General features: G+C 32.3%; 4 protein-coding genes across 14 annotated transcripts; 1 reads left to right on the top strand and 3 right to left on the bottom strand.

Moving 5' to 3' along the window:
- Positions 1–21,155: 21,155 nt before the first annotated feature.
- On the bottom strand, positions 21,156–27,008 carry LOC133029063 (uncharacterized). 2 transcript variants are annotated; one of them, XM_061108740.1, is made up of 6 exons: positions 26,867–27,008; positions 24,718–25,889; positions 23,142–24,272; positions 22,452–23,025; positions 22,102–22,318; positions 21,156–22,007 (listed from the first exon to the last, which is right to left on the bottom strand). In XM_061108740.1, exons 3-6 carry the CDS (start codon positions 23,167–23,169, stop codon positions 21,582–21,584), a joined length of 1,245 nt encoding a protein of 414 aa, XP_060964723.1. In that variant the 5' UTR covers positions 23,170–24,272; positions 24,718–25,889; positions 26,867–27,008; the 3' UTR covers positions 21,156–21,581. The 2 variants fall into 2 exon arrangements, with proteins under 2 accessions (XP_060964723.1, XP_060964724.1); XM_061108741.1 differs by lacking the exon at positions 24,718–25,889 and having other exon boundaries at positions 26,867–27,006.
- On the bottom strand, positions 26,009–27,396 carry LOC133033701 (disease resistance protein RUN1-like). Its single transcript, XM_061108742.1, has one exon. It carries the CDS (start codon positions 27,394–27,396, stop codon positions 26,857–26,859), a length of 540 nt encoding a protein of 179 aa, XP_060964725.1. The 3' UTR covers positions 26,009–26,856.
- Positions 27,397–28,995: 1,599 nt separating this feature from the next.
- On the top strand, positions 28,996–34,429 carry LOC133033699 (uncharacterized). 6 transcript variants are annotated; one of them, XM_061108738.1, is made up of 4 exons: positions 28,996–29,401; positions 31,036–31,117; positions 31,238–31,571; positions 32,441–34,429. In XM_061108738.1, the coding sequence occupies exon 4, from the start codon at positions 33,218–33,220 to the stop codon at positions 34,190–34,192; it is 975 nt and encodes a 324-aa protein (XP_060964721.1). In that variant the 5' UTR covers positions 28,996–29,401; positions 31,036–31,117; positions 31,238–31,571; positions 32,441–33,217; the 3' UTR covers positions 34,193–34,429. The 6 variants fall into 6 exon arrangements, with proteins under 6 accessions (XP_060964721.1, XP_060964722.1, XP_060964720.1 ...); XM_061108739.1 differs by having other exon boundaries at positions 31,018–31,117; XM_061108737.1 differs by lacking the exon at positions 31,036–31,117 and adding an exon at positions 29,650–29,905.
- Positions 34,430–36,120: 1,691 nt separating this feature from the next.
- Positions 36,121–39,035, bottom strand: LOC133033698 (uncharacterized). 5 transcript variants are annotated; one of them, XM_061108730.1, is made up of 6 exons: positions 38,757–39,035; positions 38,617–38,673; positions 37,635–37,732; positions 36,956–37,060; positions 36,702–36,774; positions 36,121–36,521 (listed from the first exon to the last, which is right to left on the bottom strand). In XM_061108730.1, exons 1-4 carry the CDS (start codon positions 38,952–38,954, stop codon positions 37,027–37,029), a joined length of 387 nt encoding a protein of 128 aa, XP_060964713.1. In that variant the 5' UTR covers positions 38,955–39,035; the 3' UTR covers positions 36,121–36,521; positions 36,702–36,774; positions 36,956–37,026. The 5 variants fall into 5 exon arrangements, with proteins under 5 accessions (XP_060964713.1, XP_060964712.1, XP_060964714.1 ...); XM_061108729.1 differs by having other exon boundaries at positions 36,702–37,060; XM_061108731.1 differs by lacking the exon at positions 36,702–36,774.
- Between the last annotated feature and the right edge of the window lie 33,054 nt (positions 39,036–72,089).

Below are 72,089 nucleotides of genomic sequence, written 5' to 3'. Positions count from 1 at the left end.
TCACAAATAGACATAGTCTAACTTGTGAATTATAATTGATTAATCAAAACCAATTACATGAGTCTTACAAACAATATTATCTCAACTAGTGGGGGGACCATGGGTCTATATAACCGAGCTTCTAATAAGTAGATCAAGAATTTAGCACTAAAATTCACTAACTTATTAATTCTTCGTTGAATCCACGCATAGAACTTAGAATTGCACTCTCAGTATATAGAATGCTCTATATGTTCCACCATATAGACACATCATTAGTTATCCATTGTTATAATCCTAATTTGATCAATGATCCTCTATATGAATGATCTACACAGTAAAGGGATTAGATTACCGTAACACCCTACTATATATTTTATCCTTGAAACACTTGACCCCGTATAAACGATATTTCAGCTTATGTGAAATGAGATCTCCACCATTTATTTTCGTTTGGTCAAGCTCGAAGGAGATCATCCTTTGCTTACTATTCGCCAGGTAGAAGCTATAGATTCCATGTTTATGCTAGCGTTCCCACTCAATTGCACTACCGTGTTCCCAAAATGTACGTATCACCCTGACCTAAAAGTAGGCTTAACTAACAAATCAAAGAACATGAATAGCCTTTCAAGATTGAGCCTAATCATAACAGGATTAAGATCATTTGATCTAGGATCAACTTGGCGATATTGACTTGAATAGATTCTACGGTAAGTTTAATTAAATCTAAGTCAAAGTTCAATATCGGTCCCTTCCGATACATACTCCATGCATCCAACCTGAGGTTTACTTTAACCAATGTTGTGGAAAGAACATAGTATTTCTCCAAATACAAGTAAACTCTTGTTGTAGATTATCATATCAGTAAAACCCTGTGTCTAATAAATCTAGGAAACTTTATTCACATAGTCATGTTTACTTTCCAATGTGATGACAGCACAATAAACATGATCAAGTATGTGAAAAGGGTTTAAGATGAATTTATAAATCAAATAGACAAGCAATTGATAAAGTGAACCAAAACATACACAAATGAATGAAAAATACTTCTGTTTTTTTATTGATGTTGAATAAAATAGATTACATTGAAATGGAGTCTTATTTAGGGCATAAAACCTAACAAAATTGTAGGTTTAATTTTAATTTTTTATATTTTTTTTTAATAAAATCGAATTTTATTTTATTATTTAATTATTTTCGAAAATTATTATTTAAAATTAAATAATTCCTACATCCAACTACCCAATTCATCTTGTTGCAAAAGTATGTGTTTTAGCTTGTGTGTAAGTTTTATAAAACCTATTATTGCTTGATCTAAATTGTCATGGTTAACTTGTTGACAGATCTAATGATCTGATTTTAACCCATGGTTCAATTGTCAATAGGTCAAGTAAATAATTTGTAACAGGTAAATTTTGCAATCTTCTTTCATCTGTGTATGACCTAGCAACATGATAGGATCCATCCAAATGAATGTGCCTGTGTGAGCCTATATGTTTAATTTTGTTATAGATGCATATAGGTTGTTGTTGCTAAATAAAATATCAGAGTTTTTGATAGATTTTATTTAGACCCATTTAGTTTTTGGGCCTATTCAATTAATAACAGTTGTTCATTTTAAGGTTAAATTCCTCTCTTTTGGGCCTTGTGTGAGAGTTGGGGGCCATAGACGTGGGTACGACATACTGAACCCAGCTCCCCCTCACATGAACTACCCCAATTGTGAAGGCCCATTTGCCTTATTTGGATAACTGTACTAGGTTAATTAAATGAGTTTAACCTAATAAAATTGATTAGCAACATAATTAATTTCATTTATTTGGAAATTAATTTAAGAAAAACATAGTTTAATGAATTATATATTTCTTGTATTTAATTAAATATAGAATTATAACCAACTATATTCTTTCTGAAGCTTAATTTAAATTTTTCATTAAATATTCCTATTTAAGTTGAAAATTAGTTATCTCTAACTAATCAACTTAAATCTAAATATCTTTTGACTTTCAAATTTCAAAATTAAGTTGAGGAATTTTAGGAATTGGTTATTAAGATTCTTTAGATATTTTTTTAAGTTGATATTTTTTCAAATATTAACTTAAAATATATTTTCAAATTAAGTGGTTACAACTTAATTTTATATTTAATTAAATATAATTTGAAAGATATTTAAGTTGATTTTTTAGATTCTTCTAAACAACTTAAACAAGATATTTTCAAATTTTTTCCATTATTTTCGAATTTATTTTTCGAATTTAAATAATAATTGAAATTTAATTAAAGTTGATTTTTTATTTAAACCAACTTTAATTTGTAATTTTTCATTATTATAATACGAAATAAATGATTAAATAAAATACATATTTTAAAATAATGAGCTTTAATCAAGAGACATTCGATCTCCATTGTTGGTTTTACATAGCTTTTGTTTTAGTGAGTAATCCTCCCTAATGGAGGAACGTTCATTAGCAAGTTAGCACCGTTTAATCTCGAAAGATAAGTAGCTTTGTAAGTGTTTTATATGGTATGGATCACTCTAATGGTGGCGACTGTATTTGACTTACAAAATATGAAACAATGGTGGAAGCTCATAAGATAGAATTGCCTTGACTCTCGCCTAAACGGGACGACGCTGAATTCCAATCTTGATCGAATAAAAGGTTGCTAGAATGATTATCATTTTAGATGAATTGACAACTCTATTCAATGGATGATGCTTTGACTCTCGCCTAAACGGGACACTGTATCAGTTTGTTGAAAACCTTGGAAAATAAACTATGTTAGATTTAGTATTTTTATAACATATGTGATTATTTGTTATTTTCTGAAATGTGTATGAATTTATTTGAACTAAAACCTTACTTCTGTTTTATTGATGTATTGTAGTGCCAATATGAATAACCCTCACCCCGATCCACTCCTAGTTAATATCTTAGCAAAAGAACTCTATAGTGTGAAAATGCATCCTGGTAGTTGCATAAACTCGCACCTGTTGATGATGAATCTGAAGTTCCAAAAGGCAAATCTACTAGGAATTGATTTATCAAAAGTACAATGGGTACAATTCATTCTTAATAGTCTTCCTCCGGAGTTTAATGGATTTGTTGTATCTTACATGATCAACAATTTTAACTCCTCCGACATGGACAAGCTCGAAGCAGAATTACAAGCCAATGAACAGAATTTGATTGCAATGGGACCTCCTGGGTTTGCAAATCTTAATCAGAGGAAAAGGATTAAGCATGAAGGCTCTAGCAAAGCTCCTTCTTCAAGTACAATTATCAGACATAATCTTCTATGTTCGAATTGTAATGAAAAGGGACATCAAGAAGAACGATGTCCCCGGCTTCTAAACAATTCAAACGAAGGTAATACTTTTGTCTTGGAATCATGTGTTTTAGAGAACGACAAATCCACTTGGATTGTTGATTCAGGGTCTACTAACCATGTATGTTCTTCATTGCAGCTGCTTGAAACTTGGAAAATCTGCTTCCAGAAGAGTTAAAGCTTAAAGTTGGGAATGGCGAGTTAGTGTCGGTCAAAGCTAGAGGAAAAGCCCGTATCAAGTTTCAACAAAGATTTTTAATTTTAGAAAATGTTTTATTTATTCCAAACTTTAGTAGAAACTTGATTAGTGTCTCATGTTTGCAAACACAATCTTATACATTGAATTTTTCGAGTTCTTATTGTTCAATTTCTCGTAATGGATTTCATATATGTGTTGCTCCCATGGAACAAGGGCTTTATGTTTTAAGACCAAATACACAAATCTCACTAAGTAGTGAACTTTTCAATGTAGCTAAACCTAGAAACCTTAAAAGAAAAGAGATTGATAATGATGATCAAACTTATATATGGCATTTACGTTTAGGTCATATAGGTTTTGATAGACTCAAAAGGCTAACCAAAGACGGTCCATTGAAAAATATCGTCTTAGGTGAACTGCCAGTATGCGAGTCATGCCTAGAAGGAAAAATGACCAAACGTTCTTTCTCTGCAAAGGGAGAGCGTGCCAAACAACCCCTAGGGTTAGTGCATTCAGATGTTTGCGGACCCCTGAATGTCAAAGCCCGAGGTGGTTATGAGTATTTTGTTACTTTCATTGATGATTACTCTAGATATAGTTTTCTTTACCTAAGGCAAAAGAAATCTGAAACGTTTAAAAAGTTTCAGGAGTTTCATGCTTTAACTCAAAACCAATTAGGTAAAACATTAAAGATCTTGCGAACTGATAGGGGTGGAGAATATATGGATATTCAGTTCAAATATCATTTAATTGAACTTTGAATTGAATCCCAATACACTGCCCCAGGCACTCCACAGCAAAATGGAGTTGCAGAAAGAAGAAATCACACTCTTTTGGAAATGGTTAGGTCTATGCTGAGTTATTCAACTCTGTCTACGTCCTTCTGGGGATATGCTATGCAGATGGCAAACGACATTTTAAATGTTGTTCCATCTAAAGCAGTCTTTAAGACACCCGTCGAACTATGGAATGGTCGTACACCTAGTTTACGCCACTATAGAATTTGGGGGTGCCCTGCTCATGTCTTGAGAAAGAAAGAAGGCAAACTTGAATCACGAACTGAAGTTTGCATGTTTGTCGAAAATTCTAAAGAGACTAGGGGTGGACTGTTTTATAGTCACAAGGATAACAAAGTGTTTGTTTCTACAAATGCTACTTTTCTTGAAGAAAACTATATTAAAGACAACAAACCGAAAAGTAAAGTTGTTTTAGAGGAAATGCTTTCAGATATAACTCCTTCCAATGTTCCGTCCTCTTCCACTCAATAAGAGGATAATCCCACTCCCTCAGTCGAACCTACTGAGAAAACTACTACCAAAGTTCCTGTTCAGAAAATCACCGCTCCTCGTCGTAGTGGGAGGGTTTTCACAAAACCAGCTCGTTATGGATTGGATGGTGAAATCAATATGGTCGTTGGTGACGATATTGATGACGACCCATTAACCTATAAATAGGCAACGGCTAGTCCGCAACGGAAACGATGGTCAGCCGGCATGGATTCAGAAATGGATTCCATGAACAAGAACAAAGTCTGGGAATATGTAGACGCACTTGATGACTATCATCCAATCAGATGTAAGTGGGTTTACAAGAAGAAAAGAGGCGCTAGAGGCGAAGTCGGAACTTTTAAAGCTAGACTTGTAGCCAAGGGTTATACCCAAAGAGAAGGTGTGGACTATGAGGAAACTTTTAGTCCTGTTGCCATGCTCAAATCCATCTGAATTCTTCTCTCCATAGCTGCTGCTTTCGATTATGAAATCTGGCAAATGGATGTCAAGACTGCCTTCCTTAATGGGGTACTTGAAGAAACCATCTATATGGAGCAACCAGAAGGCTATGTTCTTCCAGGGCAGGAAAATAAAGTTTGGAAATTAAATAAGTCTATCTATGGACTTAAGCAAGCTTCTCGCTCATGGAACAAAAGGTTTGATGAAATCATCAAGACCTACGGCTTTCTTCAGAATGAAGATGAACCTTGTGTTTACCAACTCAAGGAAGACCAAGTAGTAGTATTCCTGGTCCTTTATGTTGACGACATTTTGATTATTGGAAACAATATCAAGAAAATGACTAACATCAAGGAATGGCTTAACACTCAATTTGATATGAAAGATTTGGGTGAGGTAGCCTATGTTCTTGGTATTCAGATTATCAGAAACTGGAAGAACAGATCTCTTGCTCTCTCTCAAACAACCTATATTGACAAAGTTTTAGAGAGATTCTCCATGAACAACACCAATGGGGCGAACATGCCTTCTAGATGTGGTATTCGTCTATCTAAGGAACAGTCTCCTACTAATCCTCAAGAGATGGAGGACATGGTGAAAATTCCTTATGCTTCTGCAGTTGGAAGTCTAATGTATGCAATGTTATGCACTAGACCTGACATCTGCTATGCAGTTGGAATCGTGAGTAGGTATCAGTCAAATCCAGGACAAGAACATTGGAATGCAGTTAAGTATATTTTGAAATACTTAAAGAGTACAAGAAATCTTGTGTTAGTCTACAAGGGTGGTGCTTTAAATCCCATAGGCTATACTGATTCAGATTTCCAGGCATGTCTTGAAGACAGGAAATCTACATCTGGGATGGTGTTTACTCTTGGGGGTGGAGCAGTGGTTTGGAGAAGTGCTAAAAAAACCGCGATATTGGACTCGACGATGGAAGCAGAATATATAGCTGCAGCAGAAGCTGCTAAAGAGCTTGTCTGGCTAAGAAAGTTCTTCACCAGTATCGGTGTCGTTCCTGGAATGGAAAAGCCTCTGGTCCTACTTTGTGATAATAATGGAGCAATAGCCAATAGTAAGGAACCTCGAAGCCACAAGAGAAGCAAACACATAGAATGGAAGTATCACATCATCAGAGAATATGTGGCAAGAGGGGATGTACTGGTTGAGAAAGTGGACACAGAAGACAACTTAGCAGATCCATTCACCAAAGTCTTGGCAGTAACTACATTTCAAAAGCACCGTCAGAATTTAGGATTAATTGATATGTACTGATTAGTTTTATATTAGTGCAAGTGGGAGTTTGTTGGGTTTTATGCCCTAAATAAAACTCCATTTCAATGTAATCCATTTTATTTAACATCAATAAAGAAAAAAAAGTATTTTTCATTTATTTATGTATGTTATGGTTCATCTTATCAATTGCTTGTCTATTTAATTTATAAATTCATCTGAAACCCTTTTCACATACTTGATCCTGTTTATTGTGTTGTCAACACATTGGAAAATAAACATGACTATGTGAATAAAGATTCCTAGATTTATCAGACACAGGGTTTTACTGATATGATAATCTACAACAGAGTTTACTTGCATTTGGTATAATGCTATGTTCTTTCCAGAGCATTGGTTAAAGTAAAGCTTAGGTTGGGTGCATGGAGTATGCATCGGAAGGGACCGATATTGAACTTTGACATAGATTTATTAAACTTACCGTAATATCTATTCAAGTCAATATCGCCTAGTTGATCCTAGATCAAATGATCTTAATCCTGATATGATTAGGCTCAATCTCAAGAGTGTTATTCATGTTCTTTGATTTGTTAGTTAAGCCTACTTTTGGGTCAGGGTGATACGTACATTTTGGGAACACGGTAGTGCAATTGAGTGGGAGCGCTAACATAAATATGGAATTTATAGCTTCTATCTGGCGAATAGAAAGTAAAGGATGATTTCCTTCGAGCTTGACCAAACAAAAATAAATGGTGGAGTACTCATTTCACATAACTGAAAGATCATTTATACGGGGTTAAGTGTTTTAAGGATAAAATACATTGTAGGGTGTTACGGTAATCTAATCCCTTTACAGTGTAGATCATTCATATAGAGGATCATTGATCAAATTAGGATTATAACAATGGATAACTAATGACGTGTCTATATGGTGGAACATATAGAGCGTTCTATATACTGAGAGTGCAATTCTAAGTTCTATGCGTGGATTCAACGAAGAATTAATAAGTCAGTAAATTTAGGTTATAAATTCTTGATCTGCTTATTGGAAGCTCGGTTATATAGACCCATGGTCCCCCCACTAGTTGAGACAATATTACTTGTAAGACTCATTTAATTGGTTTTGATTAATCAATTATATTCTCAAATTAGACTATGTCTATTTGTGAATTTTTCACTAAGTAGGGGCGAAATTGTAAAGAAAGAGTTTTTAGGGCATATTTGTTAATTAAGATACTTTGTACGGTTCAATTAGTAAATATGATAAATGACAATATTATTTAATAATTATTTATAGTAATTAAATAGTTAGAATTGACATTTAAATGGTTGAATTTGAAAATTGACGTTTTTGAGAAAATGAGATGCAGAAATGATAAAACAATAAAATTGCAAAAAGTGAGGCCCAAATCCAATATGCCATGGCCGGCCACTTTAATAGGGTTTATCATCTGATATTTTCTTTATTTTAATTCCAAATAATTCAAACCTAACCCTATGTGGTATGCTATAAATAGATAGTGAAGGCTTAAGGAAACATAACACTTTCACATCTTGTTTCCTTCAGAGAAAAACCTGAGCCTTCTCTCTCTAAACCTAGCCGCCACCTTCACCCTCTTCTTCTACCTTGAATAATTTCGAACCTCTTAGTGATAGAGTAGTGCCCACACACAGCAAGTGATACCTTAATCATAGTGAGGAAGATCGTGAAGAAAGACATTCAACAAGAAGGAGATTCAACACTAAAGAAAGAAGAGAAAGAGATCCAGGTTCAGATCTTGATAATACTCTGCGACAGAAAGGATACAAGGATTAGAGATCTGAACGGAAGGAGACATATTATTCCGCTGCACCCAATGTAAGGTTTCTCATACTTTATATGTGTTTAATTTATAATCGTTTTAGAAGTTCATATTTAGGGTGTTAATCAACATACTTATGAGTAGGTCTAAGATCCTGGTAAAATAATTTCCAACAAAAAATTGCTAAGAAATTAGTGGGTGATGTTCTAGAGGCATCAGGCACTAAGAAAAGAGCCATTCCAGTTAAGGTCGACGCTCCTAAGCCTAAGAGAGCTAAAATTTTGAAGTCTGAACGCGATTTAAGTTTCTTTTTGTTGTTTTTCAATTTTTCTTTAGTTTTTTTTCTGGTTGTTCTACTTTTTTTGTATTACATTTGATGATTTAATGTTTTCCCCCTTTTTTTCTAGGTTTTCTAAGATTCTGATTTTGAGGATGAAGTGCATGCTGAGGGACAAAAGCCTAAACTTAAATCCAAGGTAATTTTAAATTGATTGGTATCATTTTATTGAGTTCATTTTTACAGCAGCTATTTGTTTTTTTTTTTTTTTTGTGTCAATGATTTATTTGTTTATCATCAATTTTTTATGTTTTGTGTTGTTCTTTATGTATTTCTGTCATGTATTGTTGTTTATGTTGTTTTCTTGTTTTTATTAAGTTGTTTTTTGGTTGTTTTTATATTACACAATTCAATGCGTATTTTGTGTTACAGGGATTTACTGCAATTTTACCATTGGTTGTTTATCTGTTTATTGTGAGTTTTATTTTGGTTGTTTATCATAATTTCAGTATTGACAACCATTTCAGAATTTTCATTTTTTACAAGTTGTTATAGTGTTGTTAATATATTTAGTTGTTTATCTGTTTATTGGGAGCTTTTTTTGGGTTGTTTATCATAATTTCAGTATTGATAACCATTTTCGAATTTTCATTTTTTTACAAGTTGTTACAGTGTTTTTACTATATTTTTTCAAAGTTGTTTATCTTTTAGGTTTATCATACTGGAACGGTTTCATAAATGTTGTTTTTAGGTTGTGTATTGGTTGTACTTTGGTTACTAATTTTTAGATTTGCCTTGTACTTGTTGCTTGAATTTTTTTTTTTAAGTTGTTTAGATTTGTTGCTTATGTTTTATTTTGTATTTCTATTTTTTCCAGGTCCATGTTAGGACCTCAGAGAAGGTTGAAGGCTTTGACTTACCCAAAAAAATCCTCCTTAGGTGTCTTTTTTTTTTTTTTTAAATTCTTTTTATTATTTCTTTTCTGTTTCTGTTTTAGTTTTTTTGTTTTTTTCCTCATGTTTTTTGTTTCAATTGATACAGGAATGGGATTACATTTATGATTGTTAAGTCCTTTTTTGGCAAGTTAGTTGACAAAATAATTTTTCCATTTATGGTAAGATTGTTGAGCATTCATATTCGGATTCTTACCTTATAAATTCGGTTTTTAGTTGCTCTTTTCCTTGTTTGGAAAGTTGCACTTTCAGCTGAACTTTCCTTTGTTGAAAACTTCTCAAAAGAGAAGGAATTCTCTTTTAGAAAGTTGTTTTTTTTAGGGAAACTTTGATTATTGCCTTTTCCTTATTAATTTCGATTGTATCTTGATACAATCAGAATATCTAATCTGTTTTTGACAGGAATCAAGCATTGATAGAGGATCGGCCCCGATTTTAGCAAGTTTCCCGTTTCTGGTCAGATCTGCTGCGTCAGCATCCGAATCTGATGGAGCTGATCGTGTTTTCTCAGGAAAGTTTTTGTACAGCTGCTAATTCGAACTTGTGGTTGCCTCTTTGGTTTCTATGTTCTATAAATAGAGCCTAGAGAGCAACTATTCGAATAACCTCTTCCATTATTCATTTTTTGCATTTATCTTTTTAGAGAGAAGAGAGTTTCTTTGTTTTGTGAGATCCTAGTTGTTCATCTAGGTTCTAGTTGTTCTATTTCTGTTCTTACTCTGTCCTAGAGGTTGTGAAGAACTACTTGACTGAACAAGAGATTGGTCTTCGGGAGAAGACTTGATAAAGCCTTACTTCGGGAGGAAGTAAGCACTTGGTCTTTGGGAGAAGACTTGTTGAAGCCTTACTTCGGGAGGAAGTAAGCACTCACACTTCAAAGACGAAGGGAGTTCGGGCTTGAAGGTGTTTCAAGAAGTCAGATTCATAAAGTGGATTACAAAGGATTGCGGCAATACTTTAGAGGGAGTCTAAACTTGTTTAAGTCAATTGTCTTTGTAATTTTGATACTTTATTAATTGATTTCATTCTCTGGGCGTGGCCCCGTGGACTAGGAGTGTTCGTGAGAACACTGATACCACGTATAAATCTCTTGAGTCAAGTTATTTATTTTTCTGCGAATATTTTATATTCTGCCTGTTCTGTTTTGCTGTAGCAGAATTACTTTCTGCTGCTGCAAACGCTTACAGTTTTTATATTTTCTTATATACAACAGACATTTGCAAAAACACGATTTTTCAATGATCAGAAGAATCTCTTCATTGCGAAAGCCTTTTCGACTGCTACATTCCAGGTTATAGAAAATATTAAGTCTCGCCTTTCACCTGAACAGCTTGAAATGTTTTCCAAAACCTGTTTTGGACATTTCTTGAAGCTTCCTGATTTTAAAGTTCAACCGCAAGTGTTTCATGGGTTGTTGTTGCGGGAGGTTTAACAACCTAATGATGCTGAATTGTGGGTTATAATACGCGGTGTTAGGATTAGGTTTAGCATTGAGGAGTTTGCTTTGATAACTGGTTTAGATTGTGAAGGTGATTGTAGTGTGTTAGATTTTAAGCAAGATGTTAATAGTCTTTGTGAGAAATATTGGCCAACTTCATCCTCTATCACTAAAGAATCTGTTAGGGAATGTTTCACCACCAAGAGGTGGGGTGATTCTGATGAGGATGCTGTTAAGTTGGGAGTTTTGTATTTTGTGGAGTGGTTTTTGCTTAGTGGCACTAAGCGTAAAAATGTACCTAGGTCTATTTTAGATGTTGTAGACAGTGGGAGGTACGATGAATTTGCTTGGGGACGGAGTTCTTTTGCACTGACTATTTCGTCATTGAAGGGTAAGCTTGACAATTGGGTTGAAGGTGTTAGAAAGGCAAGGAGTTCGGGGAAGAGGCCGAGTGTTTTTTACACTTTGATTGGTTGTCCTCATGTTTTTCAAATTTGGTTTTATGAGTGTTGTAAGTACATGAAAGGTAAGTATTGCCAAAAGGAAAATTCTCGTATTCCAAGGATTATTCAGTGGACATGCAACAGTCAGCCGACTTTCAAAGTTTTGAAGACTACTATTTTTGATGTTTCCAAAGATAAGGTATATCTGCTTGTTGTTTTTTGGTTTTTGAGTAGTTGTTTTTATGTTGTTTTTTCATTATTAATAATCTTTATAATTGAAATTTTTATTTTGTTGTTTTTTGATCAGCTGGAACTATCAAATATGAGACCCACTGCTGCTGAGTTCAAAGCTTTGAAATTGAGCAGTTTCAAGTTTGACACTGACTACAATTCTTACAAGAGTGTTCATGTTCCGGAAGAGCCTTTTGCTGCTCAGAGTGACATTTCTGTCAAGCTTGATGCTTTTTCTGAGAAATTTGATGGTTTGGAGGTGAAGATCGATTTGTTGCATACTTCCCAACAGAAGATTTCTTCCGATTTGGTTGAGTTGAAAGAGTTTGTTTCTGCACAGTTTGTTTCTTTTGGTGCTCAGATGGCTTCAATGCAGATACAATTTTCTACTGTTTTTGTCGATTCTTATGCTAAGGTATGTTAGTTTCTCAATGGTCGTTTTTCAGTTTTTTTAAGCTGTTTTCTACTGATTTAAATTATATTTTTCATATAGGACAAAGGGAGTGACTCTTCCAATGATGATGGTGGAAGTGATAATGAAGAAATAGATGACAATGAAGAAGAGAATGCTATAGGTGATGAAGAAGGTGAAGGTAGTGAAGGAGAAGAGAAGGATGGTCAAGCTGATGAAGATTCTGCGTCCAAAGAAAAAGATGATAAGGGTAGTGATGATGAATGCACTGATAGTGAGAAGAAGGTAGATAATTAGACAATGTAACTAGGTTTTAGTTATTTTGTGTGTTTTATTTTGTTGTAAGTCCATTTAGGTAGTGGTTTTGTAATTCTATGTTGTTGTTATTTCTTTTCTTATGTTTTAGTCTTTTTTTTTTTATTTTTTATTTCTTTTTATTTTTTAAATTTGCAACGAATTTTAAGTCTATTTATTTGTATTTATTAAGTTATTTCGATGGCTATGTTTATAGATTATGTAACGCCCTAATGCTAAGGCACGCTACAGTGCTTTTTCAATTATAGTGCAATCTTTGCTAATCAAAGAATTTTCTCGAAAAACATGTCAAATTAAAACTTTTGCATTAAATATTAAACTTTGTAATATAATAAAATATTTACAAGTGTTGGGATCCCATTTTCAAACTTCGTAAAATTAACATTTCAAAATATACACTTATTACAGGTCGCACAACGACTATCAAAATACAATCCCCAGATGTCCCAAGATCGAACACTCCAGGTCGCGCTGCTTTGACATGTACAATCCCATCCGAGCTCAGGTTCACTCTTGTTCAGCCTTCGCCTTTCCTTTACCTACACATGGAAGCAGAACTGTGAGTCGACAGACTCAGTAAGAAATGCATATAACATATCATATAATTTCCGACCTGTAAATAGACGCCCATACACCTATTTACAGAGCTTAACAAATGAGTATGAACGTTCATTACTAGGGTACAACCACTATACCACATACACGACGTACCTCACCGTACGAGTGTTGGTAGGATTTACTCCGTACCCTGAGTACCACTGAGTGATATACCACACACCTTAGCACTTTCCCGTACCCGTGTTGGTATCACTGTATCGTACTCACAACAACAATACTCAGTATACCAATGCACTCTGTATCATATCCATACAAGTGTTGGTAGTGAAAATCACAATTTAAGCATGCATATACAAACACATATACATACATTCAGATAATCACATCACATATTATATTTAGTTCTTACCTGCTTTCCGAATTCAAGTGTGTTGGCCGACCTGAACGGAATCTCGTGCTAGATGGATGCCCTAATCACATTTTGAAACCGGTTAAGTTACATGATTATAACCCTAATTCCGAGAAACCCAAAACCAAAACCCTAGGTTCTGCTATGCTCTTAATTGGTTATTCTAACTCTGGAAATGGGGAAACACCCATCCGAGGCATCGAAAAGGCAAAAATTGAGAAAATGAAAGGCCCGAGGAACCCTGCCAAAACCGGCTAGCCGATTTTTGTGGCACTGCAAACCGGTTTGCACCAGGTTTCCCCAAACTCTTCATTTGTTGCTCAATTCTCCACCAATTGCCATGAAACCTTCCAGAGCTCCTATTCAATGCATAAACAATAAAACCCAGCCAGTATTTCACAGAACAAATCAACAAATCTCAAATTGCCATTAAAGCTTAAAGCTTTGAACTCAAAGCTCAAAGTTACACAAAACTCAAACCAATCAACAAAACCAGCAGCTAGGAGCTAAAATCAACTCAAATAACCTCTAAAATTCGAACCCTAAGCATTTCAAAACCTAACAGCTCCCAAAACCAAGAATCACATATTCAACCTAAATATAAAGCTTAAAACATATAACCAATGGTCTAGGGGTTTACCTCACTTGTAATTGCCTTGAATCGTTGCTTAAACCCAAAGAAATGAAAGGAAAAATCTGGTCTTTGCCCTTGATTTGTCCCAGCCGAAAGAAAGAGAGAGAGAGTTCAAGAGGAATTGGTATTTTCTTCTAATTTCTTTTCTTTTCTTTGATTTTCTAAATTAGAAAAAGGATTTGATTAACCCTTTGCTGAAAGTTAATTTGCTAGGTGTCAATTAATTGGGCAGCCACCTCACTCTCCCCTTAACCAAAAGACTAAAATGCCCGTAAACCCAATACTAAGGTTTTTCAAAAGCTAGGGGTAAAATGGTCAAATTCCATAACCCCTCTCAATCCTGATAATTTATTTTCTCTAAAATATTTCCCACTAAGAAATAAGGTTCTAAACTTACCCATGTGATCAATCTAGCCATCCATCGCATTTTTCGTTGTCGCCGAGCAAAAATTACAAAAATAACATATTTCACATATAAGCTAAATAATACCCCTACAGTTTAATAAAATCTCCGGAATTGAGAAATTATAAGTCTAATATTTATTTCTAAATATTGGGGTCCATAATTAAATTAATTCACTAATAATAATAAAATAATAAAAATTAGTGCTAATTGCCTTTACTAATCCAAATTACTAAAGCGGTCATTACAATTATCCCCCCGTTAAAAGGATTTCGTCCTCGAAATCTAACCTGAATAGCTTTGGATGTTGAGTCCTCATATCCGACTCCAATTCCCAGGTGGCTTCTTCCACCTTACTGTTTCTCCAGAGCACCTTAACCAGTGCAATAGTCTTATTCCGAAGAACTTTTTCTTTTCTATCCAAAATCTGTACAGGTTGCTCTTCATAGGATAAGTCTGGTTGCAATTCAAGGGCTTCATAACTCAAGATATGAGTCGGGTTTGACACGTATTTCCTCAACATAGAGATGTGAAATACATCATGAACAGCCAATAATGCTGGTGGTAAGGCTAGCTGATACGCTACCTGCCCGACCTTCTCAAATATCTAAAATGGCCCAATGAACCTAGGGCTTAACTTACCCTTCTTCCCAAAGCGCCTAATACCCTTCATTGGTGAAACTTGCAGGAAAACATGTTCCCCTGCCTAAAATGTAACATCTCTGCGCTTCGGGTCAGCATAACTTTTTTGCCTGCTTTGAGCAGCAAGAATTCGAGCCTTAATCTTATCAATAGCTTCATTGGTCCTCTGCACTAACTCTGGCCCTAAGTACTTCCTTTCTCCCGTCTTGTCCCAATGAATAGGAGAACGACATTTTCTACCATATAACATCTCATAAGGAGCCATCCCTATTGTACTCTGGTAGCTATTGTTGTAGGAGAATTCAATTAAAGGCAAGTACTTACTCCATGAACCCTCAAAGTCCATGACACAGGCTCGCAGTAAGTCTTCCAATATCTGAATAGTTCTTTCCGACTGACCATCAGTCTGAGGGTGAAAGGCTGTGCTAAACTTTAACTTGGTACCCATAGCCTTCTGAAGACTCACCCACAACTTCGATGTAAACTTTGGATCCCTATCTGACACAATAGATTTAGGGGCTCCATGGAGACGAACTATCTCCTTCACATACAATTCAGCGTACTGATCCACTGAATATGTAACTTTTACTGGTAGAAAGTGGGCTGATTTTGTGAATCTATCCACTATGACCCATACTGAATCATACATTCCCGAAGTTCTAGGCAATCCAGTTACAAAATCCATTGTAATGTCCTCCCCCTTCCATTCAGGAAGGACCAGGGATTGCAGTAACCTTGCCGGCCTCTGATGTTCAGCCTTGATTTGCTGACAGGTTAAACACTTGGACACGTAGTCCACCACATCTCTTTTCATCCCATACCACCAGAAATAGGGTTTTAAATCCTGATACATTTTGGTGGTTCCCGGATGCAATGAATAAGGTGTGGTATGAGCTTCATAAAGTATCTCTTTCTTAAGCTCATCAACACTAGGAACACAAACTCGAGCTTTGTATAACAACATTCCACTATTCGTGACTGAAAAGCCTCTAGGCCGACCAACCATTACTTCGTCTCGAACTTTAACTAGCTCGGGATCTTCCAGTTGTGCCTTTCTGATTCTCTCCAACAGATCAGATTGGAGTGTCAAATTATGCAATTTCCCAACCACGAACTCAATCCATGCACTAACCATTTCAGAAGCTAGTTGAGGGGCTATCATAACCGTGGTACAAACCTGCCCGGGACCTTTCTGCTTAAAGCATCGGCCACAACATTGGCTTTCTCGGGATGATACAGAATTTCACAATCGTAGTCCTTAACCAATTCCAACCACCTTCTCTGCCTCAAATTCAAATCCTTCTGGGTGAAAAAGTATTTGAGACTCTTATGATCAGTATAAATCTCGCACTTCTCACAATAAAGATAGTGTCTCCAGATCTTTAGAGCAAAAACCACAGCAGCAAGCTCTAAATCATGAGTTGGATAATGCTGCTCATAATCTTTCAGTTGACGAGAGGCATAGGCTATGAATCTATCAACTTGCATCAGAACACATCCCAGACCCTGTCTGGATGCATCACAGTACACCATGAATTTCTCTTGATCTGATGGCGAAGCTAACACCGGAGCTGTTATCAAACGTTGCTTCAACTCTTGAAAGCTTGTTTCACATTTATCTGACCACACAAATCTCTGATTTTTCTTGGTCAATTCGGTTAGGGGCATAGAAATTTTAGAAAATCCTTCGACGAAACGCCGATAATACCCTGCTAAACTGAGAAAACTTCGAACCTCCGTCACCAACTTTGGCCTCGGCCAATTCTTCACGGATTCCACCTTGTTTGGATCAACCATAATTCCATTCTTTCCAACCCCAGAAAAGACACCTCAGACAACCAGAATTCACACTTTTTGAATTTCGCATACAACTTGTGATCCCTAAGTCGCTGCAATACCATTCGAAGATGATGCTTGTGCTCCTCTTCTAACTGAGAGTATACAAGAATGTCATCGATAAACACTATAACGGAGTTATCAAGGAAATCCTTGAATACTCTATTCATGAGATCCATAAAGGCCGTAGGAGCATTAGTCAATCCGAAGGACATTACCAGAAACTCATAGTGCCCATATCTGGTTCTAAAAGTAGTCTTCGGTATGTCTTCCTCTCGAATTCTGAGTTGATGATAACCATACCGTAAATCAATCTTCGAAAACACTGTCTTTCCCTGAAGCTGATCGAACAGATCGTCGATTCTGGGCAACGGGTACTTGTTCTTAATCGTCAGCTTGTTTAGTTCCCGATAATCAATACACATTCTGAGGGAACCATCTTTCTTTTTCACAAAGAGAAGCGGAGCTCCCCAGGGCGATACACTGGGTCGGATAAACCCAATGTCAAGCATCCCCTGAAGTTGCAACTTAAGCTCCTTGAGTTCTGCTGGAGCCATCCTATATGGAGCTTTAGAAACAGGTTCGACTCCAGGTGCCAGATCAATTGCAAAATCAATCTCTCGCTGTGACGGCAATCCCGGCAACTCCTCGGGAAACACGTCGAGAAAATCTTTCACCACCCTGACTGCCTCAGGCCCAAATGTTTCAGGTCTGCTGGAGTCAAATATCACCGCTAGAAATCCTACACAACCACTGCATAGTAAATCCCTAGCCCTTAATACAGAAATAACCGGGATCCGAGACCCCTGAACTGATCCAACATAAACAAATGGATCTTCATCTTCTGGCTAGAAAATCACCATTTTCTGCCTACAATCTATACTGGTCGAATACTTGGACAGAAAATCTATTCCCAGTATAATATCAAACTCAGTTAATTTCAATTCTATGAGGCAGTGCTCAACTCCCTATCTTCGATCCTAACCGGCATAGACCTAATGCACCTATTAGAGATAACCAATTCCCCGCTAGGCATTAGGGTTCCAAACCCTCTTTCTAAAACATCACAAGGCCTACCCAAAAGGTCAATTATTCTTGTAGCTACATATGAGCGTGTAGCTCCCGAATCAAATAATACTGTAAACAATAAGTTGTTGACGAGAAGCTGACCTGTCACAACCGAAGGATTGGCTGCAGCGTCAGCTTGGGTGATAGCGAACACTCGAGCAGGAACCGGTTTCACCTCAATTTTCGGCTCCTCTTTCTTTCCCTGGGGTCAATCTTTCTTGAAATGCCCCACCATGCCACATAGGAAGCATGTCTTCCGGTTACACTCTCCCGGATGATGTTTCTTGCACCGTGGACACTCAGGGTAAGAGTAACCTTGGCGTCCACCTCTACCTTGGTTTCCACGGAACCGCTTACTTTGCGCTGAGCCCCCAGAAGCTGGAATAACTTTTCTTTTCTGCTCGGCGGTGGAGTCACCACCATCCCTACCATAAACAGGAGTAGGAACAATGGGGGTTCCACCAACACTCAGAGTCACCCGGGGCTCCTGACGAAATTTCACTGCACCCTCGGCTCTCAAAGCCTTTTCGACCATTTCTGCATACGTAGTTGCCTCGGTGGTAGTAATCACATATTCAACCTAGATAAAAAGCTTAAAACATATAACCAATGGTCTAGGGTTTTACCTCACTTGTAATTTCCTTGAATCCTTGCTTAAACCCAAAGAAATGAAAGGAAAAATCTGGTCTTTGCCCTTGATTTGTCCCAGCCGAAAGAAAGAGAGAGAGAGTTCAAGAGGAATTGGTATTTTCTTCTAATTTCTTTTCTTTTCTTTGATTTTCTAAATTGGAAAAAGGATTTGATTAATCCTTTGTTGAAAGTTAATTTGCTAGGTGTCAATTAATTGGGCAGCCACCTCACTCTCCCCTTAACCAAAAGACTAAAATGCCCATAAACCCAATACTAAGGTTTTTCAAAAGCTAGGGGTAAAATGGTCAAATTCGATAACCTCGCTCAATCTCGATAATTTATTTTCTCTAAAATATTTCCCACTAAGAAATAAGGTTCTAAACTTACCGATGTGATCAATCTAGCCATCCATCGCATTTTCCGTTGTCGCCGAGCAAAAATTACAAAAATAACATTTATTTCTAAATATTGGGGTCCATAATTAAATTAATTCACCAATAATAATAAAATAATAAAAATTAGTGCTAATTGCCTTTACTAATCCAAATTACTAAAGCGGTCATTGCAGATTATGTTGTTCGCAATTATTGTTGGTCTTCTTATTTTTATTTTTTATTATTTTTTTGTTTTTTAGTTGTTATGTAGTTTTTTCTTAGTTGTTTAAGACTTTTGAAAAAAAACAACTTTATTTTTTTTTCTCTGTTTTCTTTCCTTGTTTTTTTTTTCTGTATAAAGAATTTTGTTGATTTCAATGACGGACTACTCAAATAGATGTGTAGGCTACTGTTCAGTCCGGTGTGAAAGCAGTTGAGATTATGGTAATGTTGCTTTTGTGTTGTTTTTTGGTTTTGTAATGGTTGCCATTATTTAAATTTGCTCTAATTACTTTTTTTTATACCATATATAAACATATGTCTTGAGATGGAATTGGTGGTGATTCTAGTAAACAGATTACAGTTTCTAAAAATGTTGAGGTTACGGATCGTCGTCTTGTTTGTTTTGAGGTATGGCTTTTTTATGGTTGTTTTTTAGTTTCTTGATACTTTTTGTATTAACACTGACTTTTTTTTTTTTTTTCATTTTTTTGGAAAAAATATCTTAGATGGGTGCAACATGTCTCTCTGTTGATTCTAATATTCAACTTGTTGAAGATGATCCAACTCCCGTTGAAGAAACTCCTCTTGTTGACAAGAGGAAATCTAAGAAACCCATAGCGTTGACGTCTCCGTTTATGGAGTATGACTCTTCCATTTCTAGTTCTAAAGATGGTTCTGGTTATTGAGTTGTTAAGTATGTGGTTGGTTTGTGTCCTCTTGATGATAAGATTAGAGAAGATGTAGAACATAAAGACGAGAATGATTTTGACTTGTGGCTTGGTGAAGGACGGCGATCAAAGAAATATCCGTAAGTGTTTCATTTCAGCACTTTTGTTGTGTTTTTTTGTATATTTTGTTTTTGACTTTACTATTTATGTTTCATTTTTTTTTTCTGTTAGCCATGACAAGGACAAGGTTTACTTGAAGGGAAAGGATAAGATTGTTCCCCCTTTTCGTTTTGGCGTGGAAGATGTTGCAACCAAGATGTGGTTCCACAAGCTTGCATATCCTGGCCAATGTTCAACTAATTCTGTAAGTTTATTATTTTTATTTTTTATTGATTTTTTTAAAATTGTCAGTATATAGTTTTCTTCATGATGTTTGTTAGTTGTTTTTGAGTTGTTGATATATACTTCATTTTCTAAATTTTTGACACGTCTCATTTTTTATTGTTTAGTATTTGGATATCATTTTTTTACTATCTACGTAAAAAAGGAAAGTATGCAAAGGAGCCAAAGGGTAAGTTCACAACTACCGATTGCTTATTCTTCAAAACCATTCATGCTTTGTATGAAAAATTTGTTGCACAGAAAAAAGATCTTTCTTTGATAACTGCCCAGCATGCCATTGCTGATTATATCAGAGGTAGAAAAATGTTATGTGGTTTCCCTTGGCATTTGTACGATCATGTTTTGTTTATCATCCATTTGGAGACTGAATCACATTGGATTCTTGGTCGCTTGAATATTGAGGAAAGGCGTATGTACATGTACAACTCTTTGTCTACTGCTATGAAAAATAGTGCCGCTATCAAAGCTTGTTAGCCATTTGCGGTGTTGTTGCCCCACTTTTTTGCTTTGTTCGATGAGTTCAAAAAGCAAAACAAACCGGTTTGTTTAGACCCTTTCGAAGTTGTTAAGGTTGATGGTGGTTGATGGTTTAGCTCAACAAACCTCGAAGTAAGTTGTTTTTAGTTTATATTTTCAAGTGTTGTTTTATTTATTTTTGTTATTTTCCTTTTTTTTTTAGTTTTTCTGATGTTGTTTTTGGATTGTTTTCCAGTGACTGTGGTTGTTTCGTGGCATCGTTTGCCGAATACTTTATTGATATGAAACCAATTCCTCCCATATTTGATGTTGAGAAACATCGTGATAGGCTTGCTGTGTTGTTCTATAAGTATGCTCGCATGAAAGAAGTGGATTTTATTGATAGTGAAGATGAGGCTCCTCCAAAGGGTCCAAAAAAGAATTTGTTTTACTTATCTCTTTGTTGTTTTTGGAAATAGTACTTTTTTATTTAGCTTTTGTTTTTTCTATTACCAGATTATGTTCATAATCATAGACAAGTTGTTATTTCTATCATGTATTTTTTTTTTTATTGAAATTGATTTTATTTTTGTTACTAGTTTTGGATTTTTATTTTTTATATTCAGTTTAACCCACGAAAGCATATCATTAACAGCCTTATTGCAACCATCATACAAACGACTAACCTTCCATTTTAATCACTTTATGTAATTTTGTTGGTTCATATTAATTTCAACTTTCTTGCACTCATTTAATTTTTTAACTATAATATTTGATGTTTTTTGTATATTAATGATAATAATATCAATTCTCTATTATCAATATATCTCCACATAAAAATTTTCAGTTAAAAAAAAAGTAACAACCAATAGTAATATTCAATATGTTTTTCTAAATGTTTCAGTATAGTTGTTTTTTGGTTGATGTATAGTTGTTTGTACTTCTATGTTGTAATTCTTCTGCATGTCTTTTTGTTATGTCCTTTTTGTCCACACTTGCCACACTTGTTTTGTTTCTTTGTTTCCCAAGCTGTTGCCATTTTTCTTTTCCTCGGCCTTCCAGACTTGATGCTTTCTTTTGGAGGCAACACTATGACGTGTTTAAAAAAATCTGGTAGTTCCCATTCTCTAACGTTTCCAACTGGGTATACTGTTTCTTCATATGTTTGCAGCCATGTTTTTGATGTGTAGTATTGTGCACAGTAGTTGTATGTGTTTATGTTCAAGTCCTTCATGACGGCGACTGGATGGTTACATGACATTTCATTTTTTTGAAATCTGTTGCATGTGCACGTCTTGTCCTTCAAGTTTACTATTCTTGTTCTGTCTTCATCTATCACCTCAAATAGGTTTTGGTTTGCTGGTTTCACCTGCATGTTTTTAAAGCAACTTTAAAACAACCAAAAAACTATGGAAAAACAACTATTTTCAGTTTGCTGTATGCGAATAATAATATCAACTTACTGTTAGTCGCAATGACTGTACATAGTTCCCTATGAGTTTTTTCTCAGATGATGGTGTCAGCCTTGTTGTGCATTTTTGTGCCTCCTTTCTATTATTGTATGTCCACTCTTGCATTTGTGCCCTCAAGCACTCCATTAATGTTGTGACTGGTGTTTCCCTTTCTGCTAAATTTGCCGAGTCCAGTGCCTCAGCTATGTTTGATGTCATGGTAGAGTACCTATCATTTAGACAGTTTCTATCATAGTTCCATTTTTTTAAAAACAACTCAAATGCAACGTAAAAACAACGCAAATACAACGCTTTAAATATCTGAATATGTAAATTATGTTATCCTTTTTATTTGTTTTTACCTGTTGTTTTTTGAATGATACCTTGACCATTTTTCATGGCCAATTTTTTCCAGGTACGGTCTTATGCGCTTATCCAAGTTGTCTAGCTCCCTCATATGGAATTCAAACTCCATTTCTGTGTAAGCTTTTGCGGCTGCAAAGAATGGAGCTCTGAAATGCTTTGCATTTTTTTTTTTGAATTTTGTTTTGAGGTTGGACAAGAGGTGGAAGATGTAGTAGCCATGTGTTATTTCAGGGAACACTTTCCTAGTTGCTTTGATGGTGCTTTCATGTCTGTCTGATATTAGGCATTGATATTCTCGAACCCCGAATGCTTCTTTTATTTTTTTTAATAACCACTCCCATGATTTATCGTTCTCAGAATCAACTATGCAGTATGCAAGCGGAAAATCTTTTGATTCTGCATCTTGTGTGTTGGCAGTGAGCAACGTGCCTCCATACGCGACCTTTAGGAATGTAGCGTCAACAACGATGATTGGTTTGCAGTTTGGCCAACCTTTTATAGCAGCATTCAATGCAACAAATGCATATTTGAAACTATCATCATCTTGTTTCTCTATGTCAATTATCGTTCCTGAATTTTAATCAAATAGTATTTTTCAAACAACTGTTACGCAACTAAATAGCAACGCAAAAACAACGTTTTCATTTCAACAAATATTTTTTGAACTAAAATATTTTATTTTTTACCTGGATTTGTTTTTTGTAGCATTTCCATGTAGCTGAGTTTGTGCTCGCTCTTTACTACGCCATGCTTTCATGTAATTCATCTTTATTCCGTATTTGTCTTTCATTTCTGCCTTTATGTCTGCCAGCCTGCACTTTGTTTTCAGGTTCAAGAATTTTGGTTTTACAAAATCTGCTATCAACTTTGCTGTAGCTTGTCGTTGATCTCCAAATCTTATTGTAACCGCACATGTGTGTTCTTCTTGGTAGCTCCTTATTATGAATGATTCTATGTTTCCATTTTTTGTAGCCTTTAAACTCCATTTGCAGTTTGTGTCCAAACACACTATGTTGTATTCTTTTGTGCAAGATTTCACTACTTTGTATTGAAATATCTTCTTGATTGCAAAGTAGCATAGTGTACTTATCAATGTTTCTTTGTCCTTGTAAATTTGTTCCTTTTCTATTGTTTCATGTCGTTTGTCATTGATGATAATCATTTATGTGTTGTCGACTTCCTCTTCTTCTTCCTGGTTGTTTTCGAGTTGCTGTACCATTTTTGCAGCCACAAGCTTTGCGTAGTCGGTGAAGTCGAAATATTCATCTACTGCTGTAGTTTTTTCTCTGTTGTTTTCTGGTTGTTGTATGGTTGATTCTGATGTCACTGTCCCTGTTTCTAGGAAAAATGTATCATCTTCAACAGATCCAATCGTGTGCACATAATTGTTGCTTGGAAGTTGTTGCCGGGTTGTTTCCAAGTTGCTGCAAATATGCCTGTGCTGCGTTGTTGTCATACGATTCCATGATCATATTGTTGCACACCATTGTTTGGTTAGGTGGTGTCGTGTTGTTGGTTTTGTTCACACACAATGGGTACCTTGTGAAATCAACCTCTTTTGTTAATAGCTTTATGTAGAACAACAGACTTTTGTCATCCTTGATTTGTAGTGGTTGGCCTCCTTCCTTCAGTTGATATTTCAGTTGTAGTTGTGCTGATTCAGGGTTGCATTGGAGTTCTTCCATCATTATTCTCATTAGTTCCTCAAAAGTGCAGTTGGTGGAAATTAATTGTCCACTTGATTCATATTCAACATAGTTTTTGTTGTCATCCCAATACCCATTGCTCTGCACCAATATTTGTAATGGTTCCGTATCCTGAAATAATGTAAATTATTTACTTGTTTCAGTTTCTGTAGTTGCAAACAACTATTTCAATCTATCAAAACAACTAATAAACAACTCTTTCCAGTAACAACTTCTACAAGTAACATTTTGATCTGGACGACTATTTAAATCTATTAAATCAACTATCAAACAACTATTTTTTAAGCAATCAGTAATTAATAAGAATAGATTCATCTTTTCTCGTTTGCAGATCCCAAACTACTATTATTTTACTTGAACACAACTTGTAAACAACTGTTTACAAAATAAAACACTGTAGCACCTATTTATATGCGTTAAAGTTTTTTTTTTTTGTTGATATTCACCAACATTTCATTATTATTTCAATTAAATCTGGTTTTCATCAATCAATAACAAATTTCAATTATTTGACAATAAAAGATTTCACGATGTTCTTGCAAAAAAATTGTATTACCTTCAATTCTCTTTCTGATTCAACCATGTGTGAGTTTCAATGATTTACAGATCTCCTTCTATTCGATTATTCACCTCTAAATGCGATTTCCTTTTTCACTGATTGTTGTTTTTGAGTTTTTTTTTTTGTACAGCAATGGAGGTTGAATGATTTTTTTTCTTTCCGTTTTTGTATTTGGATTTTCGGGATTTAACTTGTTTTCCAAATGATCTACATTTTTTTAAATCTGATTTTTCTGATTTTGGAAGGAAAATGGTTGAGAATGGGTTGTTGGGGTTAGACGTCTGGGTCACGAAGAAGAATGCGGCTGGGTCACGAAGAAGATGGAGGCTTCCGTTTTCCTTGACCGGTATTTTTGTAATTAACAACTTTTAGTTTCTATTTTTGTTTATTTCTCTTTTTGGGGTCATAAATGTAAATTTGATCCATTTTTGGTTTAATATAGAAAAAATCTCAAAATTTAAACACACAAAATTATAAAATTTTTAACTTATGTAAGAGAAAAAAATTAACTAAGTTGAAAAGGAAATTATTTGTCCATGAAAAATAAATACATATACATTATATTTTCAAAAAAAAATATTAACTTAATTAATTAGGTCTTAAGTTTTGTAAAAAATATTCTCATAACATTAATAAAATATTAAAGAGTAAATTTAATTAATATAATATATACTAGTAGCGGTAACAAAAGCACAAACAGGGGGCAGTCCCTATATACAAGAACAATTAAACTAAAGCTTTAAATTAATCAAATTAATTACCCAAGAGTATGTGTGCTGGCATGTTCGACTTCCTAAATAAGTAGAAGATATTATTATTAATGCAGTTTATTAAATGCCTTCATCACACCTCCAAAATTACCACAATCACTCCCATATTGTCTGGTAGTCTTTCCATCAATCGTGATATCACAATATGAGGATGAATGGGTCCCTTGATCCACACCCAAGACATACTCAATTACAGGTACTACAACGTTGAAGAAAAAGTAACCAAATAGAGGAAACACAACAAGGAAAAGGAAAACTAGGAGGAAAAGTGCGCGAACAACCCCAAATGCACTCCGTATCCATGGAATTATAAGACTCTCTACAACTTTTGGCGGCATCACGTTACTCAATTGAGATGATATATCTTCAACTATATCCCTTATAAAGCTGGCTTCATCCCTTTTATGTTAAACACATTAAATTAATTAATCTATTAATAATAATTATCTAACTAAAAATACATACTGAATGAATGTACTTTCTTAACGTAAGTAACTAACAATTATCCACTGCATAGATAGAAAATAACTGCTACTAATAATTCATCAAAGTTATCACTTGAAAGTACCTCTACTTTAATATGCTAATTCCAAAATCTTTATCAACTTCTTTCTAATAAATAGTCTTCATTTTCAGATAAAAATAGAGTATATTATATGTATATATAACAGCTAGCAAATAGTTATATTTTTTTTTTTTTCACAAAAGTAATTATATCACTTAGTAATATTTTTATTTTTTAATTTTAAAAAAAAGTATGTTCTGTAAAGTTTATTTTTATTATTTGATTTTATTTAAGTCGGATCCAGATCTGAATTCGGGGTCTAGCCCCGAAGTCTGAGATCTGGGTGAAGATCGGCCGCAGACGGGTCTGAGGTCCAAGTTCGGGGTTGGGGTCCAAGTTCTGAATTCGGGGTTGAATCTAAGTTAGGGTTTCAATTCGGATTCAGGTCGAGATCCGAATCGAGTTCAGGTGAGAGTCTAAAATATTAATTAAGAAGAAAAAACTGCTTAAATAAATTTTAAAAGTTATTTGTTTTTTAATTTTTAAAATTTTAATTCTTAATTAAAATAATTTTAAAGAGCATGTTTTTTTAAAAATAATTTCATTTCTCTAATTTAAAAACAGAAAATCAAATAAAAAAAAAATATTAGCAAACGTCCAAACACCACCTAAAATAACAAATCAAATCAGAAAATAATTAAGTCAAACAAAAAAAATTAAAATAAATCCTATGAATAAATAAAAATAATCCCAAAACAAACAAAGATTTTCTTTTTGCCATGGAGATAGTATATCTAAAACAAGTTAAAATAAAGGAAAAATGAATTATGATGGATATCAGTTAATATTAATTAAGCATATTTAAGGATACCTGTAGTTTTGTATATCCAAACCAGCAAGAGCAGTAACTTCTTTTAAGGCAGTCCTCCAGCCATTAATCCTTTCCATCTCATCCTTTAGATTTTGTTCGTGAACAGCAAATGACTCGCCGAAACGCCCTGTCTGTTTGCGAATATCAGATGGATCGATGTTGTAGAAGATGGGTATTACGATTTGACCTCTTGTTTTCATACAATCAATGATTTTGACGAGTTCATCCAAACACCATGTGGATGAAGCATAGTTTGGTGAGAAAATCACGATTGAACACTTTGAATCTTCTATGGCTTGGAGTAGTTGTGTAGATATATATCGACCTCTTTCGATTTGATCATCATCTATGAAGCTTTTTATTCCTTTTGCAAACAAAGAAACTCTCAAATGACCCATGAAGTTCTTTCGAGTGTCCTCACCTCTAAAACTCAAGAATACATCATACTTTGGTGAATCAATATTTAGAATTGTATCAGTGATTGGAGAACTACATGAACTTGAATTCCTGGAAGATTGTTCTGTTTCCATTTCTTTTTGTTGAAACCAGCACAAGACGTCTTCTCTTATACTAGCTACCGCCAATTAATAATGTGTTGACTTCAAATGACTTTGGGGAAAATAAAAGGGAAATTTTATTTACACCCCAAAATTTTCTAAAGGCATCTCATTTTAATAATTTTTATTTTATATAAAATTTATATCTTTAATTGTACTAAATTTTTTTAACTTTTTTTTTTCCAATTTATATTCTTAAAAAATATACCTATCAAACAAAAATAAATTATATTTTAAATATTATGAGAAAAAAATTAAAATAAAAAATTATATAAAATTTTCTTAGAAAAAATTTAAAAAAAATATACATGAGTTAGAAAAAATTATGAAAATAAAATCAAAATAAGTATTGAAATTAACATAAAATAATGTGAGAAAAATTTTTTAAAAAAATTTTAAGAGTAATTTTTAAAAATTATTTAAGTTTATATTTTTTTTTAATAATGAGGTGTACTTATCATTTTGTGGGATGTAAATAGAACTCTCCAAAATAAAAATGACTTAACATTCTCAATGGAAGTTGTATGACAATTTCAAAAAATAAAAATGATAAAAAATTTGGGGAAAGGGACCACAAATGACTTTTCTTTTCAGTGAGGAAATTAAATTATTGAATACGTGTACAGTATTTTTGTTGTAGAAGTCTTGTACTGTTATTCAATTGAGAATAAACAATATTCAAGTTCTCTCATAAAAACTTTTATCAAAAAAAAGGGTCCTCCTCACCAAATCCTCTCTAAATCTTAATTTTTCAAAATATTAATTTTATTGTTTTTTTTTAATTATATTATTCTAAATTTATGGGTTCAGTTTCTTATATATTTTTATTCTTATTTATTTGTTTTTTTTTTCAGGTGTCCGTATTTATATATTTTTATTCTTATTTATTTGTTTTTTTTTTTTCAGGTGTCCGTATTTATTTATTTTTATTCGATAAAGATTTTTTTTTTTCACTGTCCATCATTATTTTTTATATGATATTATATTATATCCTATTTCTTACCATATTGACAAGTTTTTGTTATCTCTTTGTTCTTTTAATTGAACAAATAATTAGTATTTTTATCTTTTAAAGTAGGGGTTTTCATTAAATTGTACAAACCGTCCGCACCGCACCATATTGTATAAAAAATACGGTTTAAAATCTTTTACGGTACGATTTGCGGTTTTAAATTTAATAATTGTGATTTAAACCGCACCGCACTATATATTACAAAGTGACCAATTTTTACAATATAATTTTTATTCTTTTTTTAATCTAAGAATTTATATATATATATATATATATCTTTATATATTAAAAGTGTCTATCTAACGGTATTTCTTGGTTTGACAGAATATACTTAAAAATAAAAGAATATTCTGTTAAATTTAACGATTAGGTTTGATCTCCCGTTAACAAATAAACCCAATAATTAAACCAAAAAATTAAACAATCTTTTAAATATTAATAATATCTTTTTAAATTAAAAAAATCATCTTAGTCACATATCTCTCTAACAAACTTATCTTGGAGAATATTAATATATTTTTTTTTTTTTAAAAAAAAATATATTAAAATTGGCTATTTACAACTATTTTTCGATTTTTCTCTTAATTTCCTATCAACTCCGATCCCTTTCCAAAAGGACTATCAAAAGGTGTGATTCCCCATTCTATAACCATTTTTCCCTTTTTTCTCTTAATTTCTTATCAATTTCAATCCCAGAAGGACTATGAATTGGGTTAGTTGCGATTCCAAAATTCTTCATCCTCTTTCTTCATTCGAATGATTCCAGCTGTAACAATGGGTGTGCGATAAACAAATTAGTTGCGATTCTTCATCCCCATTTTCGTAGCCCTAGCTATCATTCACTCTCTCTCCCAATTTTTTCTCTAAATCGCACTCCCACCGACTGTTAGGAGTGAGATACCTTAGGACCAGCAACAATCACTTCGCCATTTCTATTACCAATCTCTTAAGTTGGGTGGTGGTGGGGTAAGTACGAACTTCATCACAATTCATCTAACCTCTTTATAAATAAAGTTGTTGTAGTCATATAAACATGAATTTTATCATGTTCTTGATTGATGTTCTTGATTCATGAATTGACATATATTGACATATATAAACAATTTTCAATCCCTGAATGAAATCAAAGACATGAAGTCAAATATCATTCTCTACCATTATTGATCCTTTTTTTATTGTAATTCTTCTTTCTTCTCTGCGATTTGTGGGTGAAGAGATCGACAAACCAAGTCTGGGTGTTGAGATACGGTACGACATGGAATGGGGAGAGGATATTGTTCCAAGATTGGGTCAATGTGGTGGCTTACGTTAGGGTTAAATGACGTGAATGATTCTGAAATTCTTCTTCCTCTTCTGCCGCTAACAATTAAGCTCAATTTTCACTGTAATCGTCATTTAACCCTAAAGATTGTGGGTGAAAGAACAACTCGACCGATTCGGCTTGCAACAATGACTACAACTCGATGGCTGGTTATTGAATTTATTCTTTAACTATTTTCTCGACTTTATTTTCTTCTTCTTTATCTTTTGTTGTGGAAAACAATGTACCTGGTTATGGATTGGGTATAGATTTACTATTTTATTAGAATGACTACCCATTAAGGTAATTTATTGCTATGATCTTCTATCTTTGGTTCAAAAAAAGTGATAGCGAGACTATGATAGAATTGGTTTGTGGCTGGTGAATAACATTGTATTCTTTTTTGTTGCTAGAATATCCAATAACTAAACATTTAGGTGATTTTGGGTCAAGTTTTGATCGATTATGATCATAGATTTGAACAAAAGTAGTGCAACCAAAGATTTTTAGCAGTAGTTCTGAGGAAAAAAGTGAAAGATGAGGGAAAGTTTGAAGTAGAAGAGAACGATGAGTTTTGAAATATAAGAAACAAAATGTGTTGCAGAGACTACTTTTCATGTACTGTGTATTATGCTTTCTTTCTTTCTTTCAAGTTTTAATGTCACAATTTGGTTTACCACAAAGTTTAACTAGGACAACCTTATAATATATATATGTGTGTGTACAGAGTACAATTGGTAATAATTTTGTGTAGATAATTCATTGATCATAAAATACATGAGAGTGTGACAAATAAGTTTGTTCTTCTTCATTGAAATATTTCACTAAGATGATGATTTTTCAGTTGTTTGTAAGATAGAAATGGTTGTGAAAATCCTTCACTATATATAATATCACTCATAATTCAGCCAACAAAATTCTTAATAAATAGGAAAAAAGGAAATGAAAAAAAAATCTTATTTATGAGTTATTTTGTGATGGAAAAGTTAAATAAAAAAGATATTAGCAAGAAGCTTAAATAGAAATGGGTTAGTAAATTATATTGGAAATATGAATTGTCTTTTGGAATCTTTTACTCTGCTATTGAGAAGACAAGTATTTGAAATTTGAATTGTCAATAGGTTCGTAATCTTTTAGTCCTTTTGAATTGGGAAGTCCTGCAGTTGTTTGGGGTATTGAAAAATGTCAGCCACTGAAGAGTAATTTGATGTATATTTAATTTGATGTATGAAGAAACAAGTTTAGTACTATTGTTTTAATTATATGCTGATTAAAAGCTTAGTTTGATAATTCATGGCAGAGATGGTGAGATTTTGTGGTTTGCCGAGTGAAGTTGTGGAAAAAATTCATGTTGTGGGTACTTGCAATAGAGCTTGTTCACGGTCATGCTCCTTTCTCAAGATACCCTCCAATGAAAATGCAAGTTTGCTCAATCTGCTAGACTATAATTACTTTAATTATAAATAGAGTTTAATCTGAATGAATTTTTAAATTGTGATTAGGTACTACTAATGACACAGCAAAGTGGACCTCCTGGCCTTCCTAATCACATTCAGAACTAATTTTTTAAACTCCCTTGTTTTCTTGTTAAATTACTACCTTTACCTTTGAAATTGTTTATTATATATTGTTGTAACATCAATATGACTACTATATAGCAATAAGTTGCAAATACTGAGGCAAAGGTATTACTATGCAATGTGGAGTGCTGATGGGACACCATATATGATGTTAATAAACATAGATGGATGCTACTTGATCGATAGAAATTTCAATTTTAGAAGGGTTAAGATGAGATTCCCATTTCCTTGCAAACACACAAACCATGACCATGAGGTATATATATATCTATATATATCATATATAATCCGAAAGAAATTCATACAAACAGAAGAGAATGTTTGGGTTTGTGACTTATTTTGTGCAGTGATAGTGAGCCAATTTTAGTTGACATTTACTTACTTTATTGCATATTTGTCTTTGTTCGCGATATTATGTGGAAAATCCGGTTTAGTTTAGCGGAAAGAATGAGGCTTTACTAATAGGAGCACTTGTTACGATTACATGATTTTCTTTTATTAATCTTGATTAGCATTAATAAGCTATATCTATTTGTATTTGCTATTTTTTTTCCCGTGTTCTCTCTTTAATTATAATGTTCAGTCTATAATTACATGACTTTTGGGTACAATAATTAAGTGTGTAGCCACTTGGGGATAGCTCAAGTGGTTGGGTGTGTGAGTGTGTAAGAGATGTATAGCGGGATGGGTTGAAATTCCTATTATAACATTTGAATAACAATGTGTATATTATAGGTTTATATACACAATTATGACATTCTTAACAAGTTTACTTTCATAAAATATGTCGTTTATAAAATAATTTATAATTAGTTACCGAATTCTTAAATAAAAACCACTAGAACTTAAATAAAACAAATATTTACGTGGCTCGCCACGTAACTTTCACCTAGTATTATATAAAATGTGGCTATATAACAAAATTCTAGAAATTATTGGGTGACTTTTTTTTTTTTTTTAAAATTTTGTATTCAAAAATAATATTTATTATGTTAAACTAAACGTCTTTCATTAAGTTTTTTAATATATATATATATATTATATATAAATTAAATTCATATAAAGTAACTTTACAATCGCAATATGTTAAACCCTAAAATATAAATTAAACTTTTCAATTGGCAGCCGAAGATGGTATACGATTGAAGCCTACCTCTGCTGTAATTCATCTTCTCTTCCTCTGCTTTCTATCTACAAAATAATAAATAAGTTCATTTTTTTTCCAAGTTTCTAATATGAATTTGAAGGAACAGTAAATATATGTGTTGGATCTTTTGTTTTTTTTTTTTTGAACTGATATATGTTGGATCTTAAATATAAATATATATATAATATATTTTTTGATATACGAAGGAAATTTCGAAATCATTTTTTTTTGTGGAAATCGATTTTCAGAATAGGAAAGTTAGTGAAAGTTAGCAGGAGGAACAAAGCTCATGACGAAATTGTGACTCTATACAAGGTATATATTAATTTGAATTGAAAGCTTGCCTTCTTTGTTTTTTATTCATTTTCTTTAGTACGTTGTTATTTCTTGGGTTAAATTGTTCTTCTATTATTTTTTTTTCCTTTCGTATTTGGTGGATCGCATGAAAAGTTTGCCATAAACTTTTATAAATAATTCTCATTGATGAAAATAATTTTGACTAATTTTATCAAGAATTAGTTATAGAATCAGTTAGATTCTATTGTCGGTTATGTTAGTTAGACTGTGTCAGTAATGTTAGTTGGTTTTGTTATCTCTCTGTATTCATTCTCTGCCTATATAAGGCTCTCTATTGTATTTCTCTGTTCTAATATGGTATCAGAAGAAATTGCCTAAATCTTCAAGCTTTTTCACGCTTTCATCCATGGTGAGGACACGAGCAACTATCTTGGCTACTTCCACCGATCCCGTGGTCGATGCCCCTGCTCCGATCGATCCCCAACCATCTTCAGACTTCCGCTGATAACAATAACAATCAAGCTCAGTCACCAGCTCCTCCACCTGTTCAACAAACTCAACCCGATCGTCCTGCCTACGAGGACATCAGAAGTCCCTATTATCTGAGTAATGCAGACCATCCGGGGCTCGTTCTTGCTACTCCAATTCTTACAGATCGAAACTTCCAACCATGGCGCAGAGACTTCAAGATCTCCATTGGAGCCCGCAATAAAACTCCATTTCTTGAAGGTATACTCCCTCAACCCCCTCCTAATGATTCTCTCTTTGGTTCTTGTATCCGATGTAACCAAATGGTTATGTCTTGGATCTTACATTCGATCTCACCTGAGATCAAAAGCAGCATCATGTACCTTGACACTGCTGCCGAGATGTGGACAGTATTACACAATCGATTTAATCAAGGAAATGGGCCAAGAATCTTTGAGCTCAATGAAACCCTTACTTATCTTCATCAAGGGGAAGATTCTCTTAGCTCTTACTTCACTAAACTCACGACCATTTGGGATGAAATTCATCAATTGAGGCCAAAAATTCCCTGCACTTGTGCTGCAGCAACTCAGTCCCAAGATCATACTAATCATGATCAAGTCCTTCAATTTCTTAAAGGACTTAATGAAACTTACCATGCTGTTCGTGACCAGCTATTACTCCTTGACCCTTGTCCCCCTCTCAACAAAGTTTTTTCAAAGACTGTCCATCAAGAACGCCAAAGAACCATTGGCCATCGAACCATCCCCACCTTTGCTGCCACTGCTACTTCCACACCAGCAGCCAATAACACAGATCCTGCCCCTGCTGCTAATCAGACTTCAAGAAACAAAAAGCCCTGTCCAATGTGTACCCACTGTCAAAAATCTGGGCATTATAAGGACAAATGCTATTTTTTTTTTGCATGGTTTTCCTCCAGGATATGGCACTCGAAAGCCAACTGATCCATCAACTGTTGGGTTTTATGCCCTAAATAAAACTCATTTCAATATAATCAGATTTACTTATTAATATAGATCAGAAATAACATTTAATGTTGCATGGTTCACATGATTTATTTCATGATTATATGTACATAATGTATAAATTCATCTGAAACCCTTTTCACATACTTGATCCTGTTTATTGTGTTGTCAACACATTGGAAAGTAAACATGACTATGTGAATAAAGATTCCTAGATTTATCAGACATAGGGTTTTACTGATATGATAATCTACAACAGAGTTTACTTGAATTTGGAGAAATGCTATGTTCTTTCCAAAGCATTGGTTAAAGTAAAGCTCAGGTTGGATGCATGGAGTATGCATCGGAAGGGACCGATATTGAACTTTGACTTAGATTTATTAAACTTACCATAATATCTATTCAAGTCAATATCGCCTAGTTGATCCTAGATCAAATGATCTTAATCCTGTTATGATTAGGCTCAATCTCAGGAGGCTATTCGTGTTCTTTGATTTGTTAGTTAAGCCTACTTTTAGGTCAGGGTGATACGTACATTTTGGGAACACGGTAGTGCAATTGAGTGAGAGCGCTAACATAAACATGGAATCTATAGCTTCTATCTGGCGAATAGTAAGTAAAGGATGATCTCCTTCGAGCTTGACCAAACGAAAATAAATGGTGGAGATCTCATTTCACATAAGCTGAAATATCATTTATACGGGGTTAAGTGTTTTAAGGATTAAATACATTGTAGGGTGTAATGGTAATCTAATCCCTTTACAGTGTAGATCATTCATATAGAGGATCATTGATCAAATTAGGATTATAACAATGGATAACTAATGATGTGTCTATATGGTGGAACATATAGAGCATTCTATATACTGAGAGTGCAATTCTAATTTCTATGCGTGGATTCAACGAAGAATTAATAAGTCAGTGAATTTAGGTTATAAATTCTTGATCTGCTTATTGGAAGCTCGGTTATATAGACCCATGGTCCCCACACTAGTTGAGATAATATTGCTTGTAAGACTCATATAATTGGTTTTGATTAATCAATTATAATTCTCAATTTAGACTATGTCTATTTGTGAATTTTTCACTAAGTAAGGGCGAAATTGTAAAGAAAGAGTTTTAGGGGCTTATTTATTAATTATGATACTTTGTATGGTTCAATTAATAAATATGATAAATGACAATATTATTTAATAATTATTTATAGTTATCACTACTACAAAAAATACACTTTTCGTCGGTTTTTAAGTATCATTTAAAGAATTTGCGTCGGTTTTTTAAACCGGCGTATATTCCGCAGTCGCAAATAGTTTTTTATTAGCGTCGTTTTTAAAATGATGCAAAAAACAATTAGCTTCATTTAAAAACCGTCGCAAAATATACATTCTTCTTTTATATTTTCTGCGTCAGTTTGGAAATGACGCAAAATCATTTGTGGCATTTCAAAACCATCACTAAAAAATTATATCGTCGGTTATAAAATGACACATAAATTGCTGAAATACTTTTTTTTTTCACCTATTGCGTCAGTTATAAAATGAAGCATAAATGTAAGTTAGGAAAAATTACAATTTTTCTTGTAATTTTCTCCACCTATATTATCAAATTATAGAATGATTTATATAATAATTTACTAAATTGGTACCTTAATTACTCATCAATATAATACAATTGGTACCTTAGAGAATTGAGAACATAAAATTTCAGTGAAATAAAAGTGCATAGATAGATGGCAGTAGTAACATGTCCACATAAAATTCTACTATTGTCTACCTGATTCAAATTAAAGAAGTAAATACTCTTACCACTCCCACTAGAGTTCTAGCACAACGGTCACACAACAAAGCTAATATGCGAATTAATGTCTTCTTTATTCACTGTATTCTCCCACATGACCCTTTTCCTACTTCAAATAATTAAACTATCTTCATATTGAATCATTTCAGTTTGTTAGTTAGAACAATAACACAGTAATGTTTCAATAGACAAATTTTAACCAGAATCTCAAGCTTGCTTCCTAATTTCTTCTAAAGACTACAAATATATCTTTCTTTAAATATTCACAAGAACAAAACGGAAGAAAGAAAATTACATTTCTAACGAAATTCGCTCAGCTAAAAAACGGTAAGATAAGTGAATCAAAAGCAAAGCACAAAAGATGGAAACGAATCAAAATACCCTTCCATAAGCATTGATAAGGCCATTGGCAAGTAGATCAGCAACATCTTTCTTCAAAAATTTCTGAGTTGCATTTTCCTTTCTCCTTATTACATCAATTCGAGTCTTGGTCAATTTAATCGACGATTTACTGCCAAAACAAAAAAAAAATAAAAATTAACAATAACATACATATGCACCTACAAAATCCACAAATACATATATTCAGAAACAATAATAATAATAATAATAATAATAATAATAATAATAATAATAATAATAATAATAATAATAATAATAATAATAATCAATCTAAGATCGAATCGCAAACCATTTGGAAGTAAAACCCCGACCAAGAAGCTCGTTCTACATCTCCGATCCTCGCCTTTGTAGGACTCAGTGACCTTTATCACCACAGCTCAATAAAAATAAATAAATAAACTCAAAATGCAACAATCTCCATTAACGAAGCTCACATTGCCAAACCCACAAAAAACCCAGTAACACATTCTGTTCTAAATATAAAATAAATTTATACACATCATATCAAATATATGTGGGTGTACACACTGAGAAACACCATACCTGCTGGTCTTTTTTACCGAACACATTCTTTTTCTTTATCTTTCTTGTCCTTCCTCTGTGTTCCAAATGATTTAAAAGTTGCTGTGTGAGCTTTTCTGCCATGTCCTATGTAAATTAACAAAGAACAGCAAAATTAAAAATTATTTTTTTTGAAAAAAAAAAACTGATAAGAATACCTTCCAAAACATTGAAATTAATAAAAATTCACCTCACAAATCTCCACGACATATACAATTAAAGTTGACTTCTACATTCTCTTTATAAATATCAATCCAATTTGGCTCTCTCTCAAAACGCTTAATTAGTATTCAAACCTCATCGGGCCAATTACTAGCTAGCTACTAAGTTACATATGTATGACATAACCTAAACAATTGATTTTTCTTAAGATTTGACTAACTATTATAATCAATTAATTAAGAATAAAAATTACTTGGCATCTTCAAAAGATATATATTTCTAATTTCTAAAGAGATCATTACAATATCCAAACACTAAATTTTAACAGGTTAAAGACTATATGTTAATTAATGGGACATGTTAATTACACTACACTTTGAATTTTTTTTAGTGTTGTCACTCATACCATTACATGAAATTAAATGTGTTTTTATCAGATTTGTTTGTGGAATGAGTTATCTATATAATTAAATAGAGGTAGGCAGGTAGCCAAACTTACTGTGTCTCTTCTATAGAACTGAAGGCCTCATGGTTGAATTTCATGGTAGGGATTGCAGCAACCAAAACAGGTTCAAGACCACTACCCTGGTGCTCTAGCTGCCAGCAAACAATAAAAGCTTCAAATCCAGATATTTCCAAATTAAAACACTAATAGATTGAAAGAAAGAAAAAAGAAAAATGCTAAAACGTCAAGATCAACACAAGGAATAGAAAAATGCAACTTTGAATTTATCTCACAAAGCCTCCTACAAGTAGGGTATAAATATAGATACCAGGAAGTCAACCAATGTCATAATCTATCTATATTTAGTTAATCACAAAAACAGAGCAAGCAATCTTTAGAAAGTGAATTTATTTGTCCTAAATCTTCGTTAAATATTTCAGCTATATTCCAACTTCAACAATGTCTTAATAATTTTCAGCTAAAAAAGTAAATCTTATTTTCTAAGATTCGTTTCTTTACAAAGTGAATTTGTTTGTCCTAAATCTTTCTTATCTTTTTTATGCTTATTGAGACCGATACAACATATGGCACAGTGAAAGAGCCTTCATCATTCCAAAGAGAATAAAAATAGAAGAAAAGTTTCATCAACAGTGGAAGAAAACATACATAATAAGCTAGCTAAAGGTGGACATAACATGCCCAAAAAGAAAACACAATAACTAAAGTCAGTTGTGTTCCCACCTCCACCAAAAAAAAAAAAAGATTTTGTAGTGGTAGCGGATAGAGATGTGAACTACAGTACTATTCCAACTCAAAAAGTACTCTTCTTTAGTTTCTAATACCTGCAAAACAGAATAAGGGCACAATCATGTATTCGAGAAGAAACCATAAATTGATTGATTATCAAAATTAAAATTTCAATTTCACTATTCTGAAAAGTGAATCAAAAAGCGATTCAGTCCAAAATTACAGATTTTACAACCATTAAATTAATTAAAAATAATATATAAAGGGATCGAAATTTCATCGAACTTACCTTTCTACCCTCGTCAAAGAAGAGAGGCTGATCACAGAGAGAGAAGTAGAGATCCTTCTTCGTTAGAGTACGACGATGATAATCAGAATCGACGATAACCAGAATTTTTAATTTTTAAAAATAAATAAATATATATATACCTGAATATATAGGGTTATTTTGTGCGAGCTTGGCCTGAGCAGAAACGACAATGTTAGGGGCTGAGCTTGGCCCGAACGGAGAAGAGAACGGGAGCGAGAGGAGAGCTGGGATTGGGGTGGAGTGTTGCGTCGATGACCAGAACTTAGAGAAGAGGGATCGGGGCGAGCAGTGGGGTTTGGGCGAGCTTTGATCGCCATTCATGGGGTTTGGGGTTAGGGCAGAGTGAGAGAGAGAGAGAGAGTAGCGAGATGTGTTTTTGCAAAATGAAACTTTGAATAGAATTAGGGATTTTGTAAATATCTCAACTTTATTGCGACTGTTAGTAACAGACGAATAAAACAAATATTTTTTTAAATAAAAAATTACATTTCCCGTCAGTTAATATTTTAGCGTCCGATATACAATCGACGCAAACTACTAATTGTTTGCGTCTGTTAGAAACTGACGCAATAACTCAGCCCCTATTTTTTGCGTCGGTCCTCGATGTTGACCGTCATGTTGACCGACGCAAATTATGATGTTTGTAGTAGTGTATTAAATAGTTAGAATTGGCATTTAAATGGTTGAATTAGAAAATTGGCGTTTTTGAGAAAATCAGATGCAGAAAAGATAAAACTGCAAAATTGCAAAAAGTGAGGCCCAAATCCACTTGTATAGGGCCGGCCACTTTTGTAGGGAATTTAAACTGATAATTTCATTATTTTAATGCCAAATAATTCAAACCTAACCCTAGTGGAATGCTATAAATAGATAGTGAAGGCTTCAGGAAAACTGACACTTCTGATTCAAAAAAACCTGAGCCTTCTCTCTCCCTATCTGGCCGACCACCCCCTCTCTCTTTCTTCCCTCTTGAATTTTGAAATTCTTAGAGTGAGAATAGTGCCCACACACATCAAGTGATACCTCAATCATTGTGAGAAAGATCGTGAAGAAAGACTTTCAGCAAGAAGGAGTTTCAACAGTAAAGAATCAGAGAAAGAGATCCAGGTTCAGATATTGATAATGCTCTGCTACAGAAAGGAATTATAGGCTAGATATCTGAACGGAAGGAGTCATATTATTCCGCTGCACCCAATGTAAGGTTTACTAAACTTTATATGTGTTTATTTCATTGTTTTAGAAAGTTCATATTTAGGGTGTTAATCAACATACTTGTGAGTAGATCTAAGATCCTGGTAAAATAATTTCCAACATCAACTTCAAGAAAACTAGACCAGAATTCAACAAATTGGGCTCCTCAAACCATGCAGATTTCCACTCCTAGCATTGATATCTCCCAGTCTCAACTTACCAATACTCAATGCCAACAAATCATCAATATGTTAACTCAACAACTCCAACCTACAACACTCCACAGCAGAATATATGGATATGCAGTTCAAAGATCATTTAACTGAACTTGGAATTGAATCCCAATATACTGCTCCAAGCACTCCACAGCAGAATGGAATTGCAGAAAGAAGAAATCGCACTCTCTTAGAAATGGTTAGGTCTATGCTGAGTTATTCAACTCTGTCTACGTCCTTCTGGGGATATGCTATTCAAATGGCAAACGACATTTTAAATGTTGTTCCATCTAAAGCAGTCCCTAAGACACCCGTCGAACTATGGAATGGTCGTACACCTAGTGTACGCCATTATAGGATTTGGGGGTGCCCTGCTCACGTCTTAAGAAAGAAAGAAGGCAAACTGGAATCGCGAACTGAAGTTTGCATGTTTGTCGGAAATTCTAAAGAGACTAGGGGTGGACTATTCTATAGTCACAAGGATAACAAAGTGTTTGTTTCTACAAATGCTACTTTCCTTGAAGATAACTATATGAAAGACAATAAATCGAAAAGTGAAATTGTATTAGAGGAAATGCTCACAGATACTGTTCCTTCAAATGTACCATCCTCTTCTACTCAAGAAGAGGAACATCCCACTCCCTCAGTTGTAGCAACAGAGAAAACTACTACCAAAGCTACTGTTCAGAAGGTCACCGCTCCTCGTCGTAGTGGGAGGGTTTCTACAAAACCATCTCGTTATGGCTTGGATGGTGAAATCAATATGGTCGTTGGTAACGGTATTGATGACGACCCATTAACCTATAAACAGGCAATGGCAAGTCCGCAACGGAAGCGATGGTCAGCCGGTATGGATTCAGAAATGGATTCCATGGAAAAGAACAAAGTCTGGGAATATGTAGAACCACCTGATGATTTTCGTCCAATTGGATGTAAATGGGTCTACAAGAAGAAAAGAGGTGCTGGAGGCGAAGTTGAAACTTTCAAAGCTAGACTGGTCGCCAAGGGTTATACCCAAAGAGAAGGTGTGGACTATGAGGAAACTTTTAGTCCGGTTGCCATGCTCAAATCTATCCGAATTCTTCTCTCCATAGCCGCCGCTTTAGATTATGAAATTTGGCAAATGGATGTCAAGACAGCTTTTCTTAATGGGCTTCTTGAAGAAACCATCTATATGGAGCAACCAGAAGGTTATGTTCTTCCTGGGCAGGAGAATAAAGTTTGCAAATTAAATAGGTCCATATATGGACTTAAGCAAGCTTCTCGCTCATGGAATAAAAGGTTTGATGAGATCATCAAAACCTACGGCTTTCATCAGAATGAAGATGAACCTTGTGTTTACCAACTCAAGGAAAACCAAGTAGTAGTATTCCTGGTCCTTTATGTTGATGACATTTTGATCATTGGCAACAATGTCAAGAAAATGACTCACATCAATGAATGGCTTGACACTCAATTCGACATGAAAGACTTGGGTGAGGCAGCCTATGTTCTTGGTATTCAGATTGTCAGAAACCGAAAGAACAGATCCCTTGCTCTCTCTCAAACAGCTTACATTGACAAAGTTCTAGAGAGATTTTCCATGACCAATACCAATGGGGCAAACATGCCCTCTAGACATGGTATCCGTCTATCTAAGGAACAGTGTCCTACTAATCCTCAAGAGATAGAAGACATGGCAAAAATTCCTTATGCTTCTGCACTTGGAAGTCTAATGTATGCTATGCTATGTACTAGACCTGACATATGCTATGCAGTTGGAATCGTGAGCAGGTATCAGTCAAATCCAGGACGGGTACATTGGAATGCTGTTAAGTATATTTTGAAATACTTAAAGAGTACAAGAGATTATGTATTAGTCTACAAGGGTGGTGCTTTAAATCCCTTAGGCTATACAGACTTAGATTTCCAGGGATGTCTTGAAGACAGGAAATCTACATCTGGGATGGTGTTTACCCTTGGGGGTGGAGCAGTGGTTTGGATAAGTGCTAAACAAACTGCGATTTCGGATTCTACCATGGAGGCAGAATACATAGCTGCGACTGAAGCAGCTAAAGAGGTTGTCTTGCTTAGGAAGTTCTTCACCAGTATCGGTGTAGTTCCTGGAATGGAAAGGCCTCTAGTCCTGCTTTGTGATAACAATGGAGCTATAGCCAACAGTAAGGAACCTCGGAGCCACAAGAGAAGTAAGCATATAGAAAGAAAGTATCATATTATCAGAGAATATGTGGCAAGAGGGGATGTACTGGTGGAGAAAGTGGATACGCAGGATAACTTGGCTGATCCATTCACCAAAGTCTTGGCAGTAACTTCATTCGAAAAGCACCGTCTGAATTTAGGATTAATTGAAATGTACTGATTTGTTTTATATTTGTGCAAGTGGGAGTTTGTTGGGTTTTATGCCCTAAATAAAACTCTGTTTCAATGTAATCCAGATTATTCAATATCAATAAAGTAACAGAAGTATTTTTTCATTCATTTGTGTATGTTTTGGTTCACTTCATCAATTGCTTGTCTATTTGATTTATAAATTCATCCAAACCCCTTTTCACATACTTGATCATGTTTATTGTGTTGTCAACACAGTGGAAAGTAAACATGACTATGTGAATAAAGTATTCCTAGATTTATCAGAACACTGGGTTTTACTGATATGACAATCTACAACAGAGTTTACTTGTAACGTCCTCGCTTCAAGCCTCCATTGGGCCCTTACACCCACGGACTAATGGCTCTTATACACGAGTACGCCACTCTGGCTACTTCCTGGATTGATGACTGACCCTACAGACCAACACGAGTGTTTTCAGCGTGCTTTGTCCTCACTCACACGCATCCTGGGAAAACTTCCCAGGAGGTCACCCATCCTTGAAATTGCTCCAGGCCAAGCACGCTTAACTGTGGAGTTCTTTCGAGATGGGCTACCGAAAAACAAGATGCACCTTGTTGATATAGGTAGTACCAATCAATCCATTTAAGCTCTCTTCAACTGTGTAGTCCCATACCTACACAGTCTCAGAATCATCCCACTTGACCTTCCCCAGGCGGTGTGGGATTGCACAGCTTACCCGGTATTTCCCCTTACGGATCACGAGACTACTGACTGTCACAATCACCCCCCCTTACGGGGTCCGACGTCCTCGTCGACCACACTTCCGGCTGGGTCAAGGCTCTGATACCATTTGTAACGTCCTCGCTTCAAGCCTCCATTGGGCCCTTACACCCACAGACTAATGGCTCTTATACACGAGTACGCCACTCTGGCTACTTCCTGGATTGATGACTGACCCTACAGACCAACACGAATGTTTTCAGCGTGCTTTGTCCTCACTCACACGCATCCTGGGAAAACTTCCCAGGAGGTCACCCATCCTTGAAATTGCTCCAGGCCAAGCACGCTTAACTGTGGAGTTCTTTCGAGATGGGCTACCGAAAAACAAGATGCACCTTGTTGATATAGGTAGTACCAATCAATCCATTTAAGCTCTCTTCAACTGTGTAGTCCCATACCTACACAGTCTCAGAATCATCCCACTTGACCTTCCCCAGGCGGTGTGGGATTGCACAGCATACCCGGTATTTCCCCTTACGGATCACGGGACTACTGACTGTCACATTACTTGCATTTGGAGAAATGTTATGTTCTTTCCAGAACATAGGTTAAAGTAAAGCTCAGGTTGGATGCATGGAGTATGCATTGGAATGGACCGATATTGAACTTTGAATTAGATTTTTGAAACTTACCGTAAATATCTATTCAATTCAATATCATAAGTTGATCCTAGATCACATGATCGAAATCCTGATATGGTTAGGCTCAATTTCAAGAGTATTATTCGTGTTCTTTGATTTGTTAGTTAAGCCTAATCTTTAGTCAGGGCAATACATACATTTTGGGAACACGGTAGTGCGATTGAGTGGGAGCGCTAACATAAATATGGAATCTATAGCTTCTATCTGGCGAATAGTAAGCAAAGGGTGATTTCCTTCGAGCTTAACCAAACAAGATAAATGATTGAGTACTCATTTCACTTAGTTTAAATATCATTTATACATGGTTAAGTGTTTTAAGGATAAAATACATTGTAGGGTGTTACGGTAATTTAGTCCCTTTACAGTGTAAATCATCCATATAGAGGATCATTGATCACATTAGGATTATAACAATGGATAACTAATGATGTGTCTATATGGTGGAACATATAGAGCATTCTATATACTGAGAGTGTAATTCGGAGTTCTATGTGTGGATTCAACGAAGAATTAATAAGTCAGTGAATTTAAGTGGTAAATTCTAGATCTGCTTATTGGAAGCTCGGATATATAGACCCATGGTCCCCTCACTAGTTGAGATAATATTACTTGTAAGACTCATTTAATTGATTTTAATTAATCAATTAAAAATTCTCAAGATAGACTTGTCTATTTGAGAATTTATCACTTATTAAGGGCAAAACAGTAAATAGAGATTTTGGAGGGCATATTTATTAATTAGGAAACTTTAATTAGTTTCATTATTAATAAAATAAATGACAATATATTATTTGATAATTAATTTTAATTATTAAATAATTAGATTTGACATTTATGTGGTTGAACAAAGGAATTGGCAGTTTTTGACAAAACAGGAAACTATCAGTGTAGGAAAAGGAAAGTTGGAAAAGTGGCAAGCCTTGTTTCCACAATGCCTAGGTCGGCCACTTAGCTTCCCTTTTCCCTTTGATTTTTTCAATATTAAATGTCAATTAATTCAATCATAGCCCTGGGTGGTCTTCTATAAATAGAAGGCAAAGGCTTCAGAGTTGAAAACAACTGAACAACTGATACACAACATTATTCTGACAGAATTTTCTCTCTGAAAATTCTCTCTGAGCCGCCACCCTCTCTCTCTCTCTTCCTTCACTGTTTCGAAATCTATAAGTGCTAGAGTAGTGCCCACACACATCAAGTAATTAATCATAGTGAGGAAGGCTGTGTAGAATTCAGAAACAACAAAGAAGGACTATCAGGCTCAGATCTTGATTATACTCTGCTACAGAAAGGAATCAAGGGTTAGAGATCTGAGTGGGAGGAGACATATATTCCGCTGCACCCAATGTAAGATTTCTGATACTCTTATGTGTTTAATTTTCTATCGTTTTAGAAGTTCATATTTAGGTTGTTAAATCAACATACTTGTGAGTAGATCTAAGTTCCTGGTAAAATAACTTCCAACAACTTGTATCAGAGCCATGGTAATTGATTTGCTTGCATGAAATTTGGACTTAAAACGATTTGCTTGTTTTTTGGATGGTATCATGTTGCTTTGAGTGTCATATTGATTTTGATTGTTGTTTTGTGAATTCTGGGAAAAATAGTTACTTTTCTGTCTCTGTAATTATTTTTATTGGATAGTTTGGAAAATTCTAAGCAATTTACCTTTTTACAGTACTCGATTTCGATTTAATTTGAATTAGTTATGAATTTTCTAAAATTGGAAAAATCGGGATGATGAGCACCCTCATCACGCGCGCGGAATGGCTGCAAGCAGCCTTCCTGCGCCGTGATTCCTCGGCGTGCAACCCCTGGGCGCGCGCGGATGAGCATGCATGGCATGACATCTGTACAGTTCATCCAATTTTTCAATTTTTTTTTTCGATTTTTCATGCTATTTCATGGAATTAAATTCTGATTTTTTGTGTAGTTTTGTATGTTGATTTTTGTTTTTCAAATTTCAAATCTAATCATCAGAAATAAATTGATTTTATTTTTTAAAATTAATTTTAGATATTAGTGTAATTTGATTTTGAAAATAGGAAAAATCAAGTTTTGCTTACCTCTTTTCTTATTTCCTTTAAAATTTGATTATTTTATTTTTTTTAAGGTCAGATATTAATTTTTTTTGGTAACTTGACCTTAATTAAAATAAGATCAAAATAATCATGATAATTTTAAAAGAGAAAATAAGGTATTTTTGTTAACTTTTAAATTTTGTTATTTTTTAATTAAATTAAATTGTAAAACAAGAAAAGGGTATGTATTTACCATTTTCTATTTTATTATTTGATTTATTAAATAACATGAAATTTAAAAGGAAAGTTAGCAATTTAATTTTGAAATGACATTTAGGTTACCCAAAACCTAATTTTTCAAAATGGTAGGTTTAATTTTAATTTTATTTTCGAAATAAATGTTTAAAATTAAATAAATCCTACATCCAACTATCCAAATCTAACCTTGTTGTAGGAGTATGTGTTTTAGATTGTTTGTAAGTTTTCTAAAACCTATTATTGCTTGATTTAAATTGCCTTGGTTAACTTGATGATAGATCCTATGATCTAATTTTAACCAAAGGTTCAATTGATGATAGATCAAGTAAATAATTTGTAACAGGTAATTTTTACAAACTTCTTTCATCTGTGTATGACCTAGCAACATGATAGGATCCATCCAAGTGTGTATGCCTGTGTGAGCCTATATGTTTAATTTCTGTTATAGATACATATAGGTTGTTGTTGCTAAATAAAATATCATAACTGATAGATTTTATTTAGGCTCATTTAGTAGTGAGCCTATTCAATTAATAACAGTTGTTCATTTTAAGGTTAAATTCCTCTCTTTTGGGCCTTGTGTGAGAGTTGGGAGCCTTAGAAGTGGGTACGACATACTGGACCCAGCCCCCCCTCACATGAACAACCCAAATTGTGAAGGCCCATTTGCCTAATTTGGATAACTGTGCTAGGTTAATTATATTAGTTTGACCTAATAAAAATTGATTAGCAACATAATTAATTTCATTCTTCCTTGAAATTAATTTAAGAAAAACATAGTTTGAATAGTTATATTCTGGAAAGCTATATGTATTTTTCTTGTTTTTAATTAAATATGGAATTATAACCATATAAATTCTTTCTGAATCTTAATTTTATAATTTCATTAAATATTCCTATTTAAGTTGAGATTTAGTTAAATCTATCAAATCAACTTAGATTTGAATATTTTTGAATTCCCTATTATAAATTAAGTTGAGGAATTTTGGGAATTGGTTATTAAGATTCTTTAGATATTTTTTAAGTTGACATTTTATAAATATGGGAACTTAAAATGGAATATCTTCTAAATTAAGTGGTTACTACTTAATTGGTAATATTTAATTAAGTCATTGATTGAAGAATATTTAAGTTGGGTATTTAGATTCTTCTAAACAACTTAAATAAGATATTTTTCAAAATTATTCCATTTTGAAATTTAATTAAAGTTTTACTTTAATTTGTAATATTTCATTATTGAGATATGGAATATAAATGATTAAACAAAATACATTTTTTTAAATAATGAGCTTTAATCAAGAGAAATTCGATCTCCATTGCTGGTTTTACATAGCTATTGTTTTAGGGAGTAATCCTCCCTAATGGAGGAACGTTCATTAGCAAGTTAGCACCGTTTAATCTCGATAGATAAGTATTCTACTAAATTTTTTTAATATGGTTTATGACCACCCTAATGGTGGCGACTGTATAAGACTTACAAGAGTGCGAAACAATGGTAGAAGCTCATAAGATAGAATTGCCTTGACTCTCGCCTAAACGGGACAACGCTAAATTCTAATCTTGATCGAATAAAAGGTTGCTAGAATGTTTGACATTTTAGATGAATTGACAACTCTATTCAATGGATGATGCTTTGACTCTCGCCTAAACGGGACACTGTATCAGTTCGTTGGAAACATTGGAAAATAAACTATGTTAGATTTAGTATTTTTATAACATATGTGATTATTTGTTTTCTGAACCTGTGTATGAATTTATAGAACCAAAACCTTACTTCTGTTTATTGATATGTTGTAGTGCCAATATGTATAACCCTCATCCCGATCCACTCCTAGTTAGTATCTTTGCAAAAGAACTCAATAGTGTGAAAATGCATCCTGGTAGTTGCATTAACTCGCACCTATTGTTGATGAATCTGAAATTCCAAAAGGCAAATCTACTAGAAATTGATTTATCAAAGGAACAATGGGTAAGATTCATACTTTATAGTCTTCCTCGGGAGTATGACAGTTTTGTTCTATATTACTTATTGAACAATCCTCACTCCTCCGACATGGACAAACTCGAGACTGAGTTGAGGGCCCATGAGCGGAATCTGATTGCAATGGGACCTCCTGGTATTGCAAACTTTAATCAGAGGAAGAAGATTAAGCATGAGGGCTCTAACAAAGCTACTTCTTCAAGTACAATTATCAGACATCATGTTCTATGTGCGAATTGTAATGGAAAGGGACATATAGAAGAACAATGTCCCAGGCTTCTAGACAATTCAAATGAAGGTGATGCTTTTGTATTTGAATCATGTGTTTTAGAGAACAACAAATCCACCTGGATTGTTGATTCTGGATCTACTAACCATGTATGTTCTTCATTGCAGCTGCTTGAAACTTGGGAGAATCTTCACCCAGATGAGTTAAAGCTTAAAGTTGGAAATGGTGAGTTGGTATCAGTTAAAGCAAGAGGAACAGCCCGAATCAAGTTTAATTCTAAGAAGTTTTTACTTTTAGAGAATGTTTTATATATTCCTAATTTTAGTAGAAACTTGATTAGCGTTTCATGTTTACAAACACTTTATTATATATTGAATTTTTCGAGTTCAAATTGTTCAATTTCTCGTAATGGATTTCATATATGTGTTGCAAACATGGAACGAGGGCTTTATGTTTTAAGACCTGATACTCAAATCTCACTAAATACTGAACTTTTCAATGTAGCTAAACCTAAAAGCCTTAAGAGAAAAGAGATTGATAATGATGATCAAACTTATCTATGGTATTTACGTTTAGGTCATATAGGTTTTGATAGACTCAATAGGCTAACGAAAGACGATCCATTGAAAAATGTCGTCTTAGGGGAACTGCCAGTCTGCGAGTCTTGCGTAGAAGGAAAAATGACCAAACGTTCTTTCTCTGCGAAGGGAGAGCGTGCCAAAGAACCCCTAGGGTTAGTACATTTAGATGTTTGCGGACCGCTGAATGTAAAAGCCAGAGGAGGTTATGAGTATTTCGTCACTTTCATTGACGATTTCTCTAGATATAGTTTTCTTTACCTAATGCAAAAGAAATCTGAAACGTTTGAAAAGTTTCAGGAATTTCATGCTTTGGCTCAAAACCAATTAGGTAAAACATTAAAGATCTTGCGAACTGATAGGGGTGGAGAATATATGGATATGCAGTTCAAAGATCATTTAACTGAACTTGGAATTGAATCCCAATATACTGCTCCAAGCACTCCACAGCAGAATGGAGTTGCAGAAAGAAGAAATCGCACTCTCTTAGAAATGGTTAGGTCTATGCTGAGTTATTCAACTCTGTCTACGTCCTTCTGGGGATATGCTATTCAAATGGCAAACGACATTTTAAATGTTGTTCCATCTAAAGCAGTCCCTAAGACACCCGTCGAACTATGGAATGGTTGTACACCTAGTTTACGCCATTATAGGATTTGAGGGTGCCCTGCTCACGTCTTAAGAAAGAAAGAAGGCAAACTGGAATCGCGAACTGAAGTTTGCATGTTTGTCGGAAATTCTAAAGAGAATAGGGGTGGACTATTCTATAGTCACAAGGATAACAAAGTGTTTGTTTCTACAAATGCTACTTTCCTTGAAGATAACTATATGAAAGACAATAAACCGAAAAGTGAAATTGTATTAGAGGAAATGCTCACAGATACTGTTCCTTCAAATGTACCATCCTCTTCTACTCAAGAAGAGGAACATCCCACTCCCTCAGTTGTAGCAACTGAGAAAACTACTACCAAAGCTCCTGTTCAGAAGGTCACCGCTCCTCGTCGTAGTGGGAGGGTTTCTACAAAACCATCTCATTATGGCTTGGATGGTGAAATCAATATGGTCGTTGGTGACGGTATTGATGACGACCCATTAACCTATAAACAGGCAATGGCAAGTCCGCAACGGAAGCGATGGTCAGCCGGTATGGATTCAGAAATGAATTCCATGGAAAAGAACAAAGTCTGGGAATATGTAGAACCACCTGATGATTTTCGTCCAATTGGATGTAAATGGGTCTACAAGAAGAAAAGAGGTGCTGGAGGCGAAGTTGAAACTTTCAAAGCTAGACTGGTCGCCAAGGGTTATACCCAAAGAGAAGGTGTGGACTATGAGGAAACTTTTAGTCCGGTTGCCATGCTCAAATCCATCCGAATTCTTCTCTCCATAGCTGCCGCTTTAGATTATGAAATTTGGCAAATGGATGTCAAGACAGCTTTTCTTAATGGGCTTCTTGAAGAAACCATCTATATGGAGCAACCAGAAGGTTATGTTCTTCCTGGGCAGGAGAATAAAGTTTGCAAATTAAATAGGTCCATATATGGACTTAAGCAAGCTTCTCGCTCATGGAATAAAAGGTTTGATGAGATCATCAAAACCTACGGCTTTCATCAGAATGAAGATGAACCTTGTGTTTACCAACTCAAGGAAAACCAAGTAGTATTCCTAGTCCTTTATGTTGATGACATTTTGATCATTGGCAACAATGTCAAGAAAATGACTCACATCAAGGAATGGCTTGACACTCAATTCGACATGAAAGACTTGGGTGAGGCAGCCTATGTTCTTGGTATTCAGATTGTCAGAAACCGAAAGAACAGATCCCTTGCTCTCTCTCAAACAGCTTACATTGACAAAGTTCTAGAGAGATTTTCCATGACCAATACCAATGGGGCAAACATGCCCTCTAGACATGGTATCCGTCTATCTAAGGAACAGTGTCCTACTGATCCTCAAGAGATAGAAGACATGGCAAAAATTCCTTATGCTTCTGCAGTTGGAAGTCTAATGTATGCTATGCTATGCACTAGACCTCACATATGCTATGCAGTTGGAATCGTGAGCAGGTATCAGTCAAATCCAGGACGGGTACATTGGAATGCTGTTAAGTATATTTTGAAATACTTAAAGAGTACAAGAGATTATGTATTAGTCTACAAGGGTGGTGCTTTAAATCCCTTAGGCTATACAGACTCAGATTTCCAGGGATGTCTTGAAGACAGGAAATCTACATCTGGGATGGTGTTTACCCTTGGGGGTGGAGCAGTGGTTTGGAGAAGTGCTAAACAAACTGCGATTTCGGATTCTACCATGGAGGCAGAATACATAGCTGCGGCTGAAGCAGCTAAAGAGGTTGTCTGGCTTAGGAAGTTCTTCACCAGTATCGGTGTAGTTCCTGGAATGGAAAGGCCTCTAGTCCTGCTTTGTGATAACACTGGAGCTATAGCCAACAGTAAGGAACCTCGGAGCCACAAGAGAAGTAAGCATATAGAAAGAAAGTATCATATTATCAGAGAATATGTGGCAAGAGGGGATGTACTGGTGGAGAAAGTGGATACGCAGGATAACTTAGCTGATCCATTCACCAAAGTCTTGGCAGTAACTTCATTCGAAAAGCACCGTCTGAATTTAGGATTAATTGAAATGTACTGATTTGTTTTATATTTGTGCAAGTGAGAGTTTGTTGGGTTTTATGCCCTAAATAAAACTCTGTTTCAATGTAATCCAGATTATTCAATATCAATAAAGTAACAGAAGTATTTTTTTTATTCATTTGTGTATGTTTTGGTTCACTTAATCAATTGCTTGTCTATTTGATTTATAAATTCATCCAAACCCCTTTTCACATACTTGATCATGTTTATTGTGTTGTCAACACAGTGGAAAGTAAACATGACTATGTGAATAAAGTATTCCTAGATTTATCAGAACACTGGGTTTTACTGATATGACAATCTACAACAGAGTTTACTTGCAATTGGAGAAATGTTATGTTCTTTCCAGAACATAGGTTAAAGTAAAGCTCATGTTTGATGCATGGAGTATGCATTGGAATGGACCGATATTGAACTTTGAATTAGATTTTTGAAACTTACCGTAAATATCTATTCAATTCAATATCATAAGTTGATCCTAGATCACATGATCGAAATCCTGATATGGTTAGGCTCAATTTCAAGAGTATTATTCGTGTTCTTTGATTTGTTAGTTAAGCCTAATCTTTAGTCAGGGCAATACATACATTTTGGGAACACGGTAGTGCGATTGAGTGGGAGCGCTAACATAAATATGGAATCTACAGCTTCTATCTGGCAAATAGTAAGCAAAGGGTGATTTCCTTCGAGCTTAACCAAACGAGATAAATGATTGAGTACTCATTTCACTTAGTTGAAATATCATTTATACAGGGTTAAGTGTTTTAAGGATAAAATACATTGTAGGGTGTTACGGTAATTTAGTCCCTTTACAGTGTAAATCATCCATATAGAGGATCATTGATCACATTAGGATTATAACAATGGATAACTAATGATGTGTCTATATGGTGGAACATATAGAGCATTCTATATACTGAGAGTGCAATTCTGAGTTCTATGTGTGGATTCAACGAAGAATTAATAAGTCAGTGAATTTAAGTGGTAAATTCTAGATCTGCTTATTGGAAGCTCGGATATATAGACCCATGGTCCCCTCACTAGTTGAGATAATATTACTTGTAAGACTCATTTAATTGATTTTAATTAATCAATTAAAAATTCTCAAGATAGACTTGTGTATTTGAGAATTTATCACTTATTAAGGGCAAAACAGTAAATAGAGATTTTGGAGGGCATATTTATTAATTAGGAAACTTTAATTAGTTTCATTATTAAAAAAATAAATGACAATATATTATTTGATAATTAATTTTAATTATTAAATAATTAGATTTGACATTTATGTGGTTGAACAAAGGAATTGGCAGTTTTTGACAAAACAGGAAACTATCCGTGTAGGAAAAGGAAAGTTGGAAAAGTGGCAAGCCTTGTTTTCACAATGCCTAGGCCGGACACTTAGCTTCCCTTTTCCCTTTGATTTTTTCAATATTAAATGTCAATTAATTCAATCATAGCCCTGGGTGGTCTTCTATAAATAGAAGGCAAAGGCTTCAGAGTTGAAAACAACTGAACAACTGATACACAACATTATTCTGACAGAATTTTCTCTCTGAAAATTCTCTCTGAGCCGCCACCCTCTCTCTCTCTCTTCCTTCACTGTTTCGAAATCTATAAGTGCTAGAGTAGTGCCCGCACACATCAAGTAATACCTCAATCATAGTGAGGAAGGCTGTGTAGAATTCAGAAACAACAAAGAAGGACTATCGGGCTCAGATCTTGATTATACTCTGCTACAGAAAGGAATCAAGGGTTAGAGATCTGAGTGGGAGGAGACATATATTCCGCTGCACCCAATGTAAGATTTCTGATACTCTTATGTGTTTAATTTTCTATCGTTTTAGAAGTTCATATTTAGGTTGTTAAATCAACATACTTGTGAGTAGATCTAAGTTCCTGGTAAAATAACTTCCAACAACTGGTATCAGAGCCATGGTAATTGATTTGCTTGCAAGAAATTTGGACTTAAAACGATTTGCTTGTTTTTTGGATGGTATCATGTTGCTTTGAGTGTCATATTGATGTTTGATTGTTGTTTTGTGAATTCTGGGAAAAATAGTTACTTTTCTGTCTCTGTAATTATTTTTATTGGATAGTTTGGAAAATTCTAAGCAATTTACCTTTTTACAGAACTCGATTTCGATTTAATTTGAACTAGTTATGAATTTTCTAAAATTGGAAAAATCGGGATGATGAGCACCCTCATCACGCGCGCGGAATGGCCGTGCGCCTTCTGCGCGCCGTGATTCCTCGGCGTGCAACCCCTGGGCGCGCGCGGATGAGTACAATTTTTTTTAATTTTGTCTCTACACAATTCCAACTTAGCATTAAATCCATTCAAAGTGATAATGCAAAAGAATTATGCCTAACAGATTTTTACAACAAAAAAGGCACCCTTCATTACAACTCTTGTGTTGGAAGTGTTGGATTTTATGCCCTAAATAAAACTCATTTCAATATAATCAGATTTACTTATTAATATAGATCAGAAATAACATTTAATGTTGCATGGTTCACATGATTTATTTCATGATTATATGTACATAATGTATGAATTCATCTGAAACCCTCTTCACATACTTGATCCTGTTTATTGTGTTGTCAACATATTGGAAAGTAAACATGACTATGTGAATAGAGTTTCCTAGATTTATCAGACACAGGGTTTCACTGATATGATAATCTACAACAGAGTTTACTTGCATTTGGAGAAATGCTATGTTCTTTCCAGAGCATTGGTTAAAGTAAAGCTCAGGTTGGATGCATGGAGTATGCATCGGAAGGGACCGATATTGAACTTTGACTTAGATTTATTAAACTTAACGTAATATCTATTCAAGTCAATATCGCCTAGTTGATCCTAGATCAAATGATCTTAATCCTGTTATGATTAGGCTCAATCTCAAGAGGCTATTCGTGTTCTTTGATTTGTTAGTTAAGCCTACTTTTAGGTCAGGGTGATACGTACATTTTGGGAACACGGTAGTGCAATTGAGTGGGAGCGCTAACATAAACATGGAATCTATAGCTTCTATCTGGCGAATAGTAAGTAAAGGATGATCTCCTTCGAGCTTGACCAAACAAAAATAAATGGTGGAGTACTCATTTCACATAAGCTGAAATATCATTTATACGAGGTTAAGTGTTTTAAGGATAAAATACATTGTAGGGTGTAACGGTAATCTAATCCCTTTACAGTGTAGATCATTCATTTAGATAATCATTGATCAAATTAGGATTATAACAATGGATAACTAATGATGTGTCTATATGGTGGAACATATAGAGCATTCTATATACTGAGAGTGCAATTCTAAGTTCTATGCGTGGATTCAACGAAGAATTAATAAGTCAGTGAATTTAGGTTATAAATTCTTGATCTGCTTATTGGAAGCTCGGTTATATAGACCCATGGTCCCCACACTAGTTGAGATAATATTGCTTGTAAGACTCATATAATTGGTCTTGATTAATCAATTATAATTCTCAATTTAGACTATGTCTATTTGTGAATTTTTCACTAAGTAAGGGCGAAATTGTAAAGAAAGAGTTTTAGTGGCTTATTTGTTAATTATGATACTTTGTATGGTTCAATTAATAAATATGATAAATGACAATATTATTTAATAATTATTTATAGTTATTAATTAGTTAGAATTGGCATTTAAATGGTTGAATTGGAAAATTGGCGTTTTTTAAAAAATAAGATGGAGAAAAGATAAAACTGCAAAATTGCAAAAAGTGAGGCCCAAATCCACTTGTATAGGGCCGGCCACTTTTGTAAGGAATTTAAACTGATAATTTTATTATTTTAATGCCAAATAATTCAAATCTAACCCTAGTGGAATGCTATAAATAGATAGTGAAGGCTTCAGGAAATTTACATTTAACTTTCTGATTTCCTTTAGAGTAAAACCTGAGCCTTCTCTCTCTATACCTAGCTGCCACCTTCTTCTCTTTCTTCTTCCTTGAAATTTTGAAATCTCTTAGTGATTAGAGTAGTGCCCACTCAGAGCAAGTGATACCTCAATCATAGTGAGGAAGATCGTGAAGAAAGACATTCAACTAGAAGGAGTTTCAGCACTAAAGAAGGAGAGAAAGAGATCCAGGTTCAGATCTTGATAATACTCTGTGACAGAAAGGATACAAGGGTTAGAGATCTGAACGGAAGGAGTCATATTATTCCGCTGCACCCAATGTAAGGTTTCTTATAATTTATTTGTGTTTATTTCATAATCGTTTTAGAAGTTCATTTTTAGGGTGTTAATCAACATACTTGTGAGTAGATCTAAGATCCTGGTAAAATAATTTCCAACAACTGGCCTCAGAGCCATGGTAATTGATTTGCTTGCAAGAAATTTGGACTTAAAACGATTGTTTGATGTTTTGGATGGTATCATGTTGTATTGAGTGTTATATGATGATTGATTGATGTTTCTGAATTTTCGTGAAAAATAATTGAATATCTATTTCTGGAATTATTTTTATTGGATAGTATGGAAAAAATTAAGCAATTTACTTTTTTACAGAACTCAATTTCGATTTAATTTGAATTAGTTATGATTTTTTGAAGTTTCGAAAATATCGCGATTGAGCAACAGGGACACGCGCGCGGAAATCATGCTGTCACCTCCCTGCGCCGTGTCTCCTCGCCCAAGCACCCCACCAGCGCGCGCGGACATGTATGTACAGCATACCGTCCGTATAGCTCGCATTTTTTTTTTTTCGTTTTTCTTTGATTTTTCATGCTATTTCATGGATTTAACTTCCGATTTTTTGTGTAGTTCTGTATTTATACATTTACTATTCGTAATTCAATTCTAATTATCATAATTAAATTAATTAGTATATTTTTTAATTTAATTCATGATATTAGTGTAATTTGAATTTGAAAATAGTAAATATCTATCTTTTTTGCTTAATTATCTATCTTATTTTTAAATTTGATTATATCTTATCTTATTCTTAAATTTAAGGTCACATATTTATTTTTTTTTTAAATTAATTTTTTTTTATATAATTTGACCTTATTTAAATTTAAAATAAGATAACTATAATCATGTAATTTTAAATAGGTGTAAGATATTTTGCTAACTTTTAAATTTTGTTATTTTATTTATTTAAATTAAATTATAAAATCTGAAAAGATATTTATTTATCTTTTTTTAATTTTTATTTAATTTTTATCCATAAAATAATACTAAATTTTTAAAAGTAGTTAGCAAATTTTGAAATGATATTTAGGTTGGTTGAAACCTAATTTTTCAAAATTGTAGGTTTAATTTTAAATATTATTTTATTAATTTTGAAAATATTTAAATTTTATTTTATTTTATTATTTTTCGAAAATAAATTCTTTATTTAATTAATTTTTCGAAATTATTTATTTAAACTTAAATAAATCCTACATCCAACTATCCAGCTAACCTTGTTGCAGGAGTATTTGTTTTAGCTTGTTTGTAAGTATTTAAAACCTATTATTGCTTGATTGCAAATAGCCATGGTTAACTTGTTGACAGATCCAATGATTTGATTTTAACTCATGGCTCCCTTGGTCAAGTAAATAATTTGTAACAGGTAAATTTACAATCTTCTTTCATCTGTGTATGACCTAGAAACATGATAGGATCCATCCAAATGTGTGCATGTGTGAGCCTATATGTTTAATTTTGTTATTGATGCATATAGGTTGTTGTTGCTAAATAAAATATCATAATTTTTTTTGATAGATTTTATTTAGGCCCATTTAGTTTTTGGGCCTATTCAATTCATAACAGTTGTTCATTTAAGGTTAAATTCCTCTCTTTTGGGCCTTGTGTGAGAGTTGGGAGCCATAGAAGTGGGTACGACATACTGAACCCAACACCCCCTCACATGAACCACCCCAATTGTGAAGGCCCATTTCCCTGATTTGAACAACAGTACTAGGTTAATTAAATTAGTTTAACCTAATAAAATTGATTAACAACATAATTAATTTCATTTATTTTGTAATTAATTTAAGAAAACCATAGTTTAAAGAATTTTATTGTAAGCTAAACTATATGTATTTTCTTGTATTTAATTAAATATAGAATTTTAACCATATAGATTCTTTCTGAAGCTTAATTTAAATTTTTCATTAAATATTCCTATTTTAAGTTGATATTTAGTTATCTATAACTAATCAACTTAAATCTGAATATCTTTTGGATTTAAAATTTCAAAATTAAGTTGAGGAGTTTTATGAATTGGTTATTAAGATTCTTTAGATATTTTTTTAAGTTGATATTTTTTTCAAATATTAACTTAAAATGGAATATTTTCAAATTAAGTGGTTACAACTTAATTTTTGATATTAAATTAAATTTAAATTTGAAAATATTTAAGCTCTAGATTTTTTCTAATACAACTTAAATTAGATATTTTTTCAAATTTTGTGGAAAAGATACTTAGTCAAATAAGATATTTTCTAGATAAGTATTTCTAGACTACTTATTATTTTTAATATTAAATAGAAAAATATTATACATTGTGAAATTAATTATTTAAATAATTAATTTTGGTACAATTTATTTTAAGTATATTTTTTCCTAGTATTAAACTAGAGATTAATAATTAAGCCTTCTCTACACTTAATTATTTATTTCTTGAATTTAATACATTTAATTAAATTGAAAATTAATATCTAAGTTGATTCTCATAATAATACTTAAATATTTCTTTTTCATGACACTTAATTAAATAGAAGATTATTTTTAGTTGAAATTTATTTTTTCAACTTAAATTTAAATAATTTTCAACATATATATTTTTTCTTTATTTTATTAATCAATTTTCGAAATTGCATTTCATAATGCAAGATGATTTTGAATTTATCTTTAAAAATAGATTAAGTTGTAAATTAATTATTTATTTTAATTAATTCTTGGACCAACTTAAATCAATGATTTTTTCATTTATTGATTAATTTAAAATAAATGAATTAAAGTATATTATTAGAAATTGAATTAATTAGTCAAAGGAAAATCTAGATAGGTGATATTTTTGCTTGAAGTATTTTTCTAAGTAATTATTATTTAAGTATTTCGAAAATATAAAGTTTTTATACTTTCTTTTTTTTCAAAATTAATTTTTATATTCTCATGAAAATTTATTTTGAGTTGCAAATTAATTTAAATTAATACAACTTAAATAATTTTCTTAATATTTATATATCAAAATTATAATTCAATTTATTTCTATCACCATCTAAGTGTAATTTTATAAATATTAAATTAAATTCTAATTTAGAATTTTAATTCTAAATTCGATATTTAATGAATATATTTTATTATAAATAATAATGAAAATACATTTTAAATAATGAGCTTTATTATTAAGATATTCGATCTCCATTGTTGGTTTTATGTAGCGTTTGTTTTAGTGAGTAATTCTCCCTAATGGAGGAACGTTCATTAGCAATTTCACACCGTTTAATCTCGAAAGATAAGTAGTTTGTAAGTGTTTTATATGGTATGGATCACCCTAATGGTGGCGACCATATTTAACTTGCAAAATATGAAACAATGGTGGAAGCTCATAAGATAGAATTGCCTTGACTCTCGCCTAAACGGGACAACGCTGAATTCCAATTTTGATCGAATAAAAGGTTGCTAGAATGTTTAACATTTTACATGAGCTGACAACTCTATTCAATGAATGGTAGCTTTGACTCTCGCCTAAACGGGACACTGATATCAGTTTGTTGAAAACCTTGGAAATTATTTAGGATTGTAAGTTTTAGTATTTTCACTAGTCATTCCTACTTGCTATATGTTTATAATTTCTGAATTGTGTATGAATTTATATTGAACCATGTTATTTTCTGTTATTAAGTTGTAGTTTAATTTCGAATCTTCATTGTTGGTCTAACTTGGCTTGTTTATCTAATGAGATAAATCCCTAGTGAATTTTCACCATTAGACATACATAATAGTGTTAGATCTCGAAAGATAAATATTGTATATGCGACATCTAGCTGTTCATCAATTGATGACACCTTAGACTAGTATTTTTACGATATGAAACAAGAAGATTGTATAAATAAGATTACTTTGACATTCGCTAATCGAAGCATCGTTGAATTCTTATTTATAAACGAAATTATCCTAATTCCTCTTAGCTTATTCATTGCGAATTAGCTCAATAACCTAAATTCACTAACTTATTAATTCTTCGTTGAATCCACGCATAGAACTTAGAATTGCACTCTCAGTATATAGAATGCTCTATATGTTCCACCATATAGACACATCATTAGTTATCCATTATTATAATCCTAATGTGATCAATGATCCTCTATACGAATGATCTACACTGTAAAGGGATTAGATTACCGTAACACCCTACAATGTATTTTATCCTTAAAACACTTGACCCCGTATAAATGATATTTCAGCTTATGTGAAATGAGTACTCCACCATTTATGTTCGTTTGGTCAAGCTCGAAGGAGATCATCCTTTGCTTACTATTCGCCAGATAGAAGCTATAGATTCCATGTTTATGCTAGCACTCCCACTCAATTGCACTACCGTGTTCCCAAAATGTACGTATCACCCTGACCTAAAAGTAGGCTTAACTAACAAATCAAAGAACACGAATAGCCTTTCAAGATTGAGCCTAATCATAACAGGATTAAGAACATTCGATCTAGGATCAACTAGGCGATATTGACTTGAATAGATATTACGGTAAATTTAATAAATCTAAGTCAAAGTTCAATATCGGTCCCTTCCGATGCATACTCCATGCATCCAACCTGAGCTCTACTTTAACCAATGCTCTGGAAAGAATATAGCACTTCTCCAAATGCAAGTAAACTCTGTTGTAGATTATCATATCAGCAAAACCCTATGTCTGATAAATCTAGGAAACTTTATTCACATAGTCATGTTTACTTTCCAATGTGTTGACGGCACAATAAACAGGATCAAGTATGTGAAAAGGGTTTCAGATGAATTCATACATTATGTACATATAATCATGAAATAAATCAAGTGAACCATGCAACATTAAATGTTATTTCTGATCTATATTAATAAGTAAATCTGATTATATTGAAATGAGTTTTATTTAGGGCATAAAACCCAACATAATCATCATTTGTTATTTTTGTAAATTATTAATAGTCTAATCTATATATCTATATATATAAAAGAGAAGTACGCGACAGTGACGTGACGGTCTAAAATCTCTCTAAAGCTATTTTTTTTCTCCTTAATTCTCTCAATTTTTAAACATTTTATTAGAACATAAATTTACAAAATATTTTACTATTATTTTAATAAATTTTCTATAAAAAATATCTATCTTAAAATTAATTATTTTTAAAAAAATACATAATAATAAATATAAACTAAATTAATAATATTAAAATTAAATAATTATTCAATTATTTATATATATATGTATTCATAACTATATATATGTGTGAAGTTTTTTTTTACTTTGCCGAATATAAGAAAAGTATTCTTCTAGCTATATTCTCTTTACAGATTAACAATAAACTTTTCTTTTGTAAGCAGATTAACAATAAACTTTGATTCTGATTCAAATGCTATTTTTCAATTCTATTTTCATATATTCAAAATTTTCATTCCATAAATTTTCTACTAATATTTTTCAATTAATGCAACGAATAGGCAAACTTTAATTCCCGTATAAAAAATCAAACTCTCAATCCTAATAATCAATAAAAGGAACAAACACAAACTCAAACATTAGAACCCCAGTAAAACACTAAAACTCAAACATTAAAAACACACACAATAAAATTCGAATCCAAAACTTAACACACATATCAGAATAAAAATAAAACCATAAATGAAGATTTATGCTGCTATTTTTCGAATTTTGGTATTTATTAGCAACAAATTTAATATTTTAAGTATTTATGTCACAATTTTTTTAATAGTAAAGTTAAAATTCTAATATAATCTTATTAATAATTATTATTAATTAAAATATATAATTTTTTTTTATATATATAATTTAAAATATTTTATATATCCGCCGCGAAGTGCGGGATGTTTACTAGTATATATATAAAGGAGAGGTATGAAGCGGTGACATGGCGGTCTACAATCACTCTAAATAGCTTTATATATTCTCTCCTTAATTTTCTCCTTTTTTCTTATTTTTTATTTAATTTATAACTATTAATTCACTAATTAATGAAAAAAAAATTATATATATATTTATATACTTAAATAAAGTTGAAAGAAAAAAAAAATAAAATTCGTATATATTTTCCTAAAAAAATCATATATATATATATATATATATATATATAGGACAAGACTATGGTAGGACTTAGTAAAAGTTCTCTGCCGGTAGGGAAGCTTTTTTAACCATTGATTTTAGATCATGTGATCATTATAATATAAAGTGTATACTTTTACGATAGAACTGTTTGTATACAATTAAAACTTCATATATATTATAATAATATTTTATTATATATTTATTTTTTTAAAAAAATAATATTAATAATAAAAAATTTATTAATTTTTATTTTAAATTATTATTTTTTTTTTAAAAAAAATAATTTGAATTATTTTTATATAAATATTTATTTTCAAAACATCACCAATTTATTTACATATATAGTTCTACCATAATTATCTTTTAAATTAATTCACTTTATGAATTTTTCTTATCAAAAAAGATAATTTTTATTAATCAAACCGAGTCAATTACATTCACAAGAGAATTCTCATTCAAAAGAGAAACTTACAACTCTTTTACATTTTTAAGAAAATTTTTATCTATGTTAGACTAGGGGTATTCATCAAATTGCTCAAACCGTCCGCACCGCAAAAAAAAATACGGTTTGAAATTTTTTGTGGTGCAGTCGCGGTTTGAATTTTTCCTAAACCGCGCGGTGTAGTGCGGTTTGCAGTTTTGAATTGTTAATATGCGGTTCAAACCGCACCGCACATTATAAAAATACTAATTTTTATATTTATTCAGGTCTAATATGTGAATGTCCAACCCAAAGCCCACTTTATCTCAAAAAAAAGAAAAATCCAAAGTCCGCTAATTATTGTATTATTGAAACTTAAATTTTTTTTTCATATTTATTTTCAAGCTTTATGGTATTTTTGACAAGTGTTGCTCAAACTTTATTGTATTTATGATAGTTTAATTATTGGTGATAGTCCAAACCGCAGAAACTGTAAAAACCGCACCGCACCATTTTTTGCGGTGCGATTTCTGCGGTTTTTTAGTTTCAACGTGCGGGTGCGGTTTGGGAAATTGAAAAAACTACATGTGCGGGTTGGTTTGAAAAAATAGCTAAAAATTATACCACCCGCACCGCGAACACCCCTATGTTAAATAATTTTTTTCATTTACAAATTTAAGTCTACTTTTGATGCACTTTTTAATGCTACTATCTATACAAACTTGAATTCATACACTTTTCTTATTTATACATAAATTACACTTGATAATACATTCTTATAAATATAATATATTTTTTTTTTATGACATATTCTAATATATTTTTTTTCTATTTTTTAAATTATATGTATTTTTTTTTAATATATATTTTTTTCAATAATAAAAAAATTAAAATAACAAATCTAATTAAATTAAAGTAGAAAAAACAATCATTCAATTTAATGTATATATAAAGGACATATATAAAATAATCGTGTCTTTTTATTATTGGACCAACTTTCTACTGACTTTTTTCATTAAAAATATTGGCTATTATGAATACAACATAATTTATGTACATTTTATTTCTTTTACTTTTAATTGGTTTAAATAATGTCCTCATGGCATGAGGAAGAATGGTATTGGGCTGGCCCTACAGGAAAAAAAAACTATTTAAATTCGTGTATACTGCTTTTTTTTTTTTTCTTTTTTAAAAAAAATCATATCTATATATTTTTAAACCCATATAAATATATATATTTTTAAAAAAATCATATCTATAAATATATATATATATTTTTTTTTTCTAAACCCATATAAATATACTTCTTCTATAACATAACCTAATCTATCTATGCTTTCTTCTCTCCACGTCTTTCTACCCAATTTAAAAAGTTACTTTAATTATTCATAATTTTGTACTCTTTATAATATTCTTTTTTACCCCATTTAATGCAAACATGCATGAGAGTTTTCTTTTATGAATAATCAATTGATGAGGATAATCATACATCATATGTCAAGGTATGTTTTATTTTATTTTTTTTATAAGGATTATACTTCTTCTAATTATTTCCTGGTGATTATTGTTTTAATATTGGATAAATGTAGCGTAAAGAGTTTCAAAGCTAAATTTCTTTAGCAATATTTTTTTAATAGCAAAGTTAGTATTAATCTTATTTTATTCTTATGCTTCATATTAAATGTGTGAATGACACATGTTTGTTTAGTATCAAACTATCAATTAGTGGCTATATGTAAATATTAACAAGTTTACTTAATATTAGTAGTTTACTTAATAGATTTGAATTTATAATTGATTTTTAAAGCCTTAACAAATTCCAATGAACTTATATTTTTTTTAATAATTATGCAAAGAGTAATTATTTTTTTTATTATTATTATTATATAAATTTATACTATTTAAGTTGTAAGTGTAATATTCCACGGTATTAACATTTCTTAGAAAAAAAAAAACAAATCAATTTTCCTTTTAAAATTATGTTAAAAAAATATTAATTTTCCTAAGGATATTTCTCTATAATAATAATAATAATAATAATAAATTACACAATATATATATAAAAATAAAAATAAAAACTAATCTCCAAAAAGAAAAGTATTATTCAAAATTTTCTTATCAAATATATATCTTTATAAACAAAAATCGCATAATTCAAAATAATAATAATTAAAAAATAATATTTATTTTCTTATCATACATTTTTTTTTTTAAAAAAAATATTATTACTTAGCAACATATATGTTAATATCTTATCAATAATCAACATATAAATTTTGAAGATCAATCATAGAAGGTTGGTTTGTAGAAAATAGAGAGTTCCCATAAGTTATTATATATAGTCATTTATTAATAGTAGAGTTTCTATTTTTTTTTATTTATATATATTTTTTAAGTGTATTAATTGGACTGTTATTATATTTTGAAAATTCTAGCTTAATTTTATTACTTCACTCTCATTTTAATTTGATGGGTAATACACTCTAAAATCACACAAAATAACTTTGCTTATTCTCTCTTTTAACTCTCTTATTTTTCTTTGATGGATTAAATAATTTAAAAAATAATATTTATGTACCTATAAAAAAAATCATTCGTATTTTTTTTTTTTAAAAAAATAAAAGCTAATTTTATATAGTTATTATTTGACCAGATCAAAACAAATTAAAATAAAAATATGAATGATGAAAATAAAAATATTCAAACTTGATAAATAATAATAAAACAAATATACTAAAATATCTGTAATTCTAACTAATTATTAATTTATCAAATATTTAAAATATATATACAAAAAAATTACTTATATGATGTGCATAAAAATGGTTGATTCAAAAAAAAGTTCTGTAATAATTTCTATCATATTATATATATTTCTTTTATATGTATGAAGCTTATGATTTCAATTATATTTAATTTAATGATTTTATGATATATGCAGCTAGTTTATGACAATACAATGAAGAAGTGTTGAATAGTTTATAATTTTAAATATATATATCGAACGAAATACGGTGATTACAAAGATTTTGAATGATTGTGATGCATGAGATTATACATTACGATATCTATTTTTTTTTTTTCTAATATGTTTATCTATTTTTTGTTTTTTTTTTATTTTTTTTCAATCCTATTTATCTTTTTAATTATGTAACTGATATTTTAATATTTTTTATTATGTAATTTATAAAAAAAAATAGTTAATAATTAATATTCTAAACTATATTTTTAAATTTTAAAATTAATAATGAAATTTCTTAACTAAGCGAAATATTGCCAAAGATATTAATTATATCATATCATACGAATTATATTAGAGGAAATGTTACTGAACAAGATATGGTGACATTTTCACATTTTCATATTTTTTAATATTTTATCACAAAATAAAATAATCATTAAATCACTTTTCAAATCACTAAATATTTTTTTTCAATATAATATTTTGAATTTTAAATTACATGATAATATCACGTGGCAATATAAATAAATATTATTAAAAATTAATATGAGTAAAATTTAATACAAAATTATTATTTAATTTTTATTAAATAAATAAAAGACATATTTTATTTTATATAATAATTTAAAAAATAAATAAATACCCGCCGCGAAGCGCGAATTGTTTACTAGTATATATATATATAGAAAATTTCTATGATAGGAACCCTTATTTTGTCTTCATAGTATGAGGACATTTTCTCAACCATTGATATAGTAGACTTTTAAAATTACAAATGACTTATTGTAGACTTGTATGTACACAATTAAAATTTTAATTAAAAAAAATTGAAGTACATTGGTACTATAAAAAGTTGATAAAATTTATATATATATTTCTTCCACTTGTCAAACTATATGGACTCATGCTATTAACTTTTGACAATAAATTTATTTTATTTTTTTCCTATACAATTAATATATTTTATTACATATTTTTTTCTTTGGTTTTAATAGTTTCTTTTTTTCATTAAAGAAAAAAATAAAAATAGTTTTCTTTTCATAATTTTATTTTTCCTTTATGTATAGTCTATTATTTTCTTATTACTTTTTTTTTGTCTCCTTTATACTCCAAGAATATTTTATTTTTTATATTATTTTCCTTTTATTTTTATTATCTTGTTTATATTTGAAATCTTTTTTTTTCTTATATATTTAATATTTTATTCGTTTATTCTTTATTTGAGGTAAAAAAAAATACACATTTATTGCACAAACAACATTTTTTTTAATTTCTTATAACCAATCGTTTATTTTAATAAAATACCAATCCTTTTTTGTTCTTTTATTTTTTAAAATTAAAATTAAATTAATTTTATTTTAATAATTTAGTTGAAATAATATATTTTAATTACTTAACAAGTTCATAAAACTCTTTTACATAATGAATTTAATTAATTCCACATGTTTAATCATGTGTTAAATGTGTCAATTTTTTATTTGTGTCATGACGTACATTTATAAAATGTATTATTGTGTCGTGTGATCTGTTAAGAAATCGTATTGTATTCGTGTTTGAAATCTTGATATAATTAATAATCGTGTAAACGTGTCAACACGAACACAATACGATAACATGAATTTTCATCCCTAATTGTAGTTTTAATACATATTTTAGCAAAATATAATTAATGAAAAACAAAGAAATTGTACATTCCGGGTTCCAGTATAATTTTTTCAGTGTTAAATGTCAAAGTATTAAATATTTTAAATGTAAAAATACAAATTTTTTAAATTTTAAATAATATTTTTATAAAATTAAATTTATATATTTGTATATTGAAAATATTTTATTTAGAATTAATTTTATCTTTGTTTATAGTTAATAATTAGTATTTTTTTTTGCATAATAGAGGAAAAAAAATAAAAAAAAATAAGAAGTGCATTATTTTTATTAAGAGAATTAAAAATTAATTAGATTTCAAAATAAATATTTTCATTGATTTAATATGATATATTTTATATTAAAAATATTTTGTTTGTGTTTGATTGAGAAAATAGTATTTGCGAAAAGAGTAAAAAAGAAATAGAAAGATGATAAAAGTGTGGCCCAACACAAGAGAAAAATAGTATTTTTGAAGACCAAATTGACTCCAAGAAGAACCAGGCTCATTTGGCCCATTTTCTTCTCCACCAAACATGCTCGACATATGGCGAGGTCGGGTTCCTTCTGCAGTCGCTGGGCCCAGCAAAATCAAGAGCCCCCCAGCCCGACTCACGCACAACGTTGTGTGGTTTGGGCGTGTCACGCACGCGCCAAGCGCACAACTCCCTCTCGTTTCAGCCGTGGTACACAAGGTTCAAAAAAAAAAGTTTGTCTCCTCCTTTCTGCACACAACACGTGTCGCCCAGTAGTCCACTTGCTCCCGTTTTAAGGCAACCAACACTCCATCTATGGCCGAGGTTCATCACATCCACAAATCTAAGGCTACCACGTGGCACTCCAGTTTTGACTATTGGGTAATTTCAGTTTTACCCCATGCAATTTGTTATAAATTTTAATTGCGCATTAGTCTTTTTACCTTTCTATAAATAGAAGCTTAGATTTTTAGAATTCAAGTCAGTTTCAGATAGAGAAATCTAGAGAAAACACTCTAAGCATTCAATGTTAGATTACCGCTTTTTCTTAGTTAAATTTCTTATGGGTTTCTAAGTTTCCTTAATATTAAGGTGGACGATGAAACTTAGTGTATTTAATTAAATAAATATTTTTATGTTGATTCTCAGTATAAATGCTTATAATTTTTCACTTCTTAAAATAATTTCTTTCATCTTTAATATCACATATTTTTTATAGTTAGAAATTATTAATGTTTGGTTATATATTTTATTAAAAATAATATTATTTAATTTATGTATTTACTTTAAATTATTTCACATTTAATGCTTAGAAGTTATAATTTTAAAGCGAATGAAAATCTATTTTTGTTAGAAAATAATTAGTTTGATTACTAATTAAATTATGAGAATCGATATAATTATAAATATTTTTATAATAATTTCTCCGAATACCATTAAAAATATATGTTAATTGTCAATTGTCATATTTACTATTAAATACTTTATTTTATTTTGTTACCAAAAATATCATTATTTTTTGAACTAGGTTAGAATTTTAATAATTTAAATTAAAAAAGAATTTTCTTCGATCTCACGCAATTTTCATGGATTTGACAATAAACATTTTTTTTGTTTTTAGTACAATTCATAAATATATTTTTTAGTTTTTATTTTATTATTTTTTAATGTATATTTAGGCTTAATTGTGATTTAAAATAAAAAAAAGAAATAAGTATTTCTTTTTTCAGTGTTAGAAGAACAATAAATAATAGTATGAAGGGACATGAGAATTTTTCAAGTAAAATTAATAAGTAAAAGTAAAAAAATAAAATAAAAAGAAAATCTGAATTAAAAGTGAAAATAGTTTTTTTTCCTTAGTATTGTTTTATAAAAATACAGGTGAAAAAGTTATGCAACGTAATATAATTTTTTTTTGTTAAAAATTAAAATTTAAAATATTATTAAAAATTAAGAAGGAGATATGTTAATATACACCAAGCTCTACATTTACTTTTATGTACCCTACTCTCTTATCACCTTTAGATTTTTAATCTAGGTACAATAAAATGTCCTCACCCATAGGGACAAAACAAGGATCCCTACCATAAAAGTGTCCTATATATAATGAGACAATTCAATATAATGACTTGATAATTATTATACATGTTATATCATTGTAGAAATGTATCTTTTATATTAATTTTTGCTATATTTAGTCGTTTAATTGATAACGTGACATTCTAGGGGAAAAATTATCAAAAAAAAAAAGACATTCTAGTGGAAGATAAAAAAAGGAATTGACAATAATTTAGGAGGAAAAAATAAATACAAATTCTTATACATAGAAAAATGACACTATTGATAAGACAAATAATTACATAAACAAATAAACAGAGTATATGTTTACCTAATGAAGAAAACACTTTTTTATAAAAATATTAATCTAAAAACTCACAAAATCCATTAATCAATAAAAGAAAAAAATAAAAGAGAGACTGTACAAGAAAAAGTTGTTTTGCCGACAACTAAAATCGCTGGTAAAAGTAAACGTAACTCGTCGGCATAGTTTTGCTGGAGACATTTTATCCCGGTAAAATATGCTGGCAATGATTCGTTGACATAACAATTTTTTCCAGCGACTTCAGTATATGCGCCAACAGAAGTATTTACACCGACGAATTAAGTTGCTGGCATAAGTTCATCATTGAAAATTTTGTGCTGGATGAGGTGTCCATGACGACGTTTTGCCAGTAAATTAATGCGTCGAAAAAACTTTGACGCTAATTTGGTGCCTCATTTTCATTTTGTCCCCAAAGTTTTGCTGGCGCAATAATTCGCCGGCGAAAGTATATAATATAAAAAAATTATTTAGTTTTGGCGGTGACTTAATGTGCGCCGACACAAGTATTTTTTTAATATTTATATTTATAATATATAATTAAAATTATAATGGAAATAATAATACATATATATAATGTCAGCTATATTATAAAATCGAAATCTATATTGTAATTACAAAACTACATAAAATGTCATAAACTAAATAAAAGTATTTTTAGTTTATAAACATTAATATTATTTACACTGCAAACTAAAAAAACTATAGATCCACAGTAGCATCGTCATCGTCGTCATCACCGGGATGGCAGTCTGTGAAGAGGACCCAGTGCCAAGAGGTTGAAATGGTGGAATTGGTGGAATCGAAGACATCGGGGACATATTAAATCCTAGAACGACACGACTAATTACATCATTTGTTGCTGAAACACACTCATGATTTAATTCCGAGTCTGCTTTATCTGTTGTTGCCACTCGTACCGTGCTTCCTGCTCTTCCACCCTTCGCTTCAGGGCCTCATATTCCTCTTGAGTGAAAATGGACTGCCTGGAGGGACCTACCCTCGGCAACTGGCCCATTCCTCTCAAGTGGCGTGACCACTCTCCCAAAGACTCGTGTCATAACAGGCATATCTGCAGAAAATTAGGTGGGGTCGACATTGTACTACCGCGGGACATTGGTTGGCACTGGTTGAGTTTCACAAACCTCAACTATTTTGGCCTACAAAATATTTCAACAAACTGTTAGAGTTGAATAGAAATTAAAATATAGAACGAGTTTATTAAAAGTATAAAATTACTTACATGCAATTATTGTGTGTCCTCATCGCACCATTTATTGTCCTTGCAGTGAAACTTTGCAAAAGTATCCACAACATTGGAAAGCTCTTTTGTCTGGGGACCAGCCTATTTTTATACAATATAAAAAATTAGAAAGATATTATTCAAAAAATATAAATTTTTAGACAAATTACTATGCTGAAAATATCATGTCCCGCTCACAATGTGGCTAACTAAAAACTTATTGTTATCAAAATGAGAAAAAAATCATAAGTTAATGGATATTAAATTTTACAACTTTCAATTAATACATGCTGTTTTGGGTCTTTCCAGTATGCGATAGCTTCCGCCCACACCTCTGGTGTCACCATATCTGACGTGATATCTTAGTCGCTTCTACCTCTCCATATTTTTAAATATTCTCCTTCCATGCCTTTTGCGTATCTGTTCTCCAGTCACGTAACCGTTTTGACATTGATTTAAGAATGTAATCCTCAAACATAGGATTGTTAGTTGGGAACTCAAACTTAGTCTAAAAAAAATAAACATTAAAATCATATATATTTATTTTTTTGTATAATAATTTTGTTTGATCTATTACAATAAAAATTTGAATGTTACCACTATTCTGTCCCATATAGTCTGAATGACTGTACCTCAATGTCCTCGAACTCAAAGTTGTTCAAAGATATGGTATTTCGAACAAGAAACTAGATATAATTGTTAAACTTATTACCATAGTGTCTACTGGGGCCCCAATCCCCATATGAAATCTAAATTTTAATTTATGACCAGCAGGCTGCTTGGCAAGTTCTGTTCAATATTTTTCCCCTTGTACTTTCCCTTAACTCCCTTTTTCTTACTATTGCTTGCAGTTGCATCAACTATTTTATACATACAAGCTACGAAAAATTAATTAATCAAACTATTAACAAAAAAAAGCGTATTTGATTTAATTAATAGTGGGTTTAAATATTATAATATTTTAAAGTCTAGAAGTCATCATAATCATCATCATCATTATTAGGTACATTATTTTTATTATCACTATCACTATCACTAGTGTCTTCATCATCATTATAAACAATGGAACCATCTAAATATTCACGGTTAGGCTGCTCACGGTCCCTGTTGGTCACTTCAATTGGGTCAACATCATCACGAACATATTTGACATCGTCTAGCTATGCAAGTTGAACGACTAACTGGATTTCCAAAGAGTTTCTTTCTTGTATAGTCCTGGTCTCATCATCGTCCTCATCTGAGAAATCTCAAACATTGCCAGGGGTGTAAAAATTGACAAGCTTCTAATCAAATCCATTCTTCAGGTCGGGAATGTAATATATCAATTTTGGTTGGGATGCAAGTATTAATGGTTCATTTTAGTACCATTCACAGGGGACACAGACACTAGTGAAAAAACCATCACTTTTTGTCCTGTTACCGTTTGTGTCCCACCACTTGCAACTAAAAAGAATAACACTATAATCCTTCAAGTAAGTGAACTCGTACACTTGTTTGAGTACGCCATAAAAATTTTTACCACCTTCTCCAGGCACCAAAACACCACTATTTTGGGTATTACGATTATCATCCCGATCTCAACTAAGAATTTAACACTGTTAATAATACATCTAGGATAACAATAGCATGTTGGATTAGAGGGATTTGCGATGTCGTACGACTCATCTG

Source organism: Cannabis sativa, chromosome 1 (assembly GCF_029168945.1).
Source record: "Cannabis sativa cultivar Pink pepper isolate KNU-18-1 chromosome 1, ASM2916894v1, whole genome shotgun sequence".
NCBI classification, from domain to species: domain Eukaryota; kingdom Viridiplantae; phylum Streptophyta; class Magnoliopsida; order Rosales; family Cannabaceae; genus Cannabis; species Cannabis sativa.
The sequence above is the reverse complement of the archived record's forward strand: the minus strand, read 5'-3'. Positions and strand labels throughout refer to the sequence as shown.

What these genes read in the sequence shown, in the direction of transcription:
- LOC133033701 (XM_061108742.1), bottom strand. Translation starts at nt 27,396, where the DNA reads ATGGAAACAGAACAATCTTCCAGGAATTCAAGTTCATGTAGTTCTCCA.
- LOC133029063 (XM_061108740.1), bottom strand. Translation starts at nt 23,169, where the DNA reads ATGGAAATGCTACAAAAAACAAATCCAG. An exon ending in TATCATTCAAAAAACAACAG is followed by an intron (nt 22,319 to 22,451) that starts GTAAAAACAAAT and finishes TCTAAATGATAG; the next exon opens with GTACTCTACCATGACATCAA. An exon ending in TACAGTCATTGCGACTAACA is followed by an intron (nt 22,008 to 22,101) that starts GTAAGTTGATAT and finishes AAAAACATGCAG; the next exon opens with GTGAAACCAGCAAACCAAAA.
- LOC133033699 (XM_061108738.1), top strand. Translation starts at nt 33,218, where the DNA reads ATGCCCCTGCTCCGATCGATCCCCAACCATCTTCAGACTTCCGCTGAT.
- LOC133033698 (XM_061108729.1), bottom strand. Translation starts at nt 38,954, where the DNA reads ATGGCGATCAAAGCTCGCCCAAACCCCACTGCTCGCCCCGATCCCTCT. An exon ending in TCTTTGACGAGGGTAGAAAG is followed by an intron (nt 37,733 to 38,616) that starts GTAAGTTCGATG and finishes GTTTGCTGGCAG; the next exon opens with CTAGAGCACCAGGGTAGTGG. An exon ending in AGTTCTATAGAAGAGACACA is followed by an intron (nt 37,061 to 37,634) that starts GTAAGTTTGGCT and finishes TAATTTACATAG; the next exon opens with GACATGGCAGAAAAGCTCAC.